This window comes from Erigeron canadensis, chromosome 4 (assembly GCF_010389155.1).
Source record: "Erigeron canadensis isolate Cc75 chromosome 4, C_canadensis_v1, whole genome shotgun sequence".
NCBI classification, from domain to species: Eukaryota; Viridiplantae; Streptophyta; class Magnoliopsida; order Asterales; family Asteraceae; genus Erigeron; species Erigeron canadensis.
Genome location: NC_057764.1, coordinates 28,297,500 through 28,369,588, shown reverse-complemented (window position 1 = coordinate 28,369,588; position 72,089 = coordinate 28,297,500). Strand labels below are relative to the sequence as shown.

At 34.3% G+C, this 72,089-nt stretch overlaps 9 protein-coding genes and 2 pseudogenes across 9 annotated transcripts in view; 4 read left to right on the top strand and 7 right to left on the bottom strand.

Annotated features, from left to right (window-relative positions):
* LOC122597965 (UDP-glycosyltransferase 91C1) overlaps positions 1-1,042 on the bottom strand; it is a 1,603-nt gene extending 561 nt beyond the window's left edge. The window contains exon 1 of the mRNA XM_043770559.1: positions 1-1,042. This exon is cut by the window's left edge and continues 561 nt beyond it. Within this exon, the coding sequence (XP_043626494.1) occupies positions 1-862 (862 nt within the window). The 5' untranslated portion in view covers positions 863-1,042.
* A 6,429-nt stretch (positions 1,043-7,471) lies between these two features.
* LOC122597299 (cytochrome P450 CYP749A22-like) lies at positions 7,472-9,436 on the top strand. Its single transcript, XM_043769911.1, has 5 exons — positions 7,472-7,745; positions 7,837-8,060; positions 8,164-8,396; positions 8,534-8,909; positions 9,008-9,436. The coding sequence occupies exons 1-5, from the start codon at positions 7,472-7,474 to the stop codon at positions 9,434-9,436; spliced, it is 1,536 nt and encodes a 511-aa protein (XP_043625846.1).
* A 3,210-nt stretch (positions 9,437-12,646) lies between these two features.
* On the bottom strand, positions 12,647-15,367 carry LOC122596620 (selenoprotein K-like). The gene is made up of 4 exons (XM_043769232.1): positions 15,236-15,367; positions 13,520-13,623; positions 13,273-13,426; positions 12,647-12,825 (listed from the first exon to the last, which is right to left on the bottom strand). Exons 1-4 carry the CDS (start codon positions 15,252-15,254, stop codon positions 12,788-12,790), a joined length of 315 nt encoding a protein of 104 aa, XP_043625167.1. The 5' UTR covers positions 15,255-15,367; the 3' UTR covers positions 12,647-12,787.
* Positions 15,368-17,221: 1,854 nt separating this feature from the next.
* LOC122597298 lies at positions 17,222-22,568 on the top strand. The gene is made up of 6 exons (XM_043769910.1): positions 17,222-17,582; positions 17,974-18,470; positions 18,562-18,811; positions 18,898-19,846; positions 22,167-22,265; positions 22,514-22,568. The coding sequence occupies exons 1-6, from the start codon at positions 17,222-17,224 to the stop codon at positions 22,566-22,568; spliced, it is 2,211 nt and encodes a 736-aa protein (XP_043625845.1).
* Positions 22,569-28,465: 5,897 nt separating this feature from the next.
* On the bottom strand, positions 28,466-30,545 carry LOC122597297 (cytochrome P450 CYP749A22-like). Its single transcript, XM_043769909.1, has 5 exons — positions 30,257-30,545; positions 29,932-30,155; positions 29,627-29,859; positions 29,009-29,378; positions 28,466-28,906 (listed from the first exon to the last, which is right to left on the bottom strand). The coding sequence occupies exons 1-5, from the start codon at positions 30,543-30,545 to the stop codon at positions 28,478-28,480; spliced, it is 1,545 nt and encodes a 514-aa protein (XP_043625844.1). The 3' UTR covers positions 28,466-28,477.
* Positions 30,546-32,042: 1,497 nt separating this feature from the next.
* Positions 32,043-33,653, top strand: LOC122596785 (annotated as a pseudogene).
* Positions 33,654-40,059: 6,406 nt separating this feature from the next.
* LOC122598290 (cytochrome P450 89A2-like) lies at positions 40,060-41,677 on the bottom strand. Its single transcript, XM_043770884.1, has one exon. It carries the CDS (start codon positions 41,662-41,664, stop codon positions 40,129-40,131), a length of 1,536 nt encoding a protein of 511 aa, XP_043626819.1. The 5' UTR covers positions 41,665-41,677; the 3' UTR covers positions 40,060-40,128.
* Positions 41,678-43,252: 1,575 nt separating this feature from the next.
* On the bottom strand, positions 43,253-44,981 carry LOC122596649 (cytochrome P450 89A2-like). Its single transcript, XM_043769262.1, has one exon. It carries the CDS (start codon positions 44,919-44,921, stop codon positions 43,380-43,382), a length of 1,542 nt encoding a protein of 513 aa, XP_043625197.1. The 5' UTR covers positions 44,922-44,981; the 3' UTR covers positions 43,253-43,379.
* A 4,062-nt stretch (positions 44,982-49,043) lies between these two features.
* LOC122595450 (cytochrome P450 89A2-like) lies at positions 49,044-50,752 on the bottom strand. Its single transcript, XM_043767811.1, has one exon. The coding sequence runs from the start codon at positions 50,681-50,683 to the stop codon at positions 49,154-49,156; it is 1,530 nt and encodes a 509-aa protein (XP_043623746.1). The 5' UTR covers positions 50,684-50,752; the 3' UTR covers positions 49,044-49,153.
* A 7,378-nt stretch (positions 50,753-58,130) lies between these two features.
* Positions 58,131-65,299, top strand: LOC122597296 (annotated as a pseudogene).
* Positions 65,300-66,346: 1,047 nt separating this feature from the next.
* LOC122598566 (cytochrome P450 89A2-like) lies at positions 66,347-67,995 on the bottom strand. Its single transcript, XM_043771160.1, has one exon. It carries the CDS (start codon positions 67,990-67,992, stop codon positions 66,457-66,459), a length of 1,536 nt encoding a protein of 511 aa, XP_043627095.1. The 5' UTR covers positions 67,993-67,995; the 3' UTR covers positions 66,347-66,456.
* Between the last annotated feature and the right edge of the window lie 4,094 nt (positions 67,996-72,089).

The window sequence follows — 72,089 nt, the reverse complement described above, 5'->3', positions numbered from 1 at the left end:
CCGCCTCACTTCCTAGTGCCACATAAACAACCGAGTTAACCCGTTGTGCGTCTAACCATTTTTTAAAATTTTCATAACCCTCAAGCTCACCGTTTTCTAACAACGGGGGCAGAACGCCAAGTGGTATAACGGGCTTTTGATATAGTTGACAAACGAGATCAAACCACTCGGGTTCAAACTCATAAATAGTTCTAAATAAAACTAAATCGCAACGGTCTATTGAGACTAAAAACCTTTCAGTATCCGACACACCTGATTCATTCCCAACCGCGCCTTCCGTGTACTTTGTAACTTCATGGATCCGGTACCTTATATCCGATTCAAATGGTATCCATTCGGGTACCCGACAAAAATCCTCAGGTTTTGATCTAGTAAATTTGTCATTTAACAATAACGATGGAGGTCCAAGAAAAGCCTGAGTTGCAGCTGTAAAGAGACTAAAATAAGCACTAGAAATACCAAGTTTTGATGTAATATTCGGTAGCCAATGAGACGCGTAATCGAAGATAACCCAGTCGATTTTTGGGTCTGCGGTTTTAAGAAAATTGACTAGAGGTGATTCTAGATGATCAAATGCTATTTTTAGAAACTGGGCTTTTTGGTAAGGTATATCCATTGAAGACTCTGCGAATTCTGGCAAACTTTCTATTTTAGGAAAGGGAAGTGGGACTAGTTTGATCAAATTAGAAAGTTTTGGAGGTATTTTCGGAATTCTATCTAGATTTTTTGGAGTTGAAATGTATGAGATTTCATGGCCTTTTTGTGCTAGGATTTTGGATAAGTGAAAGAAAGGGATGAGATGACCCATTGCTAGCCATGGAAACATTGCTATGTGAAGAGATTTTGTATCATTTTTCTCCATGGCTCGAAAAATGTCGATCCTGGGGCACCAAGATGGCTAAGTGGCTCTGGCTCGAAGCTAATTCAATGAAGAAGTTGGAAATGGCAATTTATGCTAGGTGCTTCTTCAAGATATGTTTATCGCATAATTTTCACAAGAAAACAGATAACAAGTGAGCCAAGCAGCCATGGTTGACTAAAAGATATATTTGTATAAAAAACCAACAAATGAAAGAAAGAAAAGGAATACGTTAAATTAAACTAAGTTATCATAAATCACTATGTTATGTCTTATCCTCCCAGTCATGATCAGAAAGATATGTTTATGATTGATTATATATTTTAATTTAATATTATAAATGAATCAGTCAGTCCATGTTACATGGTCACGTTTAGATAAATTTATGGAGTGATTTTCTCCTTTTTTCAACTTTTGTTGAAGCAGTCAAGAAATGTTATCAGATAATTCATTTATAGCATTACAGATAGATAAAAAGTTTCTTCAATTTAAGTATTTGCTAAACACGTGAACTTTGAACTTTAAAATATTTTGGGTAAAGATAACAGATGAACTTTAATTTGGTTTTTAGTTAGATCCAAATGTTAAATATGTGAATTGAGCTAACCATGATCACAAACTCAGATGAGAATATAAATCCGATATCACGCATCTTTATTACTTCAAGATCCAATCAAAAGAATGTGAGAATATGTAACTAGACTACTAGAGTCTAGAGGTGCCAAATTTGACCATTTACTTGGTGAACGTGTTGATTTGGGTACCGGTTTAATCCCAAACGGGCCGTGTCAAAAGAATGTACTAACGAAATAACATGTTGGGCTGCATGGGTGTAAGATACTGGCCCAAACTTTATTATTTATAATGCATATATCATCCTAGATCGCCTCATTCATTTATGTAGTATATTGTAGATTACTTTTGTAAACAAATATCATTTTTGTATCTCTATAAAAGTTGTATTTTTTTTTTAAAGTTAAATTTCGTTGCAAACTTTGTGTATTTAATTCTTTAAAAAACAGAAAACAAATTTAAGTAATATTTTATTTTTATTTATTTATTATTTTAACATCAAATATACTAGATTATATTAAATTATACTAAAAATGAACCTGAATTTCTACCACAAGAACCAAATTAACTTAATATTCATACGGCTGTTAATGAGAAATGAAAACAAAGTTTGATGCCCGAACGGTGGTTCACTTGGTCCATCCCTAGGGCCATCCCTACTTACATGTCATACATGTGAAATCGTGACATACATGTAGGAATTGGCTTCAACATCTTGAATCCATCTCACATTCTCACTTAGGGGTTGCTCACGTCATACATGTGAAATCGTGACATACATGTAGGAATTGGCTTCAATATCGTCAATCCATCTCACATTCTCACTTAGGGGTTGTTCAGTATTAAAATCACAGTCAGTACCACATCTGCAAAACATTGACTAATTCTCCTAAACAAGTCCATCACTAACAATTAATCTTGGATCCACCTTTTATTTAATATCTACACCTGCAAATTTTTTTATAAAAAAAAGCATAATAAAACTTGTCCCCATGAGAATGAGTAACACTAAGCCGAATCAAGGACGAGTCGAGCTCAGTGATGTTCACTCGTCTCTGGATGGCGGAAGAGCAAAGGACATGTAAGGACGAGTCATATTGGGTTGCTTCTTATATGGACATTACTCATGATAAAACAAAAATGTAAATACATCATAATTTTATAAACTTAATTGTAGTTTATAGATATAAAATGTAGCTACAAATAGTAGTTTCTCATTGTTTATAGCATACATATCCTTGGAAAAAAATTAACAATGGGTAAATAAGAATATGGACTCATTCTACCAAAAAGTAATATCACACACTTAGCAAGTCATCCAAAAAGAACTACAACTACATCATGACTCTATTAAGTAGACAACAACCAAGACTTTACACACATAAATAAGGGACCATCCTTCTAATAACTACTCATCCACCCATTAAATATGTACACTACAAAGGTTTCAATATTGAAATCTCCATAACCAAAAGTCCCCAACAAAAAAATATATATCCATGACTAACAACAATGTAGGTAAAATTATCAGTCAAGTTATTTCCGCGGTCAGCAAAGAAGAATCACAACCGGGTAAAAGTGAAGAGAAAATCAACCAATGGCTTGAAGTATCGGTGCCGTATATCGTAGCGGGCATAATATGGAGCGTGTTCATGATGTGCTGTTGCAGGTGCTTGTGTGCAAGAAGATCGAGACGGAGAATGATGAATGCACCTGGTCAACGTCGGGTTAGGTTGCCACGAGGTGGTAGTGGTTAATCCTGGCCTATCTAGAGAGTATTTTTCATATGAATTAACGTTGTTATAATTCTGTACGTTTAATCTATGTGTGTTTGATTTGTGGTCATCTTTTTGTTCAATTTATGTGATTTTAATTTGTATTGTCATTTTTCCATACAAGAAAAAGGAAAATAATGTACATCTCCTCCCTCTACTGAGTAGTGAGTACTGACTACGTACTCTACTCCCTTTGTTTCTTTTTTAGTAAAAAATTGCGGATATTTTACGAGTTTAATTACTAAATTTAGCTGAGAGTTAAATAAATTGTTATATAAATAGCTAATCACATATTTGATTTTCATTATATGGTAAGGTCGGATAAATTTTTTAATTTATATAAAAATTTCATCTCATTCCTAATAGCACCAAGCAGTAGTGAAGGACTGAAGGATATAAGCAAGTACAGCAAAGGCAACCACACAAAACTCCGACTTTTAGATCTTCATACTTATATATTGATACTAGTCCTAATACCCATGTAAGGTAATTATATAAATTGTATCGTAAAAAAATTTGAATATGCCTTATGCATGATTCGTGAGTGTGAAATAAGTTGTTGTTAAATTAAATCGATGATCGAAGTTAAATAATAATAAACAATAATGATAAATATAGTATATGTTTAGTTAGAGTTTTACATTTACTTAAGTTTTTAGAACTACATCAAAATCGGAACTTATAAGCATAGTGGATGATGACAAATAGTTTTGTGATTTCGGATCGTAAACTCAAATTTTTTAAGTCTTTCATGTTAATAAATTATTGAGTATAATTAATATAAGTAATAGGAGTTAAACAATTGAGAAACAAAAAAAGACAATTTATTAATGAGAAAATAATCAATTAAATAAGGTTATAATGTCTTTTATATTAGTAAGCCAAGCGTTAGAGTTTAATCATAATCTAATAAGGAAATTGAATTTATATAGAACTAAAAAAGCTAAATTAACAAAATAAATAAATTAAAAGGAAACGTGTCGATCAAAGATTACGCCACATGTCATTTCAAGAACATGTCAATCATGTTTTAGTTTATTGGTAGATACTAGTTTTAATACCCGTATGATGAATGGATTGACTATATATATATATATATTAATTTTTTTTTTTGTGTGTCAAAACAAAGATTAAACATTACATGTATTTGGTATAGGTAGTTGAGGATAAAAAAATAAAAATTATTAATTAATGATATGATAAATGTTAATCTTTACATGTTTAGTATTTTAGTTATTAAGTAACTTAATAAAAATATTATTAAAGGAAAAAAAATGCATCGGCAATATAAGGAGATGATAATCTATCTATAATTGTTTAAATAATTAAAAATCAAATTATCATAGATGGAATAAATAGATTGCCTTGAAAGTACGAAAAAGAAACCAATGAGGTTTAAAATATAAGTAAAAGAGTTTTAGTTGTATGTAATCTCTACATACAAATTTATAATAATAAAAGGATTTTAATTATTATTAAAATATCTACCAATAAACTAAAACATGATTGAGATGTTCTTTAAATGATACGTGGCATAATTTTTGATCGACAAGTGTCTTTTTAGTTAATTTACTAGATTTTAGACCCGTGTCCAACACTAGACACGGGATTTACGATATTAACAATATTAGATTTTCATACATTTAAGTCGTAAAAGCTTACAAATTTAAAAAAACACGGTTTTAAGTGTTATATTTTGCAAGTTGTAGTACAATAATCATAGGTTCCTCACTGTCATTATTAGCCTAGACATATTGATAGAATTGTTTGCCGTAGTCATTCCACAAGGCACATGCTATATATAATAATTTCTCCATTATAATATATTTTGAAACAGATGTACTTATAATGTGATATTATTAGGAAAAATAATTAGGCATTAAAATATAAATATATGTATTTAATCATGATGCGCGTTCATAACACGCATATGTTTATTTTCAATCACTTATTCTATGATAATATGATAAAAATTAGGATTGTTTTTATATTCTTTGATAACAATTAAGACTTTTCTAATATTTGTTAATAAGTCATTAGGTTTTCAAATAGTTTTTGTAGAAAATATTTCATATGTTAAACTTTTTTTATTTAATTAAATGATTGTAAATTTTAAAAAATTCTTTCAAGTTGATGGCTAAAAATAAATATAAATGAAGTATTTAGGGCTAAAAAGTGTAAATTAATGATGGAAAACAAAAAAAGTGTAAATTAATAAGACTTGTTTTACAAACTAATATAAATATTAATATTAATATAATTATATATTTGGATAATGATTATTAGGATTTTTAATTTGTAGTTTATCTAAATGATGACATCATCAAAAGTCAATTTGATGAAATCGAACAATGTGATTGGTTAATTAGTCATTAGTTCAACTATCTTATAGTATATATTAAGATTTTATTAAGTTAGCTTTTTTTTTAATTGTATATATATAGATTTAATTTTCTTAATAGACTTAGAACTAAACTCTAACTCTTAACTTATAAATAAAAACACATTATAACTTTATTTGATTAATTGTTTTCTTATTAATAAAATTCTTTTTTTTTTCTTTTCTCAATTCTTCAATTCCTATCATTTATATTACTTATAATACGTTATTAACATGAAAACTTCAAAATTTTGAGTTTACGATCCGAAATCACAATTTGCCGTCATTCACTATGCTCACAAGTTCTGATTTGATGTTATTAAAAAATTTAAGGTAAATCCAAAACTCTAACTAAATATATATTATATTTATCATTACTATTTATTACAAGTACAATTTAGCTTCAATCATCGGTTTACTTTAACCACAATTTATTTCATACTCACAAATCATGTATGTGACATATATAAATTTTTTATGATACTATATATATACCTACCGTATATCGTACGGGTATTAGAACTAGTATTTTAATACTATATGAAAAATAGGAGAAGATAAGGTTTAATTATATTAAATTAAATGGATACATGTCAACCAAATGGATTACCACGTGTAAATTAAACAATACCTCAATCATGTTTTAGTTTATTGGTTAACTAGCTAATAACCTGGGTTCAACCCGAACTTATTTATAAAAGTTTTGTGATATTAAGTTACCTCAATATCTAAGAACTATGAGATAATTCAACCATACTAATAATCTCGAAATAGTACACATTATGTTTTGAATATACGAGTATGGTACCTGAGCAATGCAGCGACAGTGATAGGGAAGACGGTCTATTGGTGTCGGTGATAGTACTATTGGTGTTGGTGGCGGTGTCAAGTGGTGTAGGTTGATTTAATCGTGATAGTGAAAAAATTTTAGAAGATGAAATATTTTTTATAAAAGAGTTTAGATATAATTAACTTATTAACTCGCATAATATGTGAATACTTTAAAAATCTATCATAATTAAATTATTTAAATGATGAAAATTTAAAAGACCATGTATAAACCGTTAGAGTTTTCAAAAGAAAATTAGAACTAATTTTTTTTTTTTTATAGAAAAAGATATCATAAATAACAAAAATGAAATAAATTTTAAAGAAGGAAAGTTTAGTATCATGAGTAAATTAAATAAAAAAAACAGGAAAAAATAAATTAGATACTTACATATTAATTTACATTAATTTGGTTTATGTAAAAAAAAAAGACATAAATTATAAATCAAATAGAAAATATTTTAAATTTTAAATATGATGATGTCATAAATCAAAAAAGGTAAAAAAGATAAAGTTGATATAAATAAATGTAATAATGACAAGTAAGCATTATTTAAAAAATAATGATGTCATAAAAATCTTATTTTATTTATATAAGATAATAATAATAATAATCTAAACATTTATTATATACCAATGTATACTAATATTTTATTAAGGGATAAATGTTGTTTTTTAAGTGTGGACTATTAAGAAAAAAGGGAGATGATGTATCTCTCTAATTTATTAGCTTAAAAATCATGTCCAATTATTGTTTGATTATTATCTAGTGTACTAGAGAGCTTAAGATGCAAAATTATAATCATCATGACTTAAATCGGTTTAACCAACGAGATTATGTCATTATGTGGTCCATAATCAAATAACTATTAATTGCCTATCACCAAAAGGCCGTGGTGTAATAATATATCTCTTGATATATTAAAAGTGACATAATTCCCATCATCATCAGATACTAATATTACTATTATCATAGTCTTTTTCACCTAGCTAGCTAGAGCAATATAAACAAGGGTAATGCATTGAGCCTCATTGCTGCAAGCAGACCAGATAGTTATGGATCTACTTCTAGCTCTCATAATTATCATACCGAGTCTATTTCTTCTTCAGGCTCTCGTTACGTTTGTCAAGAAAGCATGGTGGATGCCGATCAGTATACAATCAATGATGAAATCACAAGGTATCAAAGGTCTCCCTTACGCGTTTCCTAATGGAAACACTCAAGTGATCACTGCCATGAGAAACCGATCAATGAGCCACCCAATGGATATTTCTCACGATATATTCTCAAGAATCCAACCCCACGTCGAGTCATGGATCAAAATCTACGGTAAGATATGATGTTTAATTACATACTGCACATGATCACTAGTGTGGATTTACTTCATATTCTTATATGGGCCTTGTTTGATATTTGTCAGGGAGGAATTTCATAAACTGGCATGGTTCACAAGCACAGATTTTTATTACAGAACCTGACCTTGTTAAGGAAGTACTAAATAACCGAGAAGGAGCTTATCCAAAAATGGATATGGAAGGGTTTGCAAAGAAGCTTTTAGGTGAAGCGCTTATAACAAATGAAGGCGAGAAATGGTCAAAGGTTCGGAAACTAGCTAACCAAACATTCCATGCTGAGAGTTTGAAGGTGATCATAATCATCATCAATAACAGAACATACTGATAATCAAGTAGTGGTTTAGAAACTACATTTTTATCAAAACTGAACAATATATATATATGTTTCACAGAATATGATTCCAGATATGAGCACAAGCTTTGAGATGATGTTAGATAAGTGGAAAGACTATGAAGGCCATGAAATCGACGTTCATAAGGAATTTGGGTTGGTAACGACGGAGGTGATATCAAGAACAGCTTTTGGTAGTAGCTATGTCGAAGGGAGGCATATATTTGAGATGGTGGCAAAGTTAACATCGATAACTGTTAGAAACATATACAAGTTACGCTTTCCACTCATCAGGTAATGTTCAACAGAAGTACGCGGTTTAGATTTTTGCACACCTAAAAATGCATATTGTTTAAGTGACCCGCTTCAGAAAAAACCAAACGGCCATCTAGCTGCATTTGTTTAGATCTGATAATCATCTATTTATATAGTTCAATATTGAAGACAGAGGATGAGATTGAAGCAGACAAGCTTGAAAAGGCGATAAAGAGATCGATTCTAGCCATTGTGAAGAAAAGAAAGGCTAATACGGATGAAGGGGATGATGAGTTTGGAAACGATTTCCTTGGACAAATTGTGAAAATTGCTAACCATTCTGATGAAAGCAAGAGAATCACGGTAGGCCAAATGATCGATGAGCTCAAAGCTATATATGGTGCAGGACATCTCACAACCACGAGCTTGCTTTCATGGACCGTTTTCCTTCTAGCGATTAATCAAGATTGGCAAGACAAAGTAAGGGAAGAAGTGCTCGAGTTCTTTGGTCAGGGAAGCCCCAATTCTGATGGCATTGCAAGACTTAAAAACGTATGAATATACATTTTTTTTTTATAAAAAATACTCATAATAAATTATGTGAACTGTTTTTATCGACAAATTTTAATCTTTCTGTTTATTATATGCAGATGAATATGGTGATTAATGAGTCACTCAGGCTATATCCTCCGGTGCTTCAGTTGACCAGAAAAGTAGACAGGGAGATCAAACTTGGAAACCTTACTCTTCCTGCTAAAGCAAATATTTTTCTGTCAACTCTTGCACTTCATCACAACCCAGAAATATGGGGAAAGGATGTTCACTGTTTTAGACCAGAAAGATTCGCAAATGGGGTTGCTGGAGCTACAAAGAACAACGCTGCAGCATTTTTTCCTTTTGGGATGGGACCTCGGACTTGTGTTGGCTTAAACTTCACCACGAATGAAGCCAAGATTGCACTTTCATTGATCTTGCAGCGTTACAGCTTCACCCTTTCGAGTAATTACGTACATTACCCAGCTGATGTGTTCATCCTCATTCCAAAAAAGGGTGTTCAAATTATCCTTCATAAGATTTGAATTTGATATATGTATATTTTCTTCGTGTGTGTTTACTTTTTTATCTTCAATTCATAAAGTGTCAACTAGCTTATGTTCATAAATAAAGTGAAACTTTGTTGGCGCAGGGATCACTTTTACTTGTATTAGTTAGGAAAGATAATTATATTGCTTAAATCATAGATGTAGTTTATAATCTTTTATGTCCTTTTTGATTAATGAATTATTAAGTTAATGATGAATGCATACAAATCAAAACAACTAAAATACATAAAAGGCATACATATAGCCCCTTTTATTAATCATATGAATGTAAAATATCACTTTCAATTGATGTTAACCTTGATAAGCCTTGGTCAGTCACATGGAACATAGTACTTACGTTACTGATCGTTGAAGCACCCCGAGGCAGCAGCGAAAGAGCTCGAAGGATGCCTCCAAACCGAAGTAGACTAACATGTGACATTATATATATATGGATGATTTACGAACAATGAGTGTGGCCAAGAAAGGACCATTCAAGTAACATCATATACATCTATAGCTTATGGGATGCTTCCAAACATGATTTTCATGATCGTACATAAGTACATATATTTAAGAATAAAGTTGGACTCAATAACTTTCTAAGTAGATGGACCACATCAGGGTGATTGAAGACATCATGTGGTCCATAAAATGATACAAGTGTTCGATTTTAGCTAAGAGACGATGAAACACAAGTGTGCATATATTATGTACAGAAAAATCTATAGTGAAGCTTCTATCAAACTCTAGCTTAACCCAATGTTTAGAAAACAGTCTTGTCACTGGTTCCATGGTTCACTAGTTTAATAGTAAAACATACGGTCTGATGGTCAGAGACGGTGGTGTAGTGGTGATCACCCGTCATGAATAGGTAATGTAAATCAATGGGTTTTTGACCAAGAAGATGAAGGTTTCAAAGTTTGTGGGGGTTCATGCTGGTATACCGTATATGTAGAAGCTTTTCACGGTAAAATATGGAAGCTTTTAGCTGGAATACCAGTTTTCCCGGTCCAGTTAACCAAAAAATCCTACAGTTTCATCCAAACCTGAATCAAGCAAAAAATTGTCCTTAAGTGGCCTGATCACTGGTTCAATATAGACAATTTTTTATTTTTTTTTAGCGGCTGAACATAGACATGGCTAATTACATATTTGAACCTTTTCCCTAGTAATTAATTACATCCTAACCCTTGGACTCTATATCTTGCCTTTTAATACTACATTCCTCCTCACGAGGTCAGTGGGAACTAGTAGAAACCTCAATATTGTCACACCTCACGAGTACGCATGTTGTTCAACACAAATCTTTGGAAAAGCTAACACAAGGACATAAGGTGTAACAGCACGAGACTTTACCAGGTCTTTGACACAACAATCTACCTCAATATATTTTTTCTATCATGGAAAGTCGGATATGCAGCAATGCATCAATGGTACACAAAAAAAAAATTGTAACCCGAAATCCTTCAATAGACTAACCAAGAAACATAGATCTATAGAGCCATTGCCTTATATTCTTTCAGAAGACAAACACATTTATATCTTAATTTTTAATGAGACTGAAGACTTGCCTAATATAATAACCCGTAGTACACCCAACCTTTTCAGACATGGGAAACTAGCATACTAAGAGTAACAATATGTAGCAAGATGAACTGTAGAGCTAATCGCTCAAAAGAATCCATGACAAGGGGATCTAAGAAGATACCTATGAAGATGCTTGCTTGATAAAGGGGATTTAAGAAGATGCTTGCTTGCTAAAGGGGATTTAAGAAGATGCTTGATTGCTTGAAGATGAACTGAGAAAGGTGACTACATGAACTACCTCAACAACTGTTAGGTGTAGTAATGGTGAAGTTGATCAATTGCCAATTCACATTCTATAACCTAAGATCCAGAAACAAGGTACCAACCACCCTGAAGTTTTAGATGATGATTCATGGACAATTTGTATGGTTTAGCTCGTAAAGCAACACCTTTCTTTCAAAAGATCTAAGATGTACTTCTTTTGACAGATGATGATACCTTGATCACTGTTGGATGTTTCATCACTTAAACAAATAGCTAAAGCATCACAACTAATTATTAATAGATCATCTACATAAACCAGCACAAAACGTGAATATAGACATTTCAACATCTTGTTGACCTAAAAAGGAATAATCAATCTTGATCGTTTATCACCAAGTGAGAACAATGCGCTTATTACTAATAGTTTGGCAAACAATTCCTAGGGACTTTTTTAGCTTACAAAGTTTATGAGAAGGTGACCTAAAAGACACATCTTGTACTCATTCCCCTTCACCTACATATCCCATACAAAATTGCATATACACTTCCTCAAACGAATCACCGTGCAAAAAAGGATTAACTCAATAAGAAACACACAGTTATTCATTCAGAGCTTACTAGACTTGATAGAAGAAAAAAGAGAATAGTATAAGCCCCTAGTATAATAAACTATTCCCTATGTGTCTCTTTAGGCTTAGGAGAGATATACAATGTCTTCTCTATCATACTTTGCGGATGAAAATTAATCTTCTGTTATCAGTATCGTATTTACTATTCCCTTCTATAGAAACAGTGCCATTACACAAGTACCTACTCAGTTTGTTGACGATGGACACATGGTTATTTAGTTACCGGTGTCACACTGTCTCCTCTCTTTCGTGTTTGCACCCAGCTATGCATGAGTATTCTTGGAAAACATATGATTCCTTCTGATCTAACCTTCAATTCTAAAACAAATTGGCTACCATCATACTTCAATAAAAAATTGATGAAAAAACAGAAGAAAAAGCATAATAGGGAGTCGGAAGAAAGACAATTGATGGTGCTATGAATAGTTGACAACTACTTTCCTAATCTGTTAAGAGATTCCTCATAAAGATGCTTTGATTCTTAGTATTAACCACTGCTGGTTAAACAGCCTAAGTCTATCTAATGCATGTCGAAAATATTATTAGTAGAACTATTTGAGGCAAAGTTAACTTTAAGCATGAGAGGAAGGGGGAAGAGGGTAGTATTTCACTACCTTGGGGTTTAAAGTAAACTCAGTTGTTAACTTGTTAATTAAACTTATTTGAGGACTACTACCTGCAAGTGACAAAAGGAAAAATGGGAGTATGGGACTGCAAATTCAGGTATGTGACATAATCAGAAACTTGGTCCAGATCGATTAAACTTAAGTCAAGCAACCAGAGATTGAAAGAATCAGAAAGCCTTTTGAAACACTTACAAAATAACACAATGGGTACACTTCTTACAGAACTTTATTGTTTTTACTTGACAATGTTGACAGCAAGATTGTGGCTTAAGAAACTATGTATATGCATCTGCAACCTTTTAACCTCCACAGCAAGATCCGCATGCTGGAAGAGAGTCTGCAGAGATGGAAAGAAAGAAAAGATCAAAAGAAGTCATCAGTATTTCTGGATGATATAAGTAAAGATAGCAAAATGTGCATGTCAGGGCCTCGGGAGTTAAGTGATGGGTCAAAACAGGTAACTATTAGAGAAGGTCAAAATGGGTCAGGCCAAGTTGGTTTTACCTGCAAGCAATTTTTGTCAATAACGAGAAGTATTATTATTACAGTAATAATCCAACTTATTAGATAAGACAACTTATAAGCAATAATAACTCACTTTGGACCAGTTTGACCCATTTAAATCTACTTCTGTTCCAAAAACTCAACTTTTTATACTTAGTTCTACCCATTAAAGATAAATCACAAACCAAAACCGAGAAATCATAAGTTAATAAATTGAAACTGCCATCCGTACTTATACATAAATTGAAGTCATGGAAAATGAGATATGTAAATAACATACTGTGGTCTATGCCTCTAACATTGTCTAGTCCATGTGGAGGCCTGCGGGGACCGCCACCACCATATGGGCCACCGCCATAGCCGCCACCAGGGCCACCGCCATCTGACCTTTTGTTGGAACCAGATAGTTTCTTGTAACCATCAGATTTCTCCATCTGCAGATACGTCACATATAAAATTATATGTTTATTGCACATTGCATACGGGGCGGATTGTTTAAAGAAACGCGTCACAAGACTCAATATTACCGAAAACATAGTGGCGAAGAATACAGAAATGAAATTAATGACTGCCCAAAAGAAATCAATGATGGTTCTGAGACGCCATATAGTTCGATTGGATTTCACAACACCTGGGAAATAAACATAAAGTAACTATAAGTTCAACAAAGTCATATACACCCGAACTAGTATATCCTTGTTCTGAAAAAGATATCAGAAGCTCCCCTGGAACATCAGCTTAAAAAATTACAAGGGATCTACTATCTGCAGTATATATTTATACAAAGGAAATGGAAGCTGAAATAATATCACTGGAGTTGTTAGTAAAAATTGCTTAGTCCTGACAATTAAAGCCCGTGTTGCTAAATAAAACTGGTTGATTTGTAACTCCCCGGTTTAACTGAAGTCTGCCAAAATCACAGTATGCATGAAGTGGGTCATCATTGAGAAATCATGCAAAGTCGAATGGGTCCAGACAGGTCTACATTTGGATCAGGTCAAAACAAAATCTGAATGCCTAGACATGGAAAATTCTTATTTAAAGTACCTGCTCTGTGACAAGTCATACTATAGGGGAAAATCTCATTTGAATAGACCTAAGACAATTTGGGATTCATGACAACTGATATCCGCTTTAAGAAGTATATGAACACGAAAACTGGGAGTCTACTGATCATAAAAACACTCGAGTGTCATTGCATATGCATAGTGCATTAGTGCCTGAGTAAAAATGAAAGCTTGAAACTAGAAAGCACATATGATAAGGATATTTCCCGATTTGCTACAACAAACTACTTGTATACATATGACAACCATCAAAGTTGCCATCAACTCGGCACTTTTCCGACCCGGAATAAAGCATGTGCATTTCAAACATATCTCCATACCAATGGACCACATAGATCAAATTGGCATCAAACAATTCTTGACTTTGGTCCATTGAGATGCAACATTTTCAACTAAAACCTAACATCAACACCTAATAAAACTACAATCCTGTAAGACCGTAGTAAAAGCATTAGCCAAAACTCACAATGGTATCACTATCAAGACGGATAAAGTTCATGAAAAAAAATCTTATCTTTCTAAAAAGAAAAGCGTACGGTACATTTTGGTGATGACACGTATCCGATGCACATTCTTTTACACCATGACTCACCATAACTTTTTGCGCATCAAACACGTGTCAGCACCAGAATCCTTCCTACCCTATAAGAAGACGTTTCTCCCGATCCTTCCTCCTATCAACACACATAATGACCTAATTATGACTTGAAGTCAGCTAAATTATCCAATCATTCTTTTCGACTTACACGCCTACAACTATCGATCATATTAACCCAGTTTCGCAACTCTCGCCCCAATACGTGTCCCAGCCAGTAATTTAACTAATAAGTAGAACCAAAAATCATAACTTTTAACAAAACTTACATCAAATTTTACCTTGGCATAATTATAAATAAGCTATATATTAACAATCTAGTAAAAGTATCTAAGTTACATATTTCGAAATTAATCTTATTGTTATTATATTATTATTACTAATTTAAAATCACAGATGGGTTAATCAATGAGCGCCCTTATAATTAATCTATATAATTTACACGGATAATTATATGTATATATTCAAAAAGAAAGCTGAAGAAATCAAATACTCGTATCAAATATATATATGTATTAATATAATATAATCGAAACAAAAAAGAAAGCGAATAATTTGATAATGGGATTTAGGGGAATGACCTCTTTCGACATATGCCATTGACGATTTATTTTTTCTTAAAACTTTCTGTCACCGGAGTTTTGGAAATATGACTACTCTTTCGATATAAAAAAATGATTATATGTTCGGAAGTTTATTTTTTAGCGACCAGAGAAATGATTATTTTTAGCGATATAAAAAAATGATTATATATTCGGATTTGACCCTGTAAGATGTACATACTTTTTTTTTTTTTTTTTTTTTTTAATATTTTTTTTATATTTTTAAATATAAAAATTTGGATGAGTTTAACAAAGATAAATTAACTAGTGGATAGTGGATTCATAAGCCCACGCTACGGATTTCAACCATCGTGTTTACGTGTATAATTGTGTTCAAATGTTTCGATGTAAGATCAGGACTGTCTCTGAGAATATTTAAAAAAATATTGGGCCCGAGGCAATAAGAAAAAATGAGCCCCTAAAATTATAGTCGATAAATTCACTAAGTATTATACCTTTGCAATAAGAAAATTCGTATCAACTGTAATATTTTTTAATTATGTATAGAGTAAATGACATAGATCGTCCCTGTGGTTTGTCGAAATAGTCACCTTTCGTCCTTTCTAATTGAAAACCTCACTGACAGTCCTTTATAGGTGGATAAGGATCATGTTTAGTCCTTTGACTTTTTGACCGTCAAGTGTTCTCCGTTAAACCCCCACGTGACACCCACGTGAGGGGTACTCCAGTAATTAACCACCCCACTACCACGTTTCTTTTTCTTTTTCCCACGTATATATAATAAGATTAAATTATATATCCATCCACACGAATCGTTTTCCCCAAATTCATCAAATAAACTCCTTAAAATACAAGTAAATAATCCATATCAATCCCTTAAACCAATGATCATCCAATAAATCTGCAATTACAAAATGACATGCCCATTATATACCATTCGTGCACATGGTGAAGATCACTTATGGGATCTGGATACTATGTATCGTGAGTATTATTCATTTTAGGGTTTATATATTATGATTTTTTAGGGTTTATATCCCCTGAATTTATATTTTATGAATTTTAGGGTTTATATTAACATATCTCTTATACATTGTAGATTCTTATGCTGGATTGTTCACCTTCAAGGTTCACCATGGAGGTTTTTTCACTGAATGGCCAGGGATGACTTATACAAAAGGCAAGATTGACCATGCTGATTGTATCAACATCGATAAGTTTTCAGTTCATGAGTTGGACTCCATTATAGAGGATTTAGGATATGTTGAAGGTCAGGTAATGTTCTATCACTTTCTGAAACCTGGGCATTCATTAGATGATGGCTTACTCCCCTTGGTGTGTGACCAAGATGTCCATATATTGTCTAATTATGTAGAGAATGCCAACCTCATAAGTGTTTACACTGAACATGGGATGTCAAATTTAGATGGTTATTTATTGCCAAGAAAAGCAAATGTTGTTATAGAAGAGATACCAGATGATGATACAACTACATCTAAAAAACCTAAGACTAGACCAAAGAATAATAGTGGCACTTATAGAAAGTTATTGCTTGATTGGCATGAGGAACCTATTTTAACTCCTAGTACTCAAGAGAACTTAAAAAATGTCAAAGATAATGTGAATGTTAATGCATGTGTGAATGAAAAGGGTAAGACAGTTGTACAAGAGGTTGTAACTGATAGTAGCAGTGGTGAAAATGATAATGTGGATGATGAGGGTCATGAAATTGAGAAAGAGGATGAAGAAGGTGAAGAGAGTGAAGACAGTGACTACATTGTTAATGAGCAGAATGAGATAGAGGATGTGGAAGTTGATATGAGACAGTTTCAAATGCATGTTGATGCAGATGTGGAGTTTTTGGGTGCCAATGTTGGTACACAAGAGCATTTTCAATATAGTGATGAGGATCCAGAGGTTGTTGTACTACACAATGATGAGTTTGAGAGTGGTTCTGACCCTGATGATGATGTGAATAAGATTAGGAATAGATTGTTGAGATAAATGTCTAAGGAGAAGAGAAGTGAGGATTCTGTAATCTCAAAAACTAGGTTTCATTTGTCTCAAACATCTGGAACTGCCAAAGAGGTTAAGGATATGGTAAGGGCTCATGCAATTGATACAAGAAGGGAATTAAAAATTGTGAAGAATGATAAAGAAAGGATCAGGGTAATATGTGAAGGAAAGTTGGTAGCTTTTGATCCTAATGTGAATGTTGGGCCATCAAATATTGATGCAGGAGCCAGGCCAATTAATAATGAAGCAGTTGGGCCTAGCAAGAAAAAGCCTAAGACAGATAAGAGAGTTGGGCCACAAGATGAGCCTAAGAAGAAAAACACTAAGATAGATAAGGGAGTTGGGCCTAGTTAGTCCACCAGGTCACAAAATAAAGAAAAAACAAAGGAAAAGGAGACAATTTTGGGAGATGGTCCAATAAATACAAGTAAGGTGGCAGTTGAAGATTCTCAAATTAAAAATAAGGGTGGTAGGGAAAAGAAGTCAAAAAGCAATTCACTTTCCTGTCCATGGGCATTACTAGTGTCCAAGCTCTATGGTATGCAAACATGGATGGTAAAAACATTGAAAGAATAACACACATGCCTTCAATCTAGATCTAACAAGCATTTCACCTCAAAGTTTATTGGAAAAAGTATTCTGCAACAAATAGAAGGTAACTGTTTCAATTAAACTGTTTTAATTAAACTATTTTAATATAACTATTTATGTTACATGACATCCTGAAATACCATCTTCAGCTCTACAAAGTGAACTTCAAAGAACTTTTCAGCTTGGATTATCTAAGCAGAAAGCACAAAGAGCTAAAAGGTCTGCACAAGGTCAACTAAGAGGGGATTACACTAGGCAGTATAACATGTTGAGAGATTATGTTCTGGAGTTGCATACTTCAAATCCAGAGTCAACAATCAAGTTGGAAGTTGAACCACCAATGAATCCAGAGTCTAATGAGAGAATCTTTAAAAGGATTTATGTTTGCCTAGGAGCCTTGAAGAGGGGGTTCAAAACTGCTGGTAGAGAATTATTGGGACTTGATGGTGCATTTATGTCTGGTCCATTCCCTGGACAAGTACTTACTGCTGTTAGCATTGACTCAAACAATGGAATTTACCCAGTTGCATATGCAGTAGTGGAAGCAGAAACCACCAACTCATGGACATGGTTCTTGGAGTGTTTAGGTGATGATTTAGATCTTGATAGGAGGTCTAATTACACTTTTATGAGTGACAGGCAAAAGGTATTCTATTTTACTTATACTGTATTTACACTTATATTGTAATTTACACTTGTATATTGTGTACTATCTAATATATTATTATCATGTATAGGGCATAATTCAAGCAATTGCAAAGGTTTTTCCATGTGCTGAACACAGGTACTGTTTAAAGCATATACATGAAAATATGAAGTTGCAATGGAGGGGAACTGCTTTCAAAAACCATGTGTGGAAGTGTGCTTCAGCAACAACAGTCCCAGAGTTTAACAAGTGTATGTTGGATCTTAAAAATTATAGTGAACCTGCATACAAGTGGTTATTAAAAATCCCACCCCAACATTGGGCAAGGTCACATTTTACAGGTAATTTTATAAGTACTCTAATTAGTTTGTTTATTTAGTGAAAAGTTATTTACTTGTTTTGTAAGAAATTTCATTATTTAATACAGGCAGGGCAAAATCTGATGTATTGCTAAACAATATGTGTGAAGTCTTGAACAGCAAATTGGTTAAGGGTAGGGCTATGCCTATAATCCATTGCCTAGAATACATTAGGGAGTACTTAATGATTAGGATAGACAATGTGAGGAAGGTTATAGCAAAGAGCAAGGGGCCATTAACACCAACTGCAACTAGGATATTTGAATGGATTAAAACAGAGGCAGAATCCTACAAAGCCATATTCAATGGTACTGATAAGTATCAAGTCAGTGGCCCATGGGGAGATCAATGTGTGGTTAACATGACAAATATGACATGCTCATGTAGGAAGTGGGAAATAACTGCTATGCCTTGCAAACATGCAGTAGCAGTTCACTACAATATGGTAAACAATGGTGTGGCAACTGATGTGGTTGAGGCATGGGTGGATCCTTATTATAGGCTAGACACATGGAAACTTATGTACCAATTCACCATTAACCCAACTAATGGAATGAACATGTGGGCCAAAGCTCCTGAACACTTGACACTCATCATTCCTCCAAAATATCACACACCAGTTGGTAGACCTAGGAAGAAAAGAAGAAAGAATGCAGAGGAGATTCAAATGTCAAAAAATGGTAAATTGTCTAGAAAACTTAGGTCTGTTGTATGCAAAAACTGTGACAAGATGGGGCACAACAAGAGGTCTTGCCAAAATGTTGGTTCCAGTCAACCAAATCCAAATGCAAGTCAGTCAAACCAAGCAAGAGAAGTTGCAAGTCAGTCAAACCAAGCAAGAGAAGCTGCAAGTCAACCCAATGCAACTCCAAGTCAGACAACCCAACCAAGACAAGCTGCAAGTGGTGCTGGAAGTACAAGAGAAGCAGGTGCAGGTGCTGCTGGTGCAAGTCAAGCAAGTGCAAGTATGGGCAGGCCAACTCAAGAATCTGTCAGTGTGAGGACAACCAAAAACAGGTTGATTTCAAGTCCAGGTGGAAAAAAAAAGATGCTATCTCAAGAGCACCAACAACAAACAAGTTTAATTTGGATCAATTCCCTCTGGTCATGTAATATTAACTCTTTTTATTGTATGTTGCTACAATTTGGGATTTATGTGTTGTCTTTTGCTATATTTGGTTATGTAATGTGTTAAACTGGATCCTATGCTTTCTATGACAATATGCTATTATGCCATGTTTGGCAATTTTGATATGTTGGCATGTAATTTGGTATCCAATTTTTTGTTAATTACTTGGTATCTATTTTAGTATCTATTTTAGAAATTCTAGTAATTTGGTATCTATTTTTTTCTCTGGTATCTAATTTGGTATCTATTTTATGCAATTCTGATAACTTGTTAACAATCAAGTTATCTATTTTATGCAATTCTGATAATTTGGCATCTATTTTAACAATCAAATTTTAGATATTTACTTGTTAATTGCTATGTATGTATAAGTAGCAGTATGTATGTGCAACAAAAATAGAACACAAAATGTCATAAAATATTCCATTAGCATTCGGTCATCATCATCATTGATACAACACAAAATGTGCATAAAAGTACATTACTTTGGTTCAAACTACTAATAAAGAAACAAGATACACAATGACAATTGAAGCAAACACCAACATGAACTTCAATTTCTTGATTTGACCATCTTTTTCTTTGATTTCTGCTTCAAGTTTGTTCTTGGATTTGAACAAGCCTGGTATGATATCAGTAGCCCTTTGACACATTGCAGGATCAAACCACCCTATGAATTTACACTTTGAACCTTATTCCACATAACACCCCAACTTCAGATTTAGTGAAAAAGTTTTACAATTGAAAATTGGTTAAATCATACCTGATTAGGATAAGCATAAAATCTTCTTCCTGGGTTTTTGGGGGTCCATGATGTTAAGATTATTGCCTGCTTACCACACCCACAGAATACCATGATTTTGATTTTGCTGGATTTTGCTTCGTGCTCCTGGGTTTGTTTTTGATATAATTAGGATTTATGTGAATGAATTTGGGGAAAACGAATTTTGTGGATGTATATATATTTAATCTGATTATATATACGTGGGAAAAAGAAAGATAAACGTGGTAGTGGGGTGGTTAATTACTGGAGTACCGTGGGTGTCACGTGGGGGTTTAACGGAGAACACTTGACAGTCAAAAAGTCAAAGGACTAAACATGATCCTTATCCACCTATAAAGGACTGTCAATGAGGTTTTCAATTAAAAAGGACGAAAGGTGACTATTTTGGCAAACCACAGGGACGATCTATGTCATTTACTCTTATGTATAACATAAAAGAAAATTTCTAAAAAACTACAATGATGTATCCGATTGAAATTCTTTGGTAACGTTTAATGTTGTATTGATGATTTATACAAAATATAAGATATAACGTTGCATCCGACAATGATTGAGACTCCAAATATGTGTTTATGAGTCCGGAGAAGAAGTTGAGACACATAAGACTATAAGATGATTTAACCAAATGGCCCCCAAGACCAATGGGCCCTCGGCCCAAGTCTAAGTTGCCTATGCTAAGAGTCGGCCTTGTGTAAGATAAAAAGACTAAGCATGTTGATAGACAACTAAAAACATAATAAAGAATATATATATATATATATATATATATACTTATATATCCCCCTTTTCATACTAAAGGAGACCACCAAAGTGACATCACAAAGTTGTGTTGTTGGCATATAGGCTTGCCACATTGGAAGTATGATGTCAAGTGCTATGTATTTTATGGTGTATTTGGTGTGTGTGGGGGCGTATTTTGAGTGTGTGTTTTGAGTGTGTTGTGTGAGTAGAGGGTTTTGGGCGGGAGATACAAAATTGTGAGTCTATGTTTTTTGAATTTGAATACATAAATATTCTATAAAAATTTATATATTGAAGTCAAAAGGTACAAAGTAATTGGAAAGAGAGTATGTTGGTTTCTCCATACAAGCATAGATACAAACAAATGGGCGGGCTATTGGTTTTTGAATCTGAAAATAAAGAGAGTGGGGGGAGAATAGAGAGATTAAGCCTAAAAAAGTTTTATACTTTTATTATACTTATCAGATTATGTAGGTTTCTATTTCATCTTCTGCTTTTTCTTTCTTTCTCTTTGTTAATCTTATAATGACTTTTGAGGGTTACAAAGCTATTTTTTCATATGTATACATATATCTATAGATCGGTTTCTTTATTTTTGTATTGGATAAGAGAAGAAGAAGAATAAGAACTAAGGATATAGACATGTAAAACGGCTTTTGATGATGATGATGATATATTTATAGACATAGATATGTTAAGGCGACGGCTGCTGCTCATGCTGCTGATGATGATGATGGAAAGAAAACCATACGAACAATGAACAAATTCAGCCTAATATCAAGGTATATATGTTTATATATTATATACATATGCAACTATAGATATAGATATATGTATTTAATCTTCAAAATCAAATTTCATTGATGTCTTCAATCTCTTATGTAACCTATAAAAATCAAATAAAATCGTTTGTGTATATCACTTTGATGATTCCAAGATGGAAATAGCTAAAAAATTATATATTTTTTTTATATATTCAGAGTTTTTTTTGCCTTTACTCTTATTTTTTTTATATGAATACTTTGTAAAGGATGACCACAAAAAATACCCGACACACAGCCGAGGCTGTTGGTGACTTGGTGTAGGGGAGCAAATAGAAAGGATTTTTTTCAGCCAAAAGTTTGATGGATTTCTCCACTTTAGGTATGAGCTTTCAGAATTTAATTTGGGGTTTTTTTAGAAATTGTTATTGGATGAATATATTGTTATAAAGTTGAAAACTTATGTTAATTTTACATGTTTTGAGATATTTATTGTGTAGTTGATTTTTTTTGTTTCTTAAATTTCTTGGCCAATGATATTGAGTTTATGACAAGCTTTGTGAGGATTTAAACAATACCGATGATTGTTCATGTTTTGAGGATGATTAATTTAAGCTTTCAAAGGTATGTAACCTTACTGTGTGATGGTATTTAAAAAATCATTAAGTTTGTTTAATAGATTTTAATTGCAAAGTGCTTAATCTATTTACTTGATTATTATGTGTTGTTTGGTTCTTAAATAAATCGACTTTGTGTAGTGGGAATATGGCAGATTTTGGTTGTGTAATTAACCCAGATGGAATGTAGTATACATAAGGAGTATTAGGTGCTATATGAATTGGATTGTATGTTTTTAGTTGGTAGTAATTGGGAATTGGCTAATGTTTGCTTATGTTATATGTAAATCCATTGAGGTCTTAGAATAGATAAATAAAATGAAATTGGAAATTAGTTGCAGAGAAAGACGGAGAGAATTAGAAATTTATAGAAGAGAAATTTGAAAGAAAGAATCAAGCACTTAAAGAAGAGAATGTAATATACTTTTTATACACAATTAGATATAGGTTTTCTATAAGCATTTTCGTAGTTACTATGATTTTAAGTCTTAACCATTTGAGTTGTTCTCTTACAGTGATTTTAAGTCATTGCTCATTTAGAATTGCATGCTACCAGAGAGAAAAGTGGCATATATGTACCAAGTGATCGATAGAAGCTGCTAAGAAGGTTTACCTCCATATTAGTTTTCTTAATTTTTTTCTAAGAAATATCCTTTGTGTGACTACACACTTAATTTATAAAGACTATAGTATTGTGTGACATAGGGGGATCTACGATGAAACCGTATTTTGAGAGATTGGAGTAGAGGCAAATGAGTAATTGAAGCAGTCGACATTTTTAAGTAAGAAACCATTATTCAGTTCTTAAACCCTGGAGGTTCTGAATTTGAATTTGATCTGATTATTTTTAGCTTAGTTGTAAAAGATCATGTCTTAGAGAGTTAGAGATGAGACACAAACTATATCTGCACAATTAGATATATAGATTCAAACAGCCGCCACTGCTCTTATATAACATTGGTCATTATGTGTATACAATATAGGTTAGAGTCTGTTACCATTTATATTCATAGGATATAAATTGATATATCGTTATTGTACAACTGATATATCATTATGGGTACTAAACTGGTGGATGAACTGGAGTCTTGACTGGAGAAATTTAACTGGTGGATGGGTCGGGTAACTGGTGGATGAACTCGTGTCTTGGCTGGTATTTTTACTGGTAATTCAACTGGTGGGTGAACTGGTGGATGAACTGGGTACTAAACTGGTGGATGAACTGGAGTCGTGACTGGAGAAATTTAATTGGTGGATGGGTCAGCAGCAGATGAAGATGATGACGAAAAGGTAATATTCTAAAGGTTTTTTTTTCTTATTCTTTTTATTTTGTCCTTGATTATTAAAAATATGCCCTAAATTTAATGCAAAAAGTTGAGGATTGCTGTGAAGGGCCATGGAGGAGGTTGTGCATTGCCTGCATTTTGGGTATGTCCTAAACTCAACATACTCAATTGCGTTACTTGCTCATTGTTCTTTGCTTCGTCTCAGCAAAACTTTGAAGCATCAGATTGTTTATTTTATTCATATATATATATATATATATATATATATTAAAATTTGAAGTTGGCAATTTACTAATCGCAGAAGTTGCAGTAGGATTTGGAAATGAGACGCTAGCAAAATAATAGATGGAGAAAGGGCAGTTAGTTCCAGATGAGATGTCGTGGTAGGTTCTTTAGTCTTATTTATAACTTTCTGTATAAAGTTATAAAGTAAAGGAGGTAACCTAAAAATGGTTTTAGTTCGTAATTAATGGTTAATTATTATAATTATCATGTGTGGTTAATTACCTGCGTCGATTAGGAAAGTGATATGACCCCTGAACCAAAATCAACTCCCAACTGTAAATACAATTCAAAAGGAAGCATCGGTCCATTTAGTATAAATTGGATAGCATGTATATTATAATGGATAATCACCATCAATCAAGTCAGTTTCATATATACCATGTATGTATTAGTCAGTTTGTGAATGGTGTTTCAAAAGTACACAGAATGAAAACTTGTGAAAATTGTGAAAACTTCAGTCAGCAACGATCAGTGACCACTGAAACTTACGACTAACCAGTGAAGCTTATCAGTCTCAGTAGACACTTCAGTGAGTATCCAATAGCATGGAGCTTTACTCTTCAGTAAAGTTACTTCAGTTATTTAGTTCAGTAACTCTACTTCAAAAAATAAAGCTCCAGGTTTTTTCCCTTCAGTAAGCGACTCTAGTCAAGGCTCTATATAAGACTCCAATCAAGACTCCACTCCAAAAGAAATCTACTCCAGTTAGGATGGGCCAGTCAAGACTACAGTGAAGAGACCAAATTTTTGGTAGTTGCAAATACAATGTATCTTTAGTAATTTCTTTTTACTTGTAATTTTGCCTTTTGTATATAGCTTATATATGTTCAAGATGAGAGATGTAAATATGATCAGGTCTGTAAGCACATCTATTTTTGCATTTCATCAGATTTACTATAGTATCAGATTTGTGAAGTTGGCTCCTGGTAAGACGCAAAGCCTGGAATTGTTCTGAACAATAAATTTGTGAAAGTTATCTTCTAACTTTTTGAATCCAAAATCTTCTTTAAAGTAAACTAGAATACATATATCCAACAAAAACCTATGACATACAAAAATTATATATATTGGATACATCTTAACTGGTTGTTAGCTAAACTATAGTTATAAAATTTTAATTCTCAAACTATTTTATTTATAAATATGTTTTACAGGACCTATAATTTCCTACGTCTAAATGAATTTATAAAAATTCATGTGTCTAAAACTATAGTTGTAAAATAACAAAAAATTTATTTCTCAAACTATTTAATTCATAAATTTGTTCTAAAGGGCCTATAATAGCCTATATTTCAAATATATTTTCTTATATTTAATGATCATACTTAATTATTACCAAATTAACTATAAATGATTTTGTTAAATTTATCCGCATTTTTCGCGGGATAAAAATCTAGTGTATATATATATATATATATAGGGACAATCAAATAAGAACAGTCTTAAAATAAGAACACGATGAGAACACTTAAAAACCACATTTTGATGCATTAAAAGTCCATAAAACTAACATAGTGCATAACTAATTATCATTATTTAAGTGTTTAGTAACACATTGATCCGTCAAAATAAAAAAAATCATATTTTTTGTTTTGTGCATCCATCTTGAATACATATTCATCAAAATGATGCATCCAATAAAAAACGTGATTTTTTCGATTTTGACGGTTCAATGTGTTGTTAAACACTTAAATAATGATAATTAGTTATGCACTATGTTAGTTTTTTGGACTTTTAATGCATCAAAATGTAGTTTTTAAGTGTTCTCACCGTGTTCTTATTTTAAGATTGTTCTTACCGGAGTATTACCCTAAATATATATATGTATATATACATGTCTATGTTTGTTATATCTAACATAAATAAAAATATAAACCCGCTTAAAAGTTTGCATACTAAACACATATGTTTTATTTAATTAAAAAAAATAAATAAAGGGATAGGCAGTTGATCAACAAAAACCAAAAATGATTGCGACGGGGTAAAATCCAAAAGGTAATACACGCTGAGACGTAAAAAATTAAATTTAAAAAAAATCCATAAAAAAGCAATAAAATAACCCTGCTTAAAATTTTGTCATATTAAATACATATATTTATATTATAAAAGAATCTAAAAAACAAAGCAAATAGAACCACTATAAAAACTATGAATGAGTCAAATAAAAAATAAAGACGAAATCTAAAAAACCTTAAATAAAACAATATGATTAATAAGCAAGTTAGTAGGCAGATGTGCTGCCTACCTACCAGCCTACTTCACTGTTCATGACTTCATTCCTTTTAATAGAGGTATATAATGGATTGAGATTCTCTAAAGTTAAAATGAACTTCATAGGTGAAGTTGATGGGTGTGGACCATTGAGTTAAAATCAATGGACAATATTAAAAAATTATTTTTGAATCTTAACCTTTGATTTTAATCCAAAGGTCAAGATCATTTTAACTTTACCTATAAAGTTGTTATAACTTTAGAGGATCCCAATCCGTATATAATGGTTATATTGATGTCACATTAAATATTTGTTTCAGTTTAACAATTTTTTTAAAAGTCTTTTAGTGTTTACTTTTAACAAGTAATAAGATTGTTTACATCTCATTTTTCTCATATTTAGGTAAAACGTTAAACATACCTACATAATAAACTCGAGTCAACAGATTTAATGGATTAAGCGATTGATTTGGGCCTCTAAAAATTTAAAGTCTTGATATTTTGAATAGTAGGCCCAGTGCTTGAAATTTGGGTTAGATACTACTATATAATTTGTATTGAATTAATACTATTATTGGTTTTTTCATCAACATATATGTCTTTATATTATTAATAGCTCAACAACATAACTCAAACTACTTTTTTTTTTTGTTTACTTTAGTTATATGTTAATAAATCAGATCCCAGAAGTTAATCTCATATAAGAACCCTAAAAACCAGACTAGTAATGACGACAACGACAATGGTACCCAATCTTGGCATAAGCCGGGGTACGGGGGATGTGTGATGTAGACAGACCTTACCCCTACATAAAGTAGAGAGACTGCTTCCAGATCCACCGAAGTGGAAGGGACCTCCGACCCAAAGAGTGTAAAAAATAGGGTTAAATCCACCGGAGTTGAAGATTTAACCTGATGAGAATAATCTCGATCTCAAACTCTCAATCTCAAATACACGATCTGAATCTCGAAATCATAGGCTCAATCTCCGATCCAAGATCTAGGAGAAAGAGCCGTTAGAGGTGAGAGAGAGAGAGAGAGAGAGAGAAGACTAGTAATATACATGCGTAATTGGTCATGTTCAATGATTGTCCTGTCATACCAACAAAAAAGTTATTTTAATTTATTAGATAATTTTTTAAACAACATTTTTAAAATTAGCTTTTAATTAAATATAAGTTATACTAGATTAAATTGGTAACTTTATTAAGTAATTAAATAAATGAGAGAGTTGTATTAAATTTTTAAAGCAATTTATATTTATATAAAAGTTAATTATTGTAAAACAAGTATTAATATAAGACAAATAAGATAAGATCTTTACTTTGTATGATGATAAAAATGATGCACAAATATTCATAAATCAGAATATGTACATGGATGCACAATAATTTTTAATTAGTATAAAATAATTATTTTATTTATTTTAATTCAATAGCTGTTTTATTTTAACCATAACCTTATATAAAATGTTCATCTAATACATACACCACCACCAAAAGTACCACCAAAAGAATCGGGGTTAGTTAGATTTGGAATAACATTGAGTAAAAACATATTAATTAATAAGAAAATTATATCAATTGATAATGCTTTGATTATGGTTAAGAGAGGAATCTTGTGTTATTTGTAAAATTAAGCATGACAAACTATGAAGAGTATTTAAGCTAGCCATAAGGCATGAAAAGAAGAACAGGAGTACATAACAAAAGATATGCATGAACGAAAACAGTGGATAACAGATCTATAAACACCTTCAGTTTTCTGTTTATTTCTAGCCTTGTGAAAACACTTGAACAATGTAAATTTATGTTCACTGTTGTTTACCTTTTGGTTTAGATAGCCTCAAGAATGATTTGAACACCATGTTGGGGTCTAACCGTAAAAGCTTGGATAGGAGAGTGAACATAACTTGGAGACAGTTTAAACTTAAACCTTTGTAAAATCATGGCAAGTACAACCTTGGCTTCAACCATTGCAAAATTTATACCGACACATGTTCTTGGGCCGAACCCAAATGGCAAGAATGCAGCCGCTTTGTTGTTTGTTGCTTTAGCTATGCCTCCTTCAAATCTTTCAGGCTTGAACAAATGAACATCCTCTCCCCATATTCTAGGGTCATGATGAATTGCTAACGGCGAAATGTATAGCTCCATATTTGGTGGAAGGGTCATTTGTCCTAATTGAACTTCTTTTTCAACTTTCCTTTTCAACACAGGAGATGGTGAATAGAGTCTCAACGATTCTTCAATAATATTGTTCATCTAGTTGTAAAGAAACATCAAAATGATGATGAAATGATTGTTAGATTATCTTTGTTTGAAAAGTGTTGGAACCAAAAAAGGGTATATGCATGTTTTTGTTACCGTTTTGAGTCTTCTTATTGAATCTTCACTCAGGTTTGCTTTGCCAAAATACTCGAAGACTTCTTCACGAGCTTTTTCTTGCCATTCCTCATGGATTGCTAAAAGAAGAATAGTCCATGCAAGTAAAGATGTCATTGCTTCATGTCCTGCAAAATAAAATGTCTTGCACTCGTCGGCCATATCATTGAAAGATATCCGTTTTGAGTCATCTTTGGCACGAGATGCCTTAAGCAATTCTCCAAGGAAATCACTAATACTCGTGTCCATGCTCGTTTTTTGGTCCCTTTTATTAATGATGTCAAGAATGCAATCTTTGATTCCTTGCTCAAGTTTCTCTGCCTCTTTGTCATCCTTGTTCTTTACAAAATTGCTGCAATAACAACCCGAGTGCATCCACAATCCGTTTAATTCAATACTTGTATTATACTTGTAATGTAAGGAAAATACAAAGTTCATTTTCAGCTTGTCCAACCTTCACTGTTTCGACCCAAACCAAAACTTAACCAATGTCGTTGGCCCGAATCCTTTTTGACCCAGATTCAAACTATGACCACCCATTATTTTGTCAGCCTACTTGAAAACTGAATTGATGAGATTTTTCTCAAGATATGGACTAACCTTATGCCTGGCAACCGAATATTATGTGTGTTTCTTGCAACGATCATTGCTAACTTTATGAGCATATCGAAAATCTTCTTTCCCTCCAAGTAACTACTCCCAAAAGCAGTTTTTGAAATGATTTCTGATGTTAATACTCTAAATTCTTGAAATACTTCAATTTCTTTCCCATTGTGTTCTTTCCACCTTTGCAACATGATTTCAGTACTAGTAATCATCACCGGAATCATGTTCTACAAAACGAAAATTTAGTATTTTTGTAATGATCAAGTTCATCAATGAACTTCAATATTCATAAAACTTACTTTTAAGCTTTCTCCATGGAAGACACCGTTAGCAAGCTTTCGAAGCTTTACCCACTTATCACCTTTGGTTGACGAAAGCCCATCTCCTAACAGCTTCTTTACATGGCCTTCGAGTTCTATCTTTGGGTAAACATCATTTTTATTGTTCATTATTTCTTTAACAAGCTCAACTTCTGTAACCACAAGTTGAGCTTGAGGACCATACCAATTCAAGAAATTTCTTCCTAAAATAAAAAAAAATGACACAGAGTTAGTAAAATCAAGACTTCAACATCCAGTTAAAGATGAGAACTTTTGAATGCATGAATGGAAATATATGTATTACCATATAAGTTTACCCATGAATAAATATGTGGCAGAATCCTTGGGAAGATTTCATGCGATAGATGATCCATGGGTCGACTCATGGATTGTTTCCGCATATTAAAAATCTCTTTGGTGTTTCCATGGAGGAATTGGTAAGACGGGCCTTTGATTCCTTGAGATCTCATGGTGTATTGAATACGGCTGGGCAGCCAACATACTTTGCGAAAAAACTTGGCAAGAATCAGTATAAGGTACAACAACAGAATACTAGCTGGGAAAACAGTACCATATTTGATCATTGAATCCATTTTACCCCCTTCCCCTAGGTGCTATTAGCCAAAGCAATCAGAAACCTCTCCAAGTATTTTTGTAGTAAAAGAGCCAAAAGTTGATAGTTGAAAGGTCCACATCAGTGACTTATATATTATCAGAATTATCCAAAAAAATCATCTAATTATTGTTAGTAATCAGACATTTTAGTCTTATATAGTTTTGGAGAGGGCATCTTTCTTTTTGTAAGAATTTAATTATGGATATGAAAATGGTCATTATTGTACTTTCTTAACCAAAAACCAATGGATGGGCCACCATTATTGAGAGATGCATACATGGTACATACACATAACACATTTGTCTCATGCAGGGCAGACCCAAAGGTGCCATGACTTTTTTTTTTTTTATAAGCATAAGTTTTATTAGAAAATATAATTATTTTTTTCTTTCTAAAATTCACCAGGTCTAGAAATAAATTAGAAAACATGACTAAAAAAGAGTGGGATTCCACATGACACCATGCCATGAGTTTGGGTGTTTCCATAACCCCTCACTCCCTTTAGCCTAAATGTTTTGTAAACTAGATGATATTTGATTCTGGTTGTCACATGGGTCCCATGCATTGGCACATACATATATTAATATCCGTTGGTTGATAGAATATATAACAGTGTATAAAAATGATACAAATGTTTTGAATCTTCCGAGTTCCAACTAATAATACACAAACGGGATTGACTCAGAGCCTGGGCTAGGCCTAATAACCCGGAAGAGCCCAAAACACCCAGAAAAAGCCCAAAAAACCCAGAATGTCCCTAAAGTCATAAATGGCCTAAAATTAGCCATCAAAGCATGGACCGGGCTATGCTGAGGGGGATACACAAAGTGTCCCAAAAAAAAAAACTAAAGCCCAAAAGGTTGTCCCTCTACGAGTCTACGGTGTACACATATATTATTGTTTATTACTCGTATAAGGTATTGTACGCATCATTTGTACCTTTATATGACTGAATATTGTAAGCTTCAAAATTTTAATGGTTAGAGCTTAGAAATAACCAGATTAGGGTCGAGTTTTCGACACAATATTGCACCAAATGAGTCTTGTTTGATCAGGGTATTTTTTTTTTTTACCAAGAGGTGAATTATATTAATATCCAAAAAATATTTACAATTAAACATTTACAAGTAACTTGGACATCCCCAAGTACTAAATCAAAGTTCAATAAGCTAATTCAGTAGCATACTAACACAACACCCAAATTCTAATTAGCTATACATCAAAGTATCAGAAAGGTACTAAGCAATATTCCTTTTAAGTCTAGCAGCTCATAAATTCTAGAATACATCTTGATCAGGCCGGGTATTTATCTTTCTGTTCATTTAAAGAATGCGCCAACTTTGACAAATTATATTTACTTATGCTTTATTTAAGTAAGTTGACATTTCCGTTTACTTTGACAAATTGATGGGCTGATATAATCTTATCCTGGGCCTGAAAACAACCCATCACTACTCACCTTCATTTCTCTACAATGGAGACCTGGTTCGTTATAGTCGTTTCCCTCTGCCTAGCCACTTTCGTCAGATCGTTAATCGTCCGCCAAAGTAACAGTAAGAAACGGCTCCCACCAGGGCCACCGATCCTTAAAATCCATCTTCCTTTTGCTAACTAACTCACCCTTAAAATTTGAACCCATTCTCATAAACCTCAAGGCCAAGTATGGACCAATCTTTACTCTTTCCTTCGGTTATCAACATTCGATCTTCATTGGCAGCCATGATCTTGCCCACCAAGTTCTTGTTCAAAAAGGCGCAATCTTCTCTGACCGTCCCAAATCCCTCCCGACACGCAACATCATCTCAGCTTCTTATGGTCCTACTTGGCGCCTCTTTAGAAGAAACCTTGCCACCGAAGTCATGCACCCTTCAAGTATAAGGTCATTTTCGTGGGCACGCAAGTGGGTTCTTAGTATCTTGATTGATCGCCTCCTGGACAAGACAGAGCCTGAGGGAATTACGGTGGTTAATCATTTCGAGTATATCATGTTCAGCCTAATGGTAGTTATGTGTTTTGGGGAAAAGCTTGACGAGCATCGAGTCAATGAGATCGCTAAAGTACAGCGTGATTTGCTGTTGAAAGTCAACTCAGGGCGGTTTACCTTACTCACCATGTACCCAAGATTGGGGAAGATATTTCTTAGAAACAGATGGAAGGAGTTTGAGAAATTACGCGATAATAGAGAACAAGTATTCATACCAATAATCAAATCTAGAATTGAATCACGATTAGGAGATGATCAAATCGTGTCCTATGTTGACACGTTGGTGCATATGAATCTTCCCAAGGAAGAAGGGAGCTATAATCAGCATAGTGGAAAGTTGACCGAGAAGGAGATGGTGAGTATGTGTAGCGAATTTGTTAGTGCTGGATCAGAGACTACATCCAATTCTCTACAATGGATCATGGCCAATCTCGTTAAGTATCCACACATTCAGAGCAAGCTGTATGATGAAATTGTTGCGGTTGTGGGATTGCCACCTTTATTGCCACGAAAAGGGGTAGAGCTAGAATCGGTTATAAATGAAGAGGAGCTACAGAAAATGCCTTATCTCAAAGCGGTGGTTTTAGAAGGGTTGAGAAGACACCCACCGGCACATTTTGTGATACCACATAAGGTTTCAAAGGAGGTAGAGGTTCAAGGGTACGTGATTCCACAAGGCGCAATCGTCAATTTCATGGTGGGTGAGATGGGTTTGGATCCAAAGGTGTGGGAGGATCCTATGGAGTTTAAGCCAGAGAGGTTTTTGGCGAATGATGGTAGTAATGGTGTTTTTGATGTAAGTGGAAGTAAAGGGATAAAGATGATGCCATTTGGTGCCGGAAGAAGGATATGCCCTGGATCAGATTTGGCCCTGCTTCATTTGGAGTATTTTGTTGCCAATTTGATTTGGTATTTTCATTGGACTGCTCCCGATGGCTATCGTGTTGATCTATCCGAGGAAGTCAAGTTAACCGTGGATATGAAACATCCTTTGAGAGCATGTATCTCTCCCAGGGATAAAAAAGGAACCACTTGAGTCAATGTATGTAAATACTTCCAGAATATTGCTATGTATCTTCACTAATAAGAAACCTACTTGAATCTGCATGTATGAAAAACTTTAGTTATCTAAATTTTTTTGGCATGATTCAACTACGACTATGCATATTAAACTATAGTGGGATTCATATTTGACGGGGCAACCCATTACCCAGCCAAACCAACCAATTTTACCAATGGCTGCCTGTGCCTGTAATCACTTAAAAGAGTACTATAAATAATGTGCAAGACTTTTAGTTTGTTGGTGTCAAGTGGCACTTGGAGTTCCCCCAAACACTTCAGTAGAAAATCACAAATAAAGTATCCCAATGAAGTGTTCGGAGGATCTCTAAGTGAAACTGGACGATAGCCTTCATCACTTGAGTTGCATTCCTCCAATCCAGCTTAATGGTGCCAGGTGGCACTTGGAGTTCCCCCAAACACTTCAGTAGGAAATCACAAATAAAATATCTCAATGAAGTGTTTGGAGGATCTCTAAGTGACACTTGACGATAACCTTGATCACTTATTTGCAGTAATCTAGCTTAATGGTGTCAGGTGGTACTAGGAGTTCCCCCAAACACTTCAGTAGGAAATCATAAATGACAAATCCCAATGAAGTGTTCGGAGGATCTCTTAGGGGCACTTGACGTTTCCCTTCTTTTGCATTCTGTTATAGTAACTTAATGTGTTTGATGAATAAACATGTCATATTTGTATGTATATATAGACACGAGTTGAGGGCGAGGCATCTGTTTTGTGAGGATGGATGCACCTAAAACATGAACATTGTTGGCTTTCCGTCTCCATTAAGAGACTGATGTTATTGTTATCACATAGAGAGGAATAAAATCTGAAAATGAAAAGGCATGGTGATTACCGGGTAAAGAGAGGTAATATTCCCATTTTATAATCTATCCCTTATCCAGGACTAGGTTCAAACTCTTTTTTTGGTTTTTCTGATGCACATATTGATACTAAAAAGATGTACCATTATGTTATAACAAAAGGTTAATTTTAGGCAACTTAATCATCAGTCCGACACCGGATCACCCAAACCTGAGTCATAAAGCTCACTTTCACACTATGTTTAATGAATCAAATTAATGAGAGATAGATACACTTTTTATAAGTGAATTACTGAATTTTATATGGTCTGATCAGATTGGATCTGGTATTCTGGTGCAAGATGCAATCCATTATCAGCAGTAATGTGTTATTGTGATTATGATTACTCTCTGTGTCCACATAAAATAGTCTAGTTTGGATTTTTCCTGCAGTTCATTTTGATTTTCCTTCTTCTAGTTCGCATCCATTCACCTTTTTCTTACCAATTTTAAAGAGGCTGATTAAGGATCTTTAGCCAGATGGTCGAGGTCCTCGCATGGAGGGTGAATGCATGGAGGGTGAATACATGTAGGTGAAACGATGTGAACAAGTAGTGCTGCAGAAAAATTGGCAATGTGACGCAGACGGAACATGAGGTAGATAATTGATCACGTTGATTCAAAGGAATATCAGAAACAATTCTTCTAATTTTTCGTTGATTCTAATAGAATACCGAAATTTATGGATTTTCACACAAAAACACACACATGTGATTAAGGAAAAAATGAACTTTTGATTTCTCCAAGTCTGATCATTTTCCCATGCTTACAATGATATAAATAAGCAAAATTCAAACGGACCCTAAAACATAAGTGGGCCGAACGTTATTACAAAAACAAAATCCCAAGAAACCCAAAAAACTTAAAGAAAGACCCATACCTCTTTTCAACGGTCGTTTAGACTGGCCGCACATCGAAAACGGAGCTTTGTAGCAAACGTTATGGCTATGCCTCTTTTTAACAATGTTTTGACCTTCTAGATATTAAAGGGTTTTTTCTTCCACACTTAGGCCTACATCACAATGCAATCTTGGCTTCAAGGTCCCAAACCACATCTAATGGATTTTAGCCGCACAACACATATGTTGTTCAAAACTTTAGAGAATCACGTACAATCCTCTTTTATATTCTCACAAACCTTATTACTTGTTTTATCTAATCAATTCAAAATATTTTATCTTAAAACCGTAAATCGATAAGTTATAAAAATTATATGATTACTGTCAGATATCGTCCATTTTGTTGATATTTACACAAGTGTAAGTTACATACCTTACATATGTGCAAGTATGATATCTATTATAATTAGTTCGTTTACACATGTGCAACCGTCAATAAAAACTGTAATTCAAAGTGGGTTCTACCCTTAGGAGTGTTAAGCAAAAAGGTAGCTTTTTTTTTTTTTTTTTTTTTTTGGGGGGGGGGGGGGGGGGGGGGATGGGACATAGGGAATGAAAGGTCATAGAGTGTGATCTAATTAACGGACTCCACTTTTAGTTGCTACTGTTGTGTATGTATGACTATTTAGTAACTTACATGTAAAAGCAAAGGTTTTACATATGTTTAAGTTATGACCATTTAGTAATTTACATATGAAAACAAAGATTTTACACATGTGTAAATTAAATATACAAGTACAAAAAAAATAAAAAAAAATTAAAAGGTTAAAAGTCATCAAAAGTATATTGAATGATGCTTCTAACGAAAGAAGACAAAATTTGAAGAACACCTTTATAACTTTTTATAACTTATCCATGTACAATTTTTTGAGATAAAACATTTTAAATTATAACTTATCCATGTATAGTTTTTTGAGATAAAATATTTTAAAAGAATCATATGAGGTTATATGATTTTATAAACGATGAAATGTATCGTCTAAAATGGTTTTTTAAGTTCTCAAGTTATATCGGATTATAAATAACCCTTCCTCAAATCATTTAAACATAAATTATAAACCATAAAGTTAAATAATTCAAATACTTAAAGATTTAAATTCAGTTGATCCAAAATCAACCTGTTTAACATGAAACCAACGAGATAATGCAGCAACCTATTTGAGCGATATACTAAATTACTCCGTACTAATTAATCAAATTTGCGAATCAAGTCCGAGCTCCGTGTCAGTAAGTCGTGTGTCAGGGGTGAAAATTTTAGTCGGATGGGTTAAGATTTTGAGAAACTTGAACCGTCAACCCATACATGACCCGACCCGACCCACGTCAAATGGAGTATGTCTTACCATTAGAGAAAATTATCCGTAAGCATCAAATGGCACTAGCACCCCATAGCAATACGTCCAATCCAATTATCCAAATACTAATTTGTGCGAGACCTTCTTCGCTTCCTAAATCCTGTAAGTTCCTTAATTAACCATATTATTTTTGGAACTAGTTTGTGCTACTATTCAAAACCAGATAGTCTAAATTGGTTTTTTGTGGCTTAATATCGGTGTTTAATTAAATTAAAAACGAAGACTGATTATTACCTTTGAAATTGCCAGTGTTGATATAGATCTATAAATGTACACGTACCTGGCCCCTCAAATATAGAATCGTATATTCGTGTATCATATGTGTGAAATAAATCAGAAGTTGAACCTAGACATGTATAAAGGATAAATTATGAAATGAGAATATAGTACTACTTTTGTTTTACCTGGTCCTGTTTCAGATTTTATTCCTCTATGTGAAAAATAAAAACATGCATGAGTCTCTTAATGGAGGTAGACACGATGCCAACTATGTTCATTCACTGGATCATCACACGTTCATTAGTCGAACACTTCCTGAATCTTCGTATATCTATATATACCGATTGTAGTTATGGTATTTTATTCATATACATAACATCAACCCACTAACATTATGGAATGCAACATGAGGGAAATGTCAATTGTCACTTAGAGATCCTCCGAACACTTCATTGAGATATCTTACTTATGATTCCTACTGAAGTGTTTGGGGGAACTCCAAGTGTCACCTGGCACCATTAAGCGGGAGGAATGCAAATGAAGCGTTGAAGGGAATCGTCAAGTGTCACTTAGAGATCCTCCGAACACTTCATTAGGATATCTTACTTATGATTTCCTACTGAAGTGTTTGGGGGAACTCCAAGTTCCACCTGATACCATTAAGCCCATGCAAATGAAGCGTTGAAGGGAATCGTCAAGTGTCATTTAGAGATCCTCCGAACACTTCATTGGGATATCTTACTTATGATTTCCTACTGAAGTGTTTGGGGGAACTCCAAGTGCCACCTGACACCATTAAGCCGGAGAAAATCAAATGAAGTGATGAAGGGAATCGTCAAGTATCACTTAGAGATCCTCCGAATACTTCATTGGGATATCTTACTTATCACTTCCTACTGAAGTGTTTGGGGGAACTCCAAGTGCCACCTAACACCATTAAGTTGGAAGAATGCAGATGAAGTGATGAAGGGAATCGTCAAGTGTCACTTAGAGATCCTTTGAACACTTCATTGGGATAATTTACTTTATGGTTTCCTATTGAAGTGTTTGGGGGAACTCCAAATGCAACTCGACACCTTACTCTAGAGAAATGAAAACGTAGGGAAACGTCAAGTGTCACTTAGAGCTCCTCCGAACACTTCGCTCAGAAATTTTTCTTCCGATTTGCTACTAAAGTTTTTGAGGTAACTCTAATGGCCACCTGACACTGAAACTAGAGGTCTTGCACTTTACATAAAGTTTTAGGTAACTAATTCTTTCAAAAGAATTCAAAAAGTCGTACCTTTTCAACCGTTTCTCACTAATTCATAAGTTTGCTCCACTTTTTGCAAACGATATGATTATGAATTTGTTGACATGACGACTCGTTGATCTTGATGACAATGAAATTGAATCTGGCGACTCATTGGTCTTCAAAATAATGAAAACAGAATTATAATATGAGTGAACTAAGTTGAAAATTTGGAGAAAACATTAAAATTTGATCATGCAATCAGAAGCTATCAAGGTGAACTAATGTATTTTTGAATATAGAAGAAATGAATGAGTACAGGAAATTTTTTTTGAAACGGGTGTATTTCAAGGGTGTTTTGTCAAACAAATTTTCGAAAAAAAAAGTTATAAAACCAGTTAATCCGGTATTTGAAATACCGGATTCAATTTTTTCCTTCGAATCCGGTATTTAAAATATTGGTTTCAAAAAAGCAACTTTGAATCCGGTATTTCAAATACCGGATTCAGACTTGATGTGACTGGGACACAGGTTGCTACAGTGGTCGATGGCACTTTTGTTGAAACCGGGTTTTCAAATACCGGTTTCAAAAGGTGTATATATATAACATTTATATATATATATATATATATATATTACAATGCATGAGATTCTGATGTGAATCATCAAACACTTTGCTTGAAGATATTGCATGTTCGACCTATTCGACCTTCTTATTGCCATCATCAATGAAGTTGATATGCTTCATTGGTGATAGTTGGAATGGACCCCAACTCAGGTGCACATACATTTGGAACTCTTTGATTTTTGGAACCGGTTTTGATGGTGTTGGAGGGCCTTTATATGTTGGAACGAACTGCTTTCACCGGAGAGATATTTTGTCAGGGAAAAGTTTAAATGATGGAAGTAAAATCAACTGGAAACCGGAGAATCATCACACTAAGAATATTGAATATACGATTGAAAAATTAAAGAGTCTTGCAAGCTGCACGTTTGAAACTGACACCGAATGGGGCAAAGAGGTATTGCGTCGTTTATTTTTCCTTCTTAATCTCCAAAAAGTTTATCTTCATTTTGGATATAGGAGGCAACATATAACAGATTCGAATTTTAGTCCAATCCTATTATTAATAACATGATTTCAATCAGTGCCTTAAACAAATGATTTACTGTGTTTTGGATATAGGAGGCAACATATAACATGATTTCAATCAATTGAAACCGGTATTTAAAAACCCGGTTTCAAAAAACGTGTCATCGATCACTGTAGCAACCTGTGTCCCAATCACATCAAGTCTAAATCCGGTATTTGAAATACCGGATTCAAAGTTGCTTTTTTGAAACCGGTATTTCAAATACCGGATTCGAGGGAAAAATTTGAATCCGGTATTTCAAATACCAGATTAACTGGTTTTATAACTTTTTTTTTTTGAAAACTTGTTTGACAAAACACCCTTGAAATATGTCCGTTTCAAAAAAATTGTCATGAGTACAGCCCAAAAGTGAAAATTTCCTAACTGGATCAACACCTACCGAAGATTCAAATCAATTCCTCGTTAAAAAAAAAAATTCATGACATCTTGTTCTTTGTTGTGCATTCCTTCATTCCTTTGATCATTATGTAAATACATACATATACACAGCATTACAGCAATATATATTAATTTCTTATGTCAAACACACTAGGAGAAACTAATTATGATTTAGAATAATGGGCAATATATAAAATTACAAAAGTTAAAATTCATCACAGTAAATGTGTTTTATATGCTTAGAAATATAGCAACTCTACAAACATATGCATAATTGTAGCTAATTTATATAGATATCATATACACTACAAGATTAAGTATTTAATACATGCAGATTTTAGGGAGTATCACTTTAGTACATTGGAAAATAGACTGATTTATAAATGCCTATATGTCGAATCAAGGTCGAATGGTTTTAAGCCCTGGGTGAGATTTGTGCTCTTAGAGGGTTCTTCATGACGACGGTTGACTCGACCTTGTCAGAAAGATCAACATGATAACCATTTGGAGTAGTCCAATGGAAATACCAAATCAAGTTTGCAACAAAATATTCCAAGTGAAGCAGGGCTAAATCAGAGCCAGGACATATCCTTCTTCCGGCACCAAATGGCATCATCTTGATCCCTTTGCTTCCGCTTATATCAAAGTCAAACGCACCATCAGTCTTATCATTTGACAAAAACCTCTCTGGTTTGAACTCCATGGGATTATCCCAGACCTTTGGATCCAAACCCATCTCACCTAACAAGAAATGGAGAGTGGCACCCTGTGGAATCACATAGCCTTGCACCTTTACCTCTTTTGTGACCTTATGTGGCAGCACAAAGTGGCTTGGTGGGTGTCTCCTCAGCCCTTCCAAAACCACTGCTTTTAGGTATGGCATTTTCTTTAGATCCTCTTCGTTTATAACTAGTGGCTCGGCCCCATGTGATGGAGGTGGATGTGGTTGTCCAACAACTTCAATTATTTCATTATAGAGTTTGCTCTGAATGTGAGGATGCTTAATAAGATTCGCCATGATCCATTGTAAAGAAGTTGAGGTGGTGTCTGTGCCACCATTAAGGAACTCACTACACATAGTTACCATCTCCTTATATGTCAGCTTTCCATCATTTCCATTATAAGCTTCTTCTTCAGGGAGCTTTAGATTCACCAAGGTGTCAACATAAGCCACTGATTCGTGTCCAGAAGTATCTGATTCGATTCGAGATTTGATTATTGGAATCAATACTTGTTCTTTATCACTAAGTAATTTCAAAAACTCCTTCCATCTGTTTCTAAACAATATCTTCCCCAACCTTGGAAACAAAGTATGCACCATAAACCGTCCCGAGCCTACTTTCAGCATCATATTACGTTGTACCTTGGCGATCTCATTGATTTGACTTTCATCGAACTTTTCTCCAAAGCACATCACCACCAACAGACGGAACACTGCATAATGGAAATGGTCAACCACCTTGATTCCTTCACCCTCCTTCTTTTGCTCTTGAAGGCGACCAAGTAAGATATGAAGAACCCATTTACGAGCCCACGAGTATGACTTGATGCGAGCAGGGTGCATGATCTCGGATGCAAGGTTTCTTCTAAAAAGCCTCCAAGTAGGGCCGTATGAGGCTGAGGAGATGTTGAGCATGGGGAGGGATTTGGGACGATCAGAGAAAATTGCGCCTTTTTTAATGAGGATTTGGTAGGCGAGATCATGGCTGCCAACAATGATAAAAGGACGAAAAGCGAGTGAAAGAGTGAAGAGTGGCCCGTACTTGGCTTTGAGGTTTATGAGAACGGGTTCCCAGTTTAAAGGGGGAGTGGCTAGTTGTATGAAGATGTTGTAAAGGATGGATGGGCTTGGAGGTAACAGCTTCTTGCTGTTTCTTCGGGGGAATATTATGGATCTGATGAGGGCAGCAACACATATTGAACTGATTATGATGAACCATGTCTCCATCATCCACAAACGTAGGTGAATATGGTCAGTATATTGACAGCCCAGGGTATCTATATATATAAACTCATTGAAAGTAAACTCAAAGGTCAATATTTACTTAGAGCATAAGTAAGTCTGGCATGGTCAAATTTGATACAATTTCTTTTTATAATGCTTGATTTGTCTTATTTATTTTTATATTCTAATGATCAAACTGGTAAAGATTACAATAATGCAAAAAACATTAATTTCATTGTATATAAGTATATAACTGATTGAAAGTGGGCCAAAATATGTTCAAATGTATTACATATTTCAGTAACTTAAAGAAGTCGACTTGTTTTTATAATTCTATAAGGGTAATGTATATAGAAATCAACACTTGGTCTGTAATGAACCTCACTAAGCCTTCTGCCTGCCCTGTTTTATGTTTCTGTCAGGTCCTTGCATCTTTATATATGAACAAATCAGTTATGAGAAAGCAACATGTGACAAACGAGTGAGTTGGGACATCGGGTCACAATGGAATACAAGATCAAATTGGGTAAAGGGTCAAACAGAATGGAATACAAGATCAAAATGGGTAAAGGGTGAAACGGGCTGATTTATAAGATTAACCTTTCAGAGCTGAGCCATTGTTCTGCTGCTATATCATGATTATCTATTGGTAGTATTAGTAACACAGGCTCGGGTAAGAATGAAATTAAGTGTACACCTATTAGCATTATACCAACCAAAATTGTAGTTTATTTAAGCATAAAACTATTAGCACCGATAATCAAAAATCTCTAAGGGTCATACTTGAGCTAAATCTCATTTGAAAGAAAAAAGAAACAGATGTAGATTGAAACACAAACTATTTTCAGTTACTTAAGGAAGTCGACTTGTTCTCGTAATTCTATGTGTATATAGAAATCAGAAACTTGTTCCATGATCAAACTCATCTCGCTAAATCACTAATCCTTCTGTGTGCCCCGTTTAATGTTTCTGTCAGGTCTTGCAAGCTTGCAGTCACTTATAAGAAAGCAACATTTGCCAAACGAGTGAGTTGGGATGTCGAGTCACAACGGAATACAAGATCAAAATGGGTAAAGGGTCAAACAGGCTGATTTATTTTATTTAACCCTTCAGACCTGAGCCATTGTTCTGCAACTGTATTATGATTATCTATTGGTAGTAACATAGGCTCGGGTAAGAATTTCATAATTCTAGATGGGTATTATAGAAATCAGCAACTTGTTCCATAATGAAACTCACAAAAACCTTGCTAAATCACTAATCCTTCTGCCTGCCCCGTTTTATGTTTCTGTGAGGTCCTTGCAATCTTGCAGTCAGTTATGAAAAAGGAACATATGACAAACGAGTGAGTTGGGATGTCGGGTCACAACGGAATGCAAGATCACAATGGGTAAAGGGTCAAACGGGCTGATTTATTCGATTAACCCTTCAGACCTGAGCCATTGTTCTGCAACTATATCATGATTGGCAGTAACACATGCTCGGGTAAGAATGAAAATAAGCATAAACCTATTAGCATTATACCAACCAAGATTATAGTTTATTTAAGCATAAAACTATTAGCAATTATAATAAAACTTATAAGGTTATCGCATACATTAGTTATACCTTATTTATAAAAAAATAAAAACAAACACTAATTGAAACACAAACTAGTTCAAACATGCATATTCAAGCAAGCTATTTATTTACATTGTAGACCTACTTATATATGTATGAACTCAAATGGTTAACTTTTCGGACCTTGAAGAGATTTTCGCCTGCAGAGGATTCTTCATGACAATCGTGAACTCAACCTTCTCAGAAAGATCAACATTAGACCCATCAGGAGCACTCCATTCGAAATACCAAATCAAGTTAGCAACAAAATACTCCAAATGAAGCAGGGCCAAATCCGAGCCAGGACATATCCTTCTTCCAGCACCAAAAGGCATCATTTTAATCCCTTTACTTCCGCTTATATCAAACACACCATTACTACCCTCATTCGCCAAAAACCTCTCTGGCTTAAACTCCATAGGATCATCCCAGACCTTTGAATCTAACCCCATCTCAGCCACCATGAAATTTATAGTCGCACCTTGTGGAAACACATATCCTTGAACCTCCACCTCCTTCATGACCCTATGAGGCAGCACAAAATGGCCCGGTGGGTGTCTCCTTAACCCTTCCAAAATCACCGCTTTCAAATAAGGCATTTTTTGTAAATCCTCTTCATTTATAACCGATTCTTCCTCTCCCCTTGGTGGCGGTCCAACAACTCCAACAATTTCCTCATACAACTTGCTTTGTATCTCGGGATGCTTAACAAGATTCGCCATAATCCATTGTAACGCAGTAGAAGTAGTATCCGTCCCAGCATTAAGAAACTCACTACACATACTAACCATCTCTTTATCTGTCAACTTTCCGTTGTTTTCATTACTACCTTCTCCTTCAGGAAGCTGCAAATTCACAAGTGTATCAACATACGCCACAATACTCTCTTCTCGCGATTCAGGTTTAACCGACTCAATTCGTGCTTTAATGAGTGGAAGCAATGTCTGTTCTTGATTATTCCTCATTTGCAATAACTCCTTCCATCTATTCCTAAACAAAATCTTCCCTAACCTAGGAAACACACCTAGTATATTAAACCGGCCCGACCCAATCAACAACAAAAATCTACGTTGTGCACTCGCAATCTCATTAATCCTAGTCTCATCAAACTTTTCACCAAAACACATAAAAACCAACAAACAAAACATTCCATACGTAAAATGTTCGATTACCTTAACCCCACCAGCTTCCTCATGTTCATGTTTTCTTAACCTATTAATCAAGATATGAAGCACCCACTTTCGAGCCCATGTATACGACTTCACACGTGAAGGGTGAAGGACCTCAGACGCAAGGTTGCGTCTAAGGAGCCTCCATGTTGGGCCATAAGAGGAAGACGATATATTACGGACTGCAAAAGTCCTGGGGCGGTCAGAAAAGACCGCCCCTTTCTGGATAAGTATTTGGTGGGCGAGTTCATGCTCGCTCACAAATATAGAAGGGCGAGAACCAATGGAAAGAGTGATTAGTGGGCCATACTTGGCTTTAAATTTTTTTAGAATTGGTTCAAGTGCTGAAAGTGAGTTAGTTAAAAGAATAAAGTTTGAGGAAAGTAAAGATGGACCTGGTGGTAGCTTCTTCTTGCTATGGCTCTTGGTGAAAAAAAGTGGTTTGATTATCGCTGCTATGCAAAAAGATAAGATGATGATGAACCATGTTTCCATGGTGGTGATTGAATGATTAAAAGAAAAGTGAGTGGTGGCACGATATATATCTGTATCTATATATATCTATAAATTAAATTATTATGCGTTCCATGTGAATGTGTATGTCAGCCTATATAGATTTGTTTTGGACTTTGGTAACAAGTTACCATAGAAGTCTACCTCATCCGTTGCTTGAATAATGGAAATTTGTTGCTATCTTAGTATATTGACCAAACTAACCCGGTTCAATGGGAGGAAGAAGGATAGACTTTGATATGCTTTCTTTTTTAACAAGAAATAATAAATCAATAATAACGTATGCATCATAGTCATCAATAATTTGGTGGTTGGAATAAAGTTTTGGTAATGTAAAAGTGTTATACTAGCAACCATGAGCTAAATATTTTAATCAGTGTTATTATAAAACAAATTACAATGACCGTTGTTTATATTTATTTTACCGAGTATCATATTATGGGATAATAGTATCATTCCGTGTGACATTTTTTTTATCCAAGACTTGAATTATTTGTCATATCATTATTTTGCATTTTCAAAAGTCTTATTTTGTGGCAGAATCACATGTATAGTACGGAGTACTAACTTTGCATTGATTTTGATTTTGATCCACGGTATAGTACCTAAACTTATGGGTCATTGTCTAAGGGGAGGGAGTGGTCACCTTCTCTCAAATTTTACTATCAATTAAAATCAATCAATTTTTCATATCTTTTCTAAATTACCGGCGCCACTTTTCTACTACTTCCCCCAATCTCTACCTCATTATTTCTTTTTCATTTATTTTTAATACTATATAATTTTTTTTTATTTACTTTTAATACTATATAATTTAAAAAACTATATAAAATCAAACATATATATAAATAAAAAGATAATCAAATAATAAAGTAAAATAAAACTACAAGGGTTGAAATGTAATTACCATAAATATAAATATAGTTCTAAATTTTGTAGAATTTGAAACTATAGAGGCTGAAAACATAAATAGCTATAATAATAAATAAAAACAAATCTGGGTCTTCTATTCTTCTTCTTCCTTGAATATACATGGACACATATATATGATATACATTAGCCATTTTCGTCCCAGCTTAAATTTTTTTTTTTTTTTAATAAATTCAAACGGTTAGTGGAGCCCCCCATTTTTGACCAACCAATCACGCCTCCCTCTCTCTCTCTCTTCTCCCCCCCCCCCCAACTCGGCAAACTTCACCGATTTGTGCTTTCTCTCTTCATTGGGGAACCGCCAGCGGCAGTGCCCGCAGGCCCAGTAGCGACAAATGGTTTCCCCGATTTCATTCCCTCCCCTCTAAGATGTATTATTATAGCAATACTTGTTACTGTCTAGAGAAGTAAAGACTAGTTGCATTTGGATTAAAGTTTTGGTAGTATAAGTACCGTTAGCAACCATAAATCCATAAGTTGATAATTGATTACGAACATCTTTTTTATGGTTTGTTAAAAATTGTAGCTTTCATCCATACTTTTTATTAACTACTGTTTGCATTTTAAACTTTTGACACTTGTCCACGTTTTTTTATCCAAAAGTCAACAATTTTACTTAAAAAGTCAACACTTTTGATCAAAAAGTCAAAGCTTTTAGAGCCAAACTATCGATGGGGCTCCTAAATCAGGAGTCAAACCCGTAATTTATGAAAAGTAAGAATTAATCATGTAAATTTTGACAAACAATTATGACGATTTTTGTAATTAACTTTAAAAGCTACTTTAATTAACATTTTAACAAGGGATTGAGTTTTTCACCCCCATGTTAATATGAGATTTGGTTTGGGTTGAATATTTTTAACCAATCAACATCTAAATCTAATCTTGAACCACTTGACAATCTTATTTTTCAGAGATTTTTTGGGTACGTTTGATTTGCTGAATGTTTTTAATGGAATTAGAATCTGTCAATAAAATTAAATCTAATAGAATTGAAATTTAATTAAATTGGAATTTGAGTTGATTGGAATCTAAAAACTTTGAGATTTGAATGATTATAATGTTTGTGTTTGGTTGATCAGAATGAAATGAAATTTATAGTACTAATTATATTAATTTTTATGATAATAGTTAATAAACATATTTTTTAAATAACAATAATATAAATGTTTTTACAATATAAAATTCTATATTAAAAGTTATAGATTTTTTCTAGATAATGTTTTTGATAAAATATTATTTTTTTATAAAATAATATTAAATTTATAAACTAAAATTAATACTTTATCAAATAAAATATTTTTATAAAATAATAATAATAATAATAATTAATAAGTATAGTTTTAAAGTTACAATATTAACAATTATAACAAATTTAAAACTTGTAAAAGAGTTAATTTTATTAAAATTTGAGTTTCATTGGATTTTCCAACTTTCCATTCATTTTGCTAAGTAGTTTTGAATTCATTGAGTTGATGAAATCCGAAAGTATCCAATTCCATTTCTACACAAACTAAACCAGTAATTGAATGGATTCTGAATTTCATTCTATCAACCAAACAAGATATAAAAAATAGAATTCAGATTTCAATTTCATTGAATTCCGTGAACCAAACATGTCAGTAACTTTAATTATATTTCATTCATCGACTAAATTGGGAAACCTAGTGAGTTTTACTTCAAATTACCATCAGAAGTGATTTGTTTGGATCTTAGTTTAATGTTTAGTACATGTTTTATTATATACTAGAGGGATAGTCGCACAATGTTGCGCCAGTGGTGGTGGTGACAGCCGTGTAGTGGTGTCGGCGACCGGTGGTGGTGGTGGTGATGGCGGTTGTGATAGTGATGATGGTGAAAATGGTAATGAAGTAGTTTTTTTTGGTGAATTTCGCTTGAAAACTTCGTGTCGCGATTCGACAGCGAGAGGTCTAGCATACGTTGTCATAACCGGGTCTGTGCTAGAGAGCTCCCTCGAAATAGAAATATTTATTTCAAATACCCAATGGGAAGAAAACCCCCTATTAATCCGCCCGAAGGCACGACGATTAATAGGGGTATAGTAGTGAAGTAGTCTTGCCGGTATTTTAGAGGATTAAGTAATAGTATAGTAATACAGCATAGGTATAAAATAGGTTATCAAGTTATTTATTAAGAAAAAGGGGAGGGGTGGAATTGCGTTTTCAAAAAATATCTAATTTTTGCGTTTGAAGACTCAAATAATCAGAAAAAGTGTTTGGTCGGAAAAATAACTATTTACGTTTGTATAAAGAGAGAAAATGAAGTTTAATTAAAAAACAGGTAACGACATACTTTTCTAAACCCCGGTTTTAGGAACGCCGAATAAGCAATTTCAAACACCCACTAAAGGCTTTATAAAGCCACCTCCAAATGCATGTTTTTTTTTTCGTTCATTCACCTGTGAATCAAAAGCTATTTTTAAGGTTTGGGTAAAAAGTTTTTCTTTTTACGACATTAACTTTTATAACGTTTCACATGTTAATGAATTTTAAAAACATAAAATCAAATACATAATTTAGTAAATCCCAATATTCTTGAACAAAAATAAAAAATCTTAAAATATGGTTAGTCGTCGTGGCCTAATTCTGCCATGGTTTCTGTACGACTTTGATTTGATAACATTCTTCAATTAGTCGACTGCTTAGCTATTTCTATCATCCCGCTAACTCGCTAAGTTTGGTAATTGTAAATGGGTTGTTGCATATCTTTTGGCCCATCCCCAACCAATATCTAGAGTACTCACTAGACAAATACAATTAACTTCTCCTGTCAGTTATTATCCAACAAGTTTTGAAAATCCATGTCTATTTATGGAAGTAATAATGACATTCAAAGTACCACTTTCGTACTCTATATTTTTCATATCCTTATTATATATTTTTTTCCCGAACATTCCGTCGATATGCGACATCAGGAAACCTCAACGTATAATGTTGAAGTCTTGTACGTACCCTAAACAACGAGATGTTAACCATAGACTATTACAAATATTATATTATTTACTGAGTATATGTCTATGAGATAAGAAAATTAGATTAATTTTTTATTAAACTTTAGCCTAAAAAATACACATGAAGTAAACATATGTTCCAATGAACTGCCAATCCAAAGATAAAATTATTATATGTAACCAGCTATACAAGATGTCACAAATTTATAATATAATGTAATTTATATATGAATTTGATAAAAATTACATCAACAAACAGGGCCAGATTTATTCATTATAAGCCGATTGATACATAAGTACTTAATATATCGACTCAAATGATTAACTTTTCGGTCCTTGAAGAGACATGTGCTCGCAGAGGATGTTTCATGACAATGGTGAACTCGGGCTTTTCAGAAAGATCGACTTCATAACCATCAGGAGAAGTCCAATGGAAATACCAAATCAAATTTGCAACATAATATTCCAACTGAAGTATGGCCAATTCAGAACCAGGGCATACTCTTCTTCCAGCACCAAATGGCATCATCTTAATCCCTTTGCTTCCACTTATATCAAACACACAATTGCGGTCCCCATTCACCAAAAACCGCTCTGGCTTGAACTCCATTGGATCATCCCAAACCTTCGGGTCCCAACCCATATCAGCCACCATGAAGTTGATGGTGGCACCTTGAGGAATCATATACCCTTCCAGATATACCTCTTTCATTACCCTATGTGGTAACACGAAATGGCCCGGTGGGTGTCTCCTTAGCCCTTCCAAAACCACCGCTTTCAAATAAGGCATTTTGTGTAAATCCTCCTCGTTTATGGCCGTTTCATCCTCTCCCCTTGGCGGAGGTCCTACTACAGAAACAATTTCATCAAAAAGTTTACTTTGGATGCGTGGATACTTCATGAGATTCGCCATGATCCATTGTAACGCAGTAGAGGTAGTATCCGTCCCAGCATTAAGAAACTCATCACACATACTTACAATCTCTTTATCTGTTAACTTTCCACCATTCCCATTATCAGCCTCTTCTTCCGGAAGCTTTAGATTCACCAAAGTGTCAACATACGCCACAATTTTCTTGTCTCCTAATAAGTTTCGTCCCGAGTTAACTGCTTCAATTCTAGACTTAATTAGTGGTATCATCACTTGTTCTTGATCATGCCGTATTTGCAACAACTCTTTCCATCTATTCCTAAACAATATCTTGCCTAACCTAGGCATCAAACCGAGCATATCAAAACGGCCCGAACCAGCTGCAAAAAGCGAATAACGTTGTACCCTTGCAATTTCATTTACAGTTTTTTCGTCTAGCTTATCACCAAAACACATCAAAACCAACAAACAAAACATTGCATAGTGAAAATGATCAACCACCTTTATCCCATCACTTCCTTTATGTTCCCTTAACTGATTAATCAAGATATGAAGGGCCCATTTTCTAGCCCAAGAGTAAGACTTCACACGGGCAGGATGAAGTATCTCGGTAGCTAGATTACGCCTTAGGAGACGCCAAGTTGGGCCATAGGAGGCTGATGAGATGTTGCGCGCAGGGATGCTTGTAGGGCGGTCAGAAAATATGGCGCCTTGTTGGACCAAGACTTTGTGAGCTAGAGAATGGCTAGAGACAAAGATTGAAGGATGGTAACCAACAAACAGAGTGATGAATGATCCATACTTTAACTTGAAGTTTCTAACAAATGGTTCAAGAGCAGGTAGAGAATTGGTTAATATTACGAAGTTAGAGGCAAGGACTGATGGCCCTGGTGGTAGTTTCTTGCGGTGGCTCTGGTGGAAGAGTATGGCGGCGACGAAAAGAGATAGGATGAGGATGAACCAGGTCTCCATGGCCAAATTAGAAAAGTGAATGGTGGCAAGGGTGATGTTATCTATTTTAACAATATAGTTTGGGCACTAGCTTAAGCTTGTAACCACAAATGTCAAATCTCATTATATCAGGGAACTTTGTACTCATCCTAACCAATTTACCAGGTTACCCTAGTACAAAAAGATAAAAGACACTTCACCAAACTGTAATCATTTGGTTTAAGTATTCTAAAAATGTCAAATATTACTTTTGATTTCATTTTAATATTCTAAAGTCTTGATAGTTTTATCAGTTAGAAATAGAGATGTAGAGTTGGATGTGATAATTTAAATGTAAATCACTATTATAAATGCCCCAAATAAAATTAAATAGACCACAAGCACATAATACAATTGAAAATGTATACAAGAAAAATATTCAAAGACAATGCATGTTTTGGATTTTTATTGAAATATACTGATATATATAAATATAAATAAAGATTTTTATGGTCATATTGCCTATTTTTTTTTTATCCTGCACAACGCCCTGTTATTTTTTTATACAAGACACTGCTATGAACTTGTTGAAGATGCTGTTGAGCGTCTCCAATGGAAAGAAAGTGTAAAGTTTTTTATAATGGGTCCTTGTTTGCTACTTTATGCCTATATGATGGGTACAATAAATCTTACTCTACTGATGGTGGGATGGTGTTGCACGGTGGGTGTATGTCCAAAGTATCTAACATATTTACAATGTTGCTACCGTCAAAACGGCAACTTTTTCCTTATATTTTATCATGATTGAGTGGGTATATGACTATGAATACGGTGGTCAGTCGTCAAGGCCTAATTCTGCCATGGACTCAATACGGCTTTGATTTGATAACATTCTTAAATTAGCAGACAGCCTAGCTATTTTTATCTTCCCCTAAATTTTGGTAAAACTGTAAATGGGTCATTGCACACCTTTTGGCCCATCCCAAACCAATTTCCAGGCTATGTAAGTCACTATACAAATACAATCAAGTGATTAATTAACCTTCTGTCAATTATCGAACAAGTGATGAAAATCTATGTCTATTTATGTCAATTATAAAGCTTTTTATAATGAGTCCTTATTAAATTGCTACTTCATGTCTATATTCCTTTGATACAAATAAATCTTAGTGTACTTTGAATAGAATCTTCTTTTTATATCAAAACGAACCATTACTATTATCATTCAACAAAAACATTCCTGGCTTAAACTCCATAACATCACCCAAGACCTTTGAATCCAAACACATCTCACCCATCATGAAATGGATGGTTGCACACTTTGGAATCATGTTCCCTTATATATCTACCTCTTTTGTAACCTGGCCCTTTCAAAATATCTAACTTTAGTCAAGACTTATTTAAAAAAAAAAAAAAAAGACGCATAACAAACTAATACAAACATGCATACTCAAGCAAGCTACAATATTTTCTACATTGTAATATGTATGGACTCAAATAGTTAACTTTTCAGCCCTTGAAAAGATTTTCGCCTGCAGAGGATTCTTCATGACAGTGGTGAACTCAACCTTTTCAGAAAGATCAACATTATACCCATTAAGAAATAAGAACACCCCATTCAAAGTACCAAATCAAATTAGCAACAAAATATTCTAAGTGAAGCATGGACAAATCTAACCCTGGACATATCCTTCCTCCAGCACCAAATGGTATCATCTTGATCCCTTTACTTCCACTTATGTCAAACACACCATTATCACTATCAATCGCCAAAAACCTCTTTGGCTTGAACTAGGGGTGGCAATGGATGGATATGGATTGGATCATAATCCAATTCATTAGTGATCCAACTTAAATGGATCATGATCCGATCCGTGATCCAACAAAATGGATCGTGATCCGATCCATATCCAAATAATTTTAAATAGATGAATCATCCGGATCAAACCATTAAATTTTTTCAATAATTTTATTTTTTAGGTGAATACAAATTTTACTTTTCAAAAACTAAGGAACGTTTAGTAGGGAAAACCTTTCGTGACCCCGTCACCCGTGTCCATTGTGACTCGTTCCCCCAGTTACCTTGTCTTAGTCACCCCTCGCCCCCAGTGCCCCCGGTCAAATGGTACCTTTGACCGGGGACACGGGTCACCGGGGTCACCATTTGATAGTGGCCCCCGTGACCGGAACAAGGGTCACGGGGGACACCTTTGACTGGGCCACGAGTCACTGGGGGCTGATGAGCAGATTTGTTAACTAATTCCTAACAAGTTTTAAATTTATAAATTCAAGGTTAACTTCTCTACTACACTCACTCACGGGCAGTGGACCCGTTCGTTCATAGTATAGTAAATAGGTAAGACCAGGTTCGTTCGCAGGGACTATGTCTAAGAACTAAGCTAGGTGTAATTCTAGGATTTGGGGGTTTGTCACGATTTTAAATAAAACTAAAATAATAAAAACATAAATTGATTGATTTAGCAAAACAATAATAATTAAAACATTGCATCTATTTGGAACCGTTCACATGTCATGATCATTTTGGAAAACAGTTTAGATTTGTTGAACAACTCTTCTCACGTATGGATTCTCGTTAGATTCACCAAACTATTTAGTAGTGCTATCGTTAGACTCACACTACACTATAAACAGATTAAGTTAAAAAGTAAGACCTGAATTTTGTAACTATGACTTAATCTTTTATGTAAGTGAAGCTTCTTTTAGGTTTCTTAAAAGGTAACTTGACACTGATTACCCTAGTCACCTGGATCCGGTTTTCGTTCGCCAGATCAACTAGATTAACCTAATAAAACACATGTTCAGTTGAGCCAAATTATTAATTAACCATCCCCTGCTCGGTTACAAGTCAAGAGACCACAATAATTATAGACCGATTAATGTTTCGCAAACCAAATTAAATAACCCTAAGGCCTCGACGTCAGTTCGACCTAACCAAGTTAATAAAACCGGTTTGTATATGAAAACTAATAACATTTATCTGACTCAATAATCATGGATCTGCGATAAGCATAGAAACAGTTCAACAATCTAATATAGAAAACTAACACGGCATGATCACATTATCCAAACAGATGCAAACCTACTTAGCTACTCATGTCAAGATAATTAGACCTAACAATTATTATAATAAATAAATTCATCATAACAATTGCTAAATAAATAGTCTTGCAACAAAGTATGCTAATAATAATGAAAGTACTAATAATAAAAGAAAGAGATCAAACTAAAGAGATGAACAATTGGTGATGCCGGATTACTGCTGGTCACGTTAGCCGCTGTGACTTACGCACACGCCACCACCGAACACTCTCCTAGCAATTGATGAACCTCCTCATTATTAATTGCAGCCGAATAGTTGAATTGAAATATGAATTGATTGATTGTTTGTGCTTGATCTTCTAGATGATATGGAGATGTTAAGAGGGTTTAGATCTGGTGGAAATACCCTAAAAACGGCCCCCTAGTCGACTGGAGGAAGCAAGCTACGGCCCTAGGGTTTTAGAGGGGTATTTATAGGTTTTCGGATAAAACCTAGCTGAACTGGCTGACCAGCGGCGCTGGTGGCTGGGCCTGATGGGCCAACGGCGCTGGTTGTCACCAGCGGCGCTGGGATGCTTGAGGGAGCGGCGCTGGATTTCTCCAACGGCGCTAGTAGATGACTGGCCAGCGGCGCTGGTGGCTCCTGCTGCACCTCCCGCGTCTTCGTTCAGCTCCGAATCGTTTCCTTGTGTCTTGTAATCATCATAGGCTTCCCTCCTGAGTTACTTGATGCCATTTACCCTCTCTCGCATCTTCCGTAAACCTATATAAACATGCAATTCATTAAGTACCAAAAGTTCCGAAATATTAACTCATTTAGACATAGAAATGAAGCCTTTCAATAGGGGTTTTTATCACAATTTGGACGCTCATCAGGGGCACCTTTGACCGGAACTCAGGTACGGGTCACCGGGGGCACCATTGACCGGTGGTACGCTCGACCCGGGGAACTCGTCAATGGTGATATGTCAATTAGTCAATTTTGGTGATATGTCCATCCAGATCAATCCGAATGGATCATGGATCGATCCAAATATTTAAATGGATAAATGGAGCAATCCTTTGGATTGTTAAATGGATAAATGGAGCAATCCTTTGGATTGTTAAATGGATAAATGGATATTATTTTTGATCCAATAAGATCCTAACTGGCAAAATGTTGTACCTCGCCCACCTAATGCAAATATTGTTCGTTCTATGTGGCTCTTCAAACATAAACATAATGCAGATGGGTCTCTTAGTAGGTATAAGGCACGCCTGGTTGCCAATGGTCGTAGTCAACAACCCGAGATTGATTGTGACGAGACTTTTAGCCCGGTTGTCAAACCGGCCACCATCCGTACCGTTCTTAGCCTTGCAGTATCACATAATTGGCCTGTTCATCAACTTGATGTCAAAAATGCCTTTTTGAATGGTCAACTATCTAAGACAGTCTTCATGCACCAACCACCTGGGTTCAGTGATCCCACTCATCCCGGATATGTTTGTCGACTACAGAGGCTCTTTATGGACTTAAACAATCCCCTCGTGCATGGTTCCAAAAGTTTGTTGCATATGCTACTCGTGTTAGGTTTACTCACAGTCAGTGTGATACATAACTCTTTATTATTCGACGGGGCTCCGACTGTAACACCTCGAGCTAGGCTCGAAAAATCACCGAAAAGATATAACGTATGCAGGAAATTATCGTAGAATAAGTCTAAATGAATAATAGGGATTCGGTAAATCCAACCTCAGTATAAAGTATAAAATGCACAATCAAAATATGGCTATCGATCCTAAGCATAAAGTAAAGCAATGGGTGAATGAATCCTTGATCCACAAAAGTCTAAGCCCGAGTCCAACATAAGTATCTATCAAACTTCACGTCTAAGAATTTCTTGATTACCTGAAAAGTATACTAGACAAAGTCAACACTAGGTTGGTGAGTTCGTAATAATGGTTCGCAAGGAATCATTGTCAATAGTCACTATGTCAATCATGATAAGGTCATATGAAGTAAGGTAGTTACATATAATAGATGAGCACAAGTGGTGTACGTATCCAAGTCACGTATTGTATGTATGCATGTGCCATGATAAATGCCAATGTAGGCCAACCATATGTCACGTAAAGGGTTTGCATTGCGTGTAAAACGCATAGTTAAGTATACTTTGCGTGTAAAGCGCATAAATAGGTATACATTGCGTGTAAAGCACATAAATAAGTATACGTTGCGTGTAAAGCGCATAAATAAGTATACGTTGCGTGTAAAGGGCATAGATAAGTATCTGTTGCGTGTAAAGCGCATAAATAAGTATACGTTGCGTGTAAAGCGCATAGATAAGTATACGTTGCGTGTAAAGCGCATAGATAAGTATACGTTGCGTGTAAAGCGCATAAATAAGTATACGTTGCGTGTAAAGCGCGTACATATGTATACGTTGCGTGTAAAGCGCGTACATATGTATACGTTGCGTGTAAAGCGCGTACATATGTATATTTGTGTGTAAAGCGCGTACATATGTATAGTTGCGTGTAAAGGGCGTACATATGTATAGTTGCATGTAAAGCGTGTACATATGTATAGTTGCGTATAAAGCGCGTAAAGTCCCTCATCCCACAAATCATCCAAACCACAATGCACATACATTTCATACGACTTTACATTTAAGGAATCATTGATGCTTATATATAGGGTCACTCGCAGCCTTCCCACCACATCTCAAACTCATTAAATGTATCATCGTCTTCCATGTATGTACAACTATCCTAACCACATCTCATGATTATAAACAAATGTATAATCAACCAAATGACATATAAGTATATGATGCATAGTAAATATGTGTAATGAATGGCCACAAGTAGTGCCAATATCAAATCATGCATCATATGTACGTCCATGTCATAATGCATATCAAATGTATGTCAACCATGTCACTAAAGTACCAAATAGGGTGTGCTTGCGTGTAAACCGCTCCAATCATGTATAACAATGCGTATATGTTCATAACATCAAAATTAAGCCAAACCAATCCAAACATTCAACAAATCCATCAAACCGATAAACACACAATTCAAGCAATCAAACAAGTAGTAAGACAATCGTAACTCAAGCCAATCAACCAATCAATCAAACAATCAAGCACGTAAGTGTACACTTTTCAGCCCGAATCTCAATTGAGTAGGGAGTTACGGAACTCACCTGTGACAAGCAATAACAAGTTAAGATTCAAGCTATGAATGTCCAATGATCGTCAATTGTCCACAACTGAAACTTCAACAACGATCACAACCTACTTTACAACATCACATCATCACAAATGCATTCCAACAATGAGGTCTAACTTTCTATACTATGTCACAATCCGCAAAGGTATTTTAGAAGTGGTTTAGGGACGTTTAACTATAATTGAATAGTTTCGGTTAAATATGGTCTAATGACTTAACATCATAATTGGACATAAGAATCAAGATGTTTAAATTCGTGTTTTAACAAGTTATATGACCTTTATTTGATGATATAAGACTTCCCTAAAAGTTACAAGTTGATTGAATGTAAGACGAAACGGGAAGTGAAAAGTAGCCGATTAGTGCAGTAAAGCATGGCTCTTGTGCAGAGCAAAGGTCGTGCTCAGCCTCTCAGAGGTCGTGCTCTCACTGACGGGCACAAACCCCATTTTTTAATCCAAAACTTCAATTTGACCTCAAAATCGACTAGGGGAAGCTCCAAGACTCGAACTTAAGCGTAAATGGACATAACCCACCTCATAGTTTCATCTATAACACTTTTCAAGTATGAATTCGGCCAAGAATGACACATAAAACTCAAGAACCCTAACTTTGACCTAATTGCATTTTGACCCGATTTGTGACCCGAAAACGTTTATATTAGCCTAGAGACATGTTTGTATACATAAAATGGTGCTCAAGGGATGAAATTTACTTACTAAAAGTTCCTTTCAAGGTCAAATCCATTTTTGAACTATAAAAGATTTCTTGCACTTTAAATTCTAAATTTTTGATATGATGAAGAAATGATGATGATTCTTGTATAAATCTTGCTCAAACAACACTAATTGAAGAAGAAATTTAGAGATTGAGAGAGATGAGTATGTGTGTGTGTTCTTGGGTGTGTTTAGAGAGGAAGAATGAAAGAGGGAAATGAATGGATGAAGGAAAAGGATAAGGGAGGGTGGAAGAATTGGGTAGGAGGTTAGGATAAGGTTGGGTCATGGGTATGGGTTTAACCCATGGGTTGACCCGACCACATAACTAGTTAAATCAAACGTCTCCTCGAACCGTCTAGTATTGTATCGCCAAATAAGTGGTCAATCGACCCGTTAAGCTAGCGTATCATACGTCATTAAGCCTCAAAATGAACTTAGTTGTGTCGTTACTTAAATTCGTTAGCTAAATTGCACGTAATGTCAAGAGGTCAAAAGTCATGGATGTTACACCGACATTGCATACCTACTGTTATGTCGATGACATTGTATTGACTGCCTTTTCTACTACTTTGTTATCACGTATAATCTCATCTCTCCATAGTGAGTTTACTATGACCGACTTGGGCTCTCTTAATCATTTTTTAGGCATTGCAGTGACACGTGACTCCTGGGGTATGTTTTTGTCTCAAACACAATATGCTAGTGATCTACTCGCCAAAGCACACATGTTGAACTGTAACCTGTGTAAGATTCCTGTTGACTCTGATGGCAAGCTTGGACATGATGGCCCTCGTATATCAGATCCTACTCTATACCGAAGCCTAGCAGGGGGACTTCAGTACCTGACATTTACCCGTCCTGACTTGGCCTATGTTGTGCAACAGGTTTTCCTTTTCATGCATGACCCACGTGAGCCCCATCTTGCTGCCTTAAAACGTATTCTATGCTACGTTCGAGGCACCATTGACCATGGTCTTCAGCTCTATGTGTCTCCTACTACCCAGCTCACCGCTTATTCTGACACCGATTGGGATGGATGTCCATACACTCGTCAGTCCACATATGGCTTATGTATCTTTCTAGGGAGTAACCTTTTATCATGGTCCTCTAAGAGGCAGACCACAGTATCTGAATCCAGTGCTGAAGCTGAGTATCGCGGTGTTGCTAATGCGGTAGCGGAGACCTCTTGGCTTCGTAACTTATTGCGGGAGCTTCACACCCCCTGTACACCACCACTCTTGTTTACTATGATAATGTGAGTGCTGTTTACATGTCAGCTAATCCGGTGCAACATCAGTGGACTAAGCATATTGAGATTGACATTCATTTTGTTTGGGACAAAGTTGCAACAGGCCAGATTCGTGTTTTACATGTTCCCTCACGATACCAATACGCAAACATCTTTACCAAAGGGCTCCCAGCTCCCTTATTCACTGACTTCAGATCCAGTTTGAGTGTCGTCAACCTCCCGCTCAAAATGCGGGGGCATGTTAAGTGATATTATAGAGATGTACTATTAGTAGGATTGTGTGATTGTAGCCCAACCCATGTTTGTATATCAGCCCATTAATCTTGTAAACATCTATATAATGGTGTATAATGAGAATGCAAAGACACGCAAAATTCCATTACTCTTCAGTAATATGTTAATTTATATATTTCTAGTTCATCTCATAAAATTGAGGATTTAGATTTTTATGGTTGAAATAAGAAGGCCCTAGATATTTTGCTGTAGAAATTTTATAATAGTGTTAAAGTAATAAATGTTCTTATTAGCTATGTTTTTTGTTATCCCTACAGAGGTGTTTGACCATTTATATTATATTTTGTTGAGAATGATTTGTGAAATTGTGAAATTATTAGTAATGGAAACATACATATGATTGAAATGATATGAAAGTGATAACCGGGATTAGAAAGTGGATCGAGTCAAACGCCTTATTTGAGTCCGATTGTATGAGACAAGCTAGTAAGAACGGGAAGATAGAGTAGTAACTAAACGGACTATGAGTTTACGTGATAAGTACTTGTGAAGAGATTTTATATTTTGTAATTGTCATTTATCGTGACCAAACTGAGTATATTTTACAATAGGAAAAATCTATAAAAAAAATAATCTATTTACTCAAAATTCCTAATGAGAGAACCTATTTAGTTTTCATTTATTAAAAGAATCTCATTTCTAATTCTTTCCTAATAAAGATAATGTCGTTAATATTTAACATCAATCTTCCGTCAAATGCCCTGTCATTATGCCAGGTCATTAACAAACGCTTAGGTGGACGTTTGACTGAAAATGAAAACACACACTTATATATATACACACATAACCAGTCCTAAAATTTTGATTCCTTAAAATCGATCGATTCAATCAACAACTGATTATCATTTTATTTATTTTCCTGAAAATCAAATAACAGCAAGATCTGCAGATTCCTTCATCCATTTTCATTTTCATTTTTATATTCATTATCATTTTTATATTCGTAACATTAAAGTATCACCAAATTCAATTGTTACAACACAAATTTATCCATTGAGGTCAATTCAATTGGACAAAAACCCACCCCATATACATTCAATTAAAAATATACTTTTCTTAACAACAATTATATAATATATACATGTATATACAGATATATATAATCTATAGCATAGTGACTGTGGTAAGAGAAAGAAGGGTGACCGCGGTTGCCGGCAGTGTGGTGATGGGTTTTGTTAGAAACCGATAATAACCAAGAAAGAGTGGTGATGCGGGAATGTGGTGGCTCGTGGTGACCTGCTGGTGGCTCGATGTCGGAGTGGCGGCAGCAGTGCGGCATGGGGTGGCGGCAGAGGGGACGTCAGGTGGTGTTAGGGGTTGGGTGGATGTCCCTTGTTGCTTAGATGATGATGAAGATGATTTTCGTGGCGTTCTGGAGTGTACCCTGTTTTTTCGGCAAGTAGGGGGATTTTGACGGTTGCTGGTGGGATTTGTATTATCAGCAACAGACAAAGTGAATGGAGTCATGGACCATCTAATATTCTATTGCAATTCCTTATTACAAATACTTTATAATGAGGAATTAATACAATCTAAGGTGGATGTCTAGGTGGAATAAACGTATATAGATAATAGGGATAAGTATTTTGTAATGTAACAAACTTTGAACAAATGTTTATAGTAAGAAATAACTAAAATTGTGTATTGTATGTAAACAACTCGAAATAATGTTTATTGTATGTAAGAATTTCGTTTCAACCAATTAAAATCTGACAAGTGACACCTGTATATGGTTGTCACGTATGGATTCTTACATACAATAAACATTTTTTAAAGTTGTTTACATACAATACACAAATCTTTAGTTATTTCCTACTATAAACATTCGTCCAAAGTTTGTTACATTCCATGATACTTATCCCTAGATAGTATATATATGTATTTATATACTCACACAAACATCCACGTAAGCGATTTTTATTGACATGGCATGACATATCATTTAACGAAAAATCGGTGTTAAAAACTAACGACATTACCTTTATTAGGAAATAATTAGAAATAAGATTCTTTTAATAGACGAAAACTAAATAAGTTCCCCTTATTAGGAATTTTAAGTAAATAGATTACCTTTTTATGAATATTTCCCTTTACAATATATGCATTGTATTATGGTGAATTTTTTATTATATTTTTAAACCCCCTAATAATCTACCCTTACAAATATAGGAGTCGAATCTTAGTGGAATATCTCAAGGTCAAAGACCTTATCAATGGATCATTGGCTACAATCGTTGAGTGACAACTCATAAGTTTGTGGTGAATATGGATCCATATTTTACATTGTGAATAATTGTATCGTTATGTAGACTCTGTCGGCTTTAACATCTCTAGTCTATATCTATATCTATCTATAATTTATATTCTTTATCTTCTAATATAGTTATACTACCCGTTATACATCAATAATCCACACTACTTGGCGCCATCACCACCACCATCACCAATCGCCACTACGACCACACTGCCGTTTTCACCACCGGCATTGCGTCGGCACCCTTTTAGTACACATATATATACACACTATGGCCACACATATCTCACAACTACACTAGAGATGTTAAAGTCGACCAAATCTACATAACGATCCAACTTTTCACAATTGGATCCATATTCACCACAAAATGCTTTATAAGTAGTTATAGATTATAAATTATAGATATACTCACTAAACATTGTCTTACATTTATGGTAGGGTTGTCAATACTTAACCCAACCTAAAACCCGACCGGAAAGAAAGCGGGTTAGAATTATGTATTTTTGACCTGCTAGCCTGATTTTTTTTAATTTTTTTTTTGGGTTTAGGTGGGATTGTTGACCTTTAGGTTGACCCGCCAACCTGATAACTTTTTAATAAATTTAATTATATATAATATAGTATTTTATAAATTAAGTCCATAGTCTATATATTACTCCAGAGTCCATACTCCAAACCATAGTCCATAGTATACGGCCCATCCCCAGAATGATTTGCTGTGATATTATGATCAGACAATGCATCTTGGGATTAGTAGATGAGATAAATATAGGGGGATCGAAAATGATATTTCAGTCACTTCTTTTCTTTCTTCAGATTATTACATCTTGGATATATGTAGGATTCATATTTTTTTGGTAAGAGTTTTACTTTGGTTCAACTGCTATCGTTTTTGTTTAACGACATTTTTAGAGTTCTGATTAGCAAGGGACAGATTGCAAATACCACTTAAAACCAACCTATTTGACCCGTCAAGTCGTCAACCCTTCATGTATTAATCAGGTCACCACACGGGTTGGGTCGGGGTTGAAGTTTCTAACGTAAAACTTTTAGTGGGTTGGGTTAGGGTCAGATATCTTTTACGCGTCAACCCGAACCCAAACCTGTTGACAGCCCTATTTTTTTAATTGTTTATATTTTATAAGAAAATCAACCAAAAGAGACAAAAGTCAAGGTTGAGTATAGTAGAAGGTTATCAGCTAGAAAGTTGCCCCGTAGATGTTTCTTTTGAGGTAGCATTAGCCTTAGAATTTATGTTATTTTGAGGATTAGGTATCCCGCCGAGACATGTGCTCATGATACATAATTATGTACGCCCTTCTGTCATCAAATGGTCATTTTTTAATCAGATTGTAAACCTTTACCACTCAAGCTTATGGAAACTTGGTTAAAAGGTGGGGTAGTTTTTGAGGGGCTATAACTTTTCGTTTATATGGTTTTGGTAAAACAGAAAGTAGATGATGAAAAAACATGGTCATTGGTCTTTCATATGGTATAAGTTTTTAAGAAAACACAAATGTTGAAGTAGCAAAAGTGGGTCGCAAAAGCGCTCCTTGGTGCTGTTTGCTAAGCTTATAGCAGCTACAAATGGCTTTCTGCTGTTTTTGAGCGGCTGTAACTTTTGGTGTCATGTGTTTTGAGAAAAACTGATAGTATATAATGATAGTATGGTCGAATGTCTCTAAACGGATATAAGGTTGGATGAAAACGAAAGTGTCTAATTGGGTCAAATAATGGGAGTCACGGAACAGCCTATTCGGCTGATATCTGATCAACAGCTAGAAATGGTTTTTGGCAGATTTTAGAAGGCTGTAAATAAAGGTGTGTTGCATGATTAAAGTATGTTTGAAAGTCTTTGGAAAGGTTTTATATAGGTTTAGAAGGTCTAGAAGTGGTTACAAATTCTTCAGTCTTAACTCTTAAGTGCCAATCTCGTAGCCACTGTTCCAAGTCTGTGAGTTAATATTTCTTTACATGAGGAGTCAATTTCATTGGTCAACTAGTTTGTAATATGGGTTTACAGCAATGTTTGAAATCAGTTAAAAATTCGTTTTGATAAATTTGTTTATTCCATAATGTGTGTCAACCATAGTTATCGACTCGGTATTTTTTACTCGAATCGAAATCTGATTTTTTAACTCGTGAATCGAAACGTGACTCGAATGGTAAGAGTCAGGATATTTAATAATATACTCGTATAATTTTTTATCGTTGAAATATAATATTGTACTAGATTTTAGACCCGTGTCATATACACGGGTGTACTTGGTTCCAAAAATTAGATTATTTGAAGAGGTTAAGAATATTCAAGATAAAAAGTCTTATTATTTGAAAAGGAAAAAATCCTAGAAACAATCGTGAAAGATATTAAAAAAAAACATGTAAGATGTTAAGAACCTAATTAAAAGTAAATGCATTCAAGAGTTTGAACGTTAGAAGGTTGTATCCTTCTTCATCTTTTGCAACACTTCTTTGTAGACGACATTTGTTGTGGTGTTTTTCGGCTTCCCATCTTTGTCGCATATCAGCACCTTAGGTCCCTTTTTCGAGTTAACCCGAGAGATCGCAACTTACAACTGTCCGTGCGTGAAGACTGGACGTTGTAGATACAGACCAACGATCGATAAAGATTGTCCTTGACTTTTGTTGATTGTCATTGTGAAAGAAACGACCAAAGGGAACTGTCTTAGATGAAACCTGAACGGTATTCTTTTATCTGATGGTATTAGCTTCATTCTGGGGATGTAAGTTTTGTACCCAATGTTGTTGCCAGATATTACTTCTGCTTCAATCACATGCTTTCCTAATCTTGTTATCCTCAATCTCGTCCCATTGCATAACCCGTTAGATTGGTCTATATTGCGAAGTAACATCACGGGCACGACTTCCTTTAGTACCAGTTTGTGATAGGGTATCCTGAAACTTTGAACCCATTTAGGATTTCTGGCGCGTACAAAGCTTGTTCAAACTCGTCAATGAACTCTGACTGGCAAACACTGTCTGAGCTGAAGTAAGTATGCTCGTCTGCTTTTATCTTCGATAGTACGTATTCATTGATCGAATCGACCTTTTCATTTGTAGGTACCAAAATTGCCTTGTCTTCAAAGTATCCCTTGTCATTAAGATGTTCTGCAATCGAAGGAAAAATAGCTGACACAATAGACTCAGACATGATTTTTTCCAGATTTAATCAACATGTCATTGGGTATCTCAATTTCTGTAGCTTCGTCGTTGTTGCCTCCTGTCGTCCCTTCGCCAACTGTCAATATCCATTCTACAAATTTTTTTATTTCCTCTTTGTCTTGATTGTTATTTTTTATCGTTGAAATATAGTATGGTATTGATATATTACGCTAAATATAGTAAACATTATTGAAATAAAACTAGATTTAAAAGCATATTATGTTTAAAAAAATTTTAAAAATAAAAAATTAATTTGTGACTCGTGACTCGGAACACGACTCGGACCGACTCGCAAACAAAACACGAGTCATTCTACGAGTCAGGAGCAAAAACGAGTCATCCGCCGATTCGTCTCGTTTTCATCTGATTTTGACTTGACTCATACGAGTTTGACAACTATGTTGTCAACTATGTTTTTTTTTTTTTGAAAGGCATATTGTTTTTTTTTTTAACAAATAGGCTTACTTCATTGCTCCAAAGAAAAAATAGTAGATACAAAGTACAATAAAAAAACATCAAGCCAGAAGCTAGATGTATACACCCACGTTACATAAAATTACACTACAATTACATTAGGTCCACCTATACACCAATCTCCCAAATAGAACCCGTCCATACCAGCTCAATACTTGAAAGGCATGTGTCCACTAATTTAAATCGCTGGATTGTTAATTTGGTCCTAATATTGTTAATTCGTGAATTATGGATTTTTGAATTACATGTTGCTGGTATCAAGTTATCAACTAATTTGGGGAACTCAAGACAACATATATATGGTAGTGATAAATCTAGAATTATCTAGTCATCTATAATAAATGTACATATTATACTGCACAATGTATAACTATATAAAACATATATTGTTGTGAATAGATTTATACTCCCCATATATATCCATTTGTTTTGTTTATTCCGGTCAGTACTTTCCTATATTAATATATAAGTTTGTTCATTGCTCAAATTATTGGAACGATGTTTGTGTATGTTATAAGTCGAATATAGTTTTGTTTTGTGTCAAGTTCGTAAGCTAAATTTTAAGGGAGATAATATTGGTACCATTTATTTTGAATAATCTACCAAAGCTATATTAAATACTTGTATAGTATGTTATAAATCTTGTAAAGCTTGGTACGTAAATTCATCAAAATCTTGGGTACGATTTTGAGCTTCAATATCTTAAGGGTTCAGTTTGTTTTAAATATATAGTGGATGGTTGAGGGGTTAAGGTTGTAACTCTGTAAAACGGTTGTTAGTTTGTGATAGCTGTTAGGAGTCGGTTAGCTTGGCGCTTACGAGTGATATGAATGTAATCAACAATCTAATGCGAGGCTTATGCTTGATTTGATGAACAATTATCTTAACTTCTCTCATATACATATTTTTCACTTATCAATAACTGATTGAAAGGGACCCAATATATAAATCAGCAACTTGTTCCTGCCCTGTTTTATGTTTCTGTCAGGTCCTTGCATCTTTAATATGAACAAGTCAGTTATGAGACAAACGAGTGAGTGAGTGAGTTGGGACGTTGGGTCACAACGGAATATAAGATCAAAATGGTTAAAGCCTTTAGACCCGGGCCATTGTTCTGCAGCTATATATATCATGATTATCTATATATTGGTAATTACAAGTATAACACACTCGGGTAAGAATGAAATTAAGCATACCATCAAAATTGTAGTTTATTTAAGTGTATAACCATTAGCAAGAATAATCAAATATCCAGGCCACTGCATAATGTAGTTATTTGAATGCTTATCATAATAGAAACTAATTTAAACATATATGCATATATATTCAATAAGCAAGCTATTTCACACACATTGTAGTAGACTGATCACATCGTTAACTTTTCAGCCCTTGAAGAGATTTTCGCCCTCAGAGGATTCTTCATGACGATGGTGAACTCAACCTTCTCAGAAAGATCAACATTATTATAGCCATCAGGAACACTCCATTTGAAATACCAAATCAAATTAGCAACAAAACATTCCAAGAGAAGCAGGGCCAAATCCAAGCCGGGACATCTCCTTCTTCCTGCACCAAAAGGCATCATCTTAATCCCTTTACTTCCACTTATGTCAAACGCACCATTACTTCCATTGTTCGCCATAAACCTCTCTGGCTTGAACTCCATAGGATCATCCCAGACCTTTGGATCTAACCCCATCTCCCCCACCATGAAATTTACAATTGCACCTTTTGGAAACACGTATCCATTCACCTCCACCTCCTTCATGACCCTATGAGGCAGCACAAAATGGCTCGGTGGGTGTCTTCTTAACCCTTCTAAAACTATAGCCTTCAAATACAACATCTTATTTAAGTCATCCTCATTTATAACCGGTTCTTCCTCTCCCGTTGGTGATGGTCCAACGACTCCAACAATTTCGTCATACAACTTGCTTTGGATCTCAGGATGCTTAACAAGATTCGCCATAATCCATTGTAACGCAGTAGAGGTGTTATCTGTCCCAGCATCAAGAATCTCACTACACATACTAGCAATCTCTTTATGTGTCAGCTTTCCACTGTTTTTGTTACCGCTTTCTCCTTCAGGAAGCTGCAAATTCACAAGTGTATCAACATACGCCACAATATTCTCTTCTCGAGATTCAGTAACTGACTTAATCCGTGCTTCAATGAGTGGAAGCAATAGTTGTTCTTGATCATTCCTCATTTGCAATAACTCCTTCCATCTATTCCTAAACAAAATCTTCGTTAACCTAGGAAAGACACCCAGAATATTCAACCGGCCTGACCCAACTAGCAACAAAAATCTACGTTGTGCGCTTGCAATCTCATTAATCCTAGTCTCATCAAACTTTTCACCAAAACACATAGAAACCAACAAAGAATACATCGCATACGTAAAATGTTCGATTACCTTAGTCCCACCAGCTTCATCATGTTCATGTTTTCTTAACCTATTAATCAAGATATGAAGCACCCACTTTCGAGCCCATGTATACGACTTCACACGTGAAGGGTGAAGGACCTCAGACGCAAGGTTACGTCTAAGGAGCCTCCATGTTAGGCCATAAGAAGAAGACGATATATTACGCACTGCAAACCTTTTGGGGCGGTCGGAAAAGACCGCCCCTTTCTGGATAAGGATTTGGTGGGCTATTTCATGCTCGCCCACATATATGGAAGGACGAGAACCAATGAAGAGAGTGATCACCGGTCCGTACTTCGCTTTAAGTTTTTTTAGAATTGGTCCAAAAGCTGAAAGTGAGTTGGTTAAAAGAATAAAGTTTGATGAAAGTAAAGATGGACCTGGTGGTAGCTTCTTGTTGTGGCTCTTGGAGAACAAAAGTGGCTTGATTATGGCTGCTATGCAAAATGCTAAGATGATGAACCAAGGTTCCATGGTGGTGATCGAATGATAAAACAAAGTGAGTGGTGGCATGATATATATAAATATAATATATAATATATAATATAATATTTGTAGATTGCTATTCATGATACAATAAAATTTATTCATCTATAATAAAGTACAAAAATTTATTACTCAGTGTAGTACTATATCGTGCATGAATTGTTGTAAATAGGGATGACAACGGGCCGGGTATGGTCCGGGTTTTAGTAATCCCGGACCCAGACCCGACGGGTCCCCATTTACCAACTAACCATCGGGTGACGGGTTTTCCCGCGGGTAATAGGGGATTCGTTAACATGCTAATCAAACCATGTACGACTGGAACTTTTACACTCCTGAAGAAACATAAAGTCATGGCATTCATTGAGGTTTGACATCTCTACAAGAATTTATGAAGTATAAATATAAGATATTGTATGTCTTTGTTTTTGTGATCCATGAACTATCATACAACAATTATAGCTAAGTTTCTGTTAGGTTTATTAACAATTTATGAAGTATAAATATAAGATATTGTATGTCTTTGTTTTTGTGATCCATGAACTATCATACAACAATTATAGCTAAGTTTCTGTTAGGTTTATTAACAATTACCATATTTACTTGGAATATTTTTTACAAATGACACATTTTTGACATGTATACATATTACATAATTATTATATTTATAGTTTCCAATATTTATCTAATATAAACGGAGCTGGTATATGGATTCGAGTCTGGTTTCGGGTATACGAGCCAGGTATGCGGGTTTTCATTTAAACCCGTCCCCGGACCCGGTGTAATATCCTATAAAATCTAAAACAATTTAAATTTGATAAAATGTAAAACAAATAATTTGATAGATATAAATTAACCTAAGTTTAATATAATTTTAGTTATCCTAAGTTGTTATAAAATAAAAGTTAATAGGCATCTTAATCGGTTATGGTTCATGTTACATATCACTAGTTGTTATGAATGTTAGGTGTATTGTATCGACTTTTAAGTAGAATTAAAATACATGGCTTTTCATATCCTCAAATTTACGGTTAAGGATGGAACGTAATAGATAAAAGGCTAGACCATATATGAGAAGCTAAAAACAATCCTCATATACAACACACAATAATAATACTAATTATCCTACTACTAAACAAGACTCTTTGATGGAATGGGTTACGGTGGAAAGAAAAATTCATAAAAGGGGCTAGGCTAATGAATCCTTATTATTAAATTAGAAATCTTCATCAACTAGCTAGACTAGCAAATTATTTTCATCTTCTCATCCATACGAGCAATACTGGATCAACATTAATTTGCATATGGGGTTAAGGATTAAAAGACAAAATAATTTTGGGTTGTATCTTTAAGGAATATAAGATTTGGGTTGATTAGTCAAAGGGATCTACATAGTACAAGGCTCCTCTAGTATTATCTTGTTGGTAATTTTCTAAGCCCTTTATATTTTATTCAATAAATCTGTTAATAATTTCATACTCATGATAACCATATTTTTGTTATTATTATTATATTAATAGAAAACTAGTTTTATGGTTGATTGATAGATTATTATGATAACTAATCAACATGACATTTTCAAATTTTTATAAGAAAAATATTTACAAATGATGTTCATAATTATATATAGAGTAATTAAATTTTTTTAAACTTGGATGTGATATGGGTTTTCTTTTATTTATAAAAATATATCTTTTAGTACATATCTATAATGATATTTTAGAAAATTTTGAAGATGTCTAGATATAAGTGGTATCATGCTTCTGTTAGAACTAATTTATAAAAAAAAAAATAATCAGATAGCATATATTTTTGCCATGCCATCTATGTCACTGTCCTTTGAAAACCACATTAGTGGAAACAAATGCGAAATGGCTATATCTAGACTATTGATCATTAATAAGATTTAACATGAAAAATAATTAATTTTGGTGAGGGCTATTGCATGTATGGGAACGTGATTTTTAGGCAACAATGTGTAAAGCAACGAAATAAAATTCTTAAAATTTTGTAGTATGCGTGTCAGTAATTCAAAAATAGTATGACGATAACATCTAAAATACTTATTAAAAGTCACTAAATATAATGGATATTACATACTCCCTATTTGAATATATTTTGTGCTTATACTATTGTATATGATTAGATTCGGTTTGGTGATCGCGTTTCGTTGGTGGATCTTGCATTTTGAATTCGTTGTGATCGGCGATAAGGTACGGATATTCTATGTGTTTCCCCAATTCTTACACTTATATATGTCCCTTGATTAACGAAAATTAATACCGTCGCATATTATGGGGTGATAAAGATGTAATTTTAAGTTTATATTTAAATGTTTTAAAATATTTTCTTCTAAGTGTCCAAAAACTCATTTTTGACTCTTAAAACTTATTCGACATATCTATATATATAAGTTGGTCAAAACGGTTTCTTAAGATATGCATATAAGAGTAACCTATCCATGGAGGTCCCATGGGCGCGTTATTGTGACACCAATGACGTGGCACCGTCCGTAGCGGTGTATTTGATTTGTTCTATGGCGTCTCCTTTTGATAACCCGGTGTGGTTCGAGCTCATTATACTATATCTGATAGGAGGCGTATGGATCGGTCCTAGGTAATATTTTTTTGACGGTGGGCGCTTATCGTAGTGTCAGACGAGGCGTTTCGCACCATAAATGAATGATTAGTGGAGTAGCTACCCTATGATTTCATTTGGCCCTTATTTGTTTGACTCTTAGTTGCATTATTTTATAAAATTTGGTTTTATATTTGATATACGTATTTGACGTATGATATATGGTGGAATTATACATATTTGTACTTTGATTTGAAATAAGTTTGTTAAGGTAATAAACTTGTCTTTGAATTACATCTCTGCTTTTAATATTATACTTCAGCTTTTGTCATATCCGTCACTGAGCTTTTGCTCAGCCGTATTCCTTTTTCTTTCTTATACGGCAGGTGATCAAGGGGGCATTGGGAACGAGCAAAGAGCGTAGAATGATTTGGACTTAGCACCTCCGGCCTTAGAGTTTCTCAAGCTTTAGTTCTTTATGTTGGATTATAAGTACTTTTGAATATTTTGTTACCTTGACTTTGGTTTGATTTTGAATAAGATTAATGTCCCCTTTGTCCTTTAAGTTCCTTTTGATATCATTTTGTACGTTTTGTAAGTTAGGGGGGTTACACCCGGACCCGGGAAAAAAGATAAAACCATCCCAATACCCAGCCCTAGACCCGTATACCCAAACCCAAACCCGGACCAAAAATGTCGGGTTTCGGGTATCCCCATTGGATGCGGGTTTTTTTGCCATCTCTAGTTGTAAATGGCTAAAACTTGTTGTAGCAATATCACTTCCATAATATTTATATAGTTAAAAGTTAGCTAAAAGATTTGTTTAAAAATTACAATTTACAATTACAATTAAAAGCTACACCAACTACAATTAAAAATTTATTGATAATCCAATGATTAAACCCTTATAATTTTTTTCCACTTAATACCCATATAACTTAAAAGGAAACATTTAATTAACCATTACCAGTAAACAAGTCAACGATTGGTAAACTATGTATAAATTTTACAAGTTTGTGGAAAATATATATCAATAGAAATATTTATTAGATAACAATGTATAAAAGAAAAAATTCGTTGGTGATTCAGTGATTAAACCTAAAACTAAATAAATAAATCTAATATTTGTTAGATTTTACATAATGGTTTTCATTTATGGACTAATTTAATCAAATAAATTAAGTAAGTAAATATATAAACCTTTATTCGTAAATATATAAATAACCGTAAAAAAGTATGCGTTTTATTTTTATTTTTACTAGTTGAGTTATTTTTATTTTAATTACACCTATTACTATATAACTTATGACTTTAACATTAAATATTTTTATTATCATTTAGTTATTTAAACTAGATTTTAGGTTCGTGTTAAATATACAGGCTTACAACTTTATCAATATTAGATGTTAGTTTATTATGATTTAAAATTTAGTTTACAATCTTTTAGTAATAAAAAATTGATCTATATTATAAAACTTTGAGTTTTATAGTAAAATATTTTTTAAAAT

What these genes read in the sequence shown, in the direction of transcription:
- LOC122597299 (XM_043769911.1), top strand. Translation starts at nt 7,472, where the DNA reads ATGGATCTACTTCTAGCTCTCATAATTATCATACCGAGTCTATTTCTT. An exon ending in TCCATGCTGAGAGTTTGAAG is followed by an intron (nt 8,061 to 8,163) that starts GTGATCATAATC and finishes TATGTTTCACAG; the next exon opens with AATATGATTCCAGATATGAG. An exon ending in TTACGCTTTCCACTCATCAG is followed by an intron (nt 8,397 to 8,533) that starts GTAATGTTCAAC and finishes CTATTTATATAG; the next exon opens with TTCAATATTGAAGACAGAGG.
- LOC122596620 (XM_043769232.1), bottom strand. An exon ending in TCTTCGCCACTATGTTTTCG is followed by an intron (nt 13,427 to 13,519) that starts GTAATATTGAGT and finishes ACGTATCTGCAG; the next exon opens with ATGGAGAAATCTGATGGTTA. An exon ending in TGTTAGAGGCATAGACCACA is followed by an intron (nt 12,826 to 13,272) that starts GTATGTTATTTA and finishes CCATCTCTGCAG; the next exon opens with ACTCTCTTCCAGCATGCGGA.
- LOC122597298 (XM_043769910.1), top strand. Translation starts at nt 17,222, where the DNA reads ATGTCTAAGGAGAAGAGAAGTGAGGATTCTGTAATCTCAAAAACTAGG. An exon ending in AGATAAGGGAGTTGGGCCTA is followed by an intron (nt 17,583 to 17,973) that starts GTTAGTCCACCA and finishes TACCATCTTCAG; the next exon opens with CTCTACAAAGTGAACTTCAA. An exon ending in AAATTCAGCCTAATATCAAG is followed by an intron (nt 22,266 to 22,513) that starts GTATATATGTTT and finishes TACTTTGTAAAG; the next exon opens with GATGACCACAAAAAATACCC.
- LOC122597297 (XM_043769909.1), bottom strand. Translation starts at nt 30,545, where the DNA reads ATGGATTCAATGATCAAATATGGTACTGTTTTCCCAGCTAGTATTCTG. An exon ending in TTCATGGGTAAACTTATATG is followed by an intron (nt 30,156 to 30,256) that starts GTAATACATATA and finishes TTTTTATTTTAG; the next exon opens with GAAGAAATTTCTTGAATTGG. An exon ending in TCCATGGAGAAAGCTTAAAA is followed by an intron (nt 29,860 to 29,931) that starts GTAAGTTTTATG and finishes TTCGTTTTGTAG; the next exon opens with AACATGATTCCGGTGATGAT.
- LOC122598290 (XM_043770884.1), bottom strand. Translation starts at nt 41,664, where the DNA reads ATGATGGAGACATGGTTCATCATAATCAGTTCAATATGTGTTGCTGCC.
- LOC122596649 (XM_043769262.1), bottom strand. Translation starts at nt 44,921, where the DNA reads ATGGAAACATGGTTCATCATCATCTTATCTTTTTGCATAGCAGCGATA.
- LOC122595450 (XM_043767811.1), bottom strand. Translation starts at nt 50,683, where the DNA reads ATGGAGACCTGGTTCATCCTCATCCTATCTCTTTTCGTCGCCGCCATA.
- LOC122598566 (XM_043771160.1), bottom strand. Translation starts at nt 67,992, where the DNA reads ATGGAACCTTGGTTCATCATCTTAGCATTTTGCATAGCAGCCATAATC.